Below are 59,775 nucleotides of genomic sequence, written 5' to 3'. Positions count from 1 at the left end.
AATGGAGCTGAGTAGGAGAGACAGAGATGAGGAGGAGATAGATGGATCTGAGGAGGAGAGAGACAGACATGAGGAGGAGAGAGATGGAGCTGAGGAAGAGAGACAGAGCTGAGGAGGAGACAGATCTGAGGAGGAGAGAGACGGAGCTGAGGAGGAAAGATGGAGATGAGGAGGAGATAGATGGATCTGAGGAGGAGAGACAGAGCTAAGGAGGAGAGAGATGGAGCTGAGAAGGAGAGACAGACATGAGGAAGAGAGACAGACAAGAGGAGGAGAGACAGAATTGAGGAGGAGAGAGACAGAGCTGAGGAGATAGATGGGGCTGAGTAGGAGAGACAGATCTGAGGAGGAGAGACGGAGCTGAGGAGGAGAGAGAGAGATGAGGAGGAGAGATGGAGGTGAGGAGGAGAGACAGAGATGAGGAGGAGAGACAGACATGAGGAGGAGAGACAGAGCTGAGGAAGAGAGACAGACATGAGGAGGAGAGATGGAGCGGAGTAGGAGAGACAGATCTGAGGAGGAGAGAGATGGATCTGAGGAGGAGAGACGGAGCTGAGGAGGATAGACAGAGAGACAGATCTGAGGAGGAGAGACAGAGATGAGGAGGAGAGACAGACATGAGGAGGAGAGACAGAGCTGAGGAGGAGAGACAGATCTGAGGAAGAGAGACAGACATGAGGAGGAGAGATGGATCTGAGGAGGAGAGAGACAGAGCTGAGGAGGACAGAGATGGAGCTGAGGAAGAGAGACGGAGCTGAGGAGGAGAGATGGAGATGAGAAGGAGAGACAGATCTGAGGAGGAGAGATGGAGATGAGAAGGAGAGACAGATCTGAGGAGGAAAGAGATGGAGCTGAGGAGGAGAGACAGATTGAGCTGAGGAGGAGAGATGGAGCTGAGTAGGAGAGAGAGATCTGAGCAGGAGAGACAGACAAGAGGAGGAGAGACAGAGCTGAGGAGGAGACAGATTGAGCTGAGGAGAGACAGACATGAGGAAGAGAGAGAGCTGAGGAGGAGAGAGATGGAGCTGAGGTGGAGAGACAGAGCTGAGGAGGACAGGGATGGAGCTGAGGAGGAGATACAGACATGAGGAGGAGAGAGATGGAGCTGAGGAGAAGAGACAGACATGAGGAGGAGAGACGGAGTTGAGGAGGAGAGACACCAGGGTCCCCTGCCCCCTTGATACAGGCCTGATGTTGAGAGCTTCCATGAATGGATTTTGCTGCTCCTGCAGGGAAAAATCCACCATATCCTCGTCTCTGGACCCTCTACTGGTTCAGGGGAGATGTTGAGTTCCAGGCCAACAGTAACAGGAGGAAGAGGTGGAGTTGGTGGAGAGTTGGCCAACAGATCATAAATGGCCGCTTCGAGACTGGACTCCATCTCCTCCACAGCACGGTCGACCTCTGCTCTGAAATCCATTTCAGGAGCAGAGACGATTGTCCTGCAGTTTGCTGTCCCTGATCAGTTCCAGCAGAAACTGTCTGGTTGTCTGGTTACTGGACTCCTGTCACACACACTGAGAGAAAGCTGCTTTTTAGACACTTGACACTTTCATGAGGAGTAACATCATATATTATAGAGTATTTTATACTCATTTAGTTCAAAACATTTCTGCAGCAGATATAATTACTTTGCAGATACGGATTTGATATGAATTTAGCGAATAAGCAACATATGAAGTTGTTAAATTTAGCTTGAAGTGGACCAGCTCCAACATTAAAACGCTGCTTATATGTTCATGCATCAATAGTAATACTGCAAAATTATAATTACGTCATAGTGTGAGTCTTTGAAAGGACTCAGTCTGCATGATGAGAACTTTTAACATGACTTTTACATTTCTATTTTTTAGCTCAGTAAGATTTGAAGGCAGCTGGAACATTTCCTTGTATAATGAAGTATTCTCACATTATGGTATTAGTGTTGTTTTTGGCGTCTTAGTCTAGTCTTTGTGTCAAGCTGTCATTTAGTCTTATTTTAGTCAGAATTTTCCGTGACTATTTTCGTCTAGTTTTAGTCGACGAAAACTGATGACATTTTAGTCTAGTTTTAGTCAATGGAAATTGTATTTTAGTCTCTTTTTAGTAATGCAATTCTATTTAACCCAGTCAATATAGTATCTAGTAGTATAGATGAAACCCAAATTTTCTTTGAGTCAAACCCATTTCACAATTCAAATAAGGTTGTCTTATTATTATATTATTGTTACCTTATAGACTCAAGAATACATCCATTCCAGACATGAAGACACTCTGATTTGAATTTACAACATATTTATTTTACCAACCAAAGCCGGCTGTCAGTTGTCTGTCGTTAACGTTAACCACCCGCAGCTGCATCTTTTTAAATAACGGCGCGAGTGGGAACTAATGCCGTGACGTCGCCTGCGACTGCGCAGTGCGACCTGATGCAGCCCCTGAAGTGGGACGCGGGAAACAGAAATACTGCAAAATAATAATAACAACGCGACTAAACGAGACGAAAGAACGCCAGAACATTTCGTCTCGTCTCGTTTTAGCCCACGAAAATGAAGAGACATTTTAGCAGAGTTTTTATTTTGTAAGCCACATTAAGTCTCGTTTTTATTCGTCAACGATATTGCATTATGTATTTCGTTATAGTTATCGTCACATGACCAGCATTTACGTTGCGTCTCATCTCGTTTTCGTCACGTAAAAGGTTCGTTGACGACGATATTTAGTCATAATTTTCGTTGACGAAAGCAACGATAGGTATTATAGTGATGTTTTTACAGTCAGTACAGTTTTGAGTCGCTGCTCCATTTTCTTTTATTCCACCTCATTTCAGAGGCATACATTTTCCTTTCTATACTACATTTATGTAACAGCTGTAGTTACAAGTTACTTGGCAGACTAAGATTTAACATGTAATGATTAATTTAATAAATATAAAGCATTGTTACAGATTTAACTGGATCTGTTCCTGCATGTGAAAGTATGACAGTTAGTTTGCTGTTGAAGTACTTACTGAAACGGTTTGATGCTCAAGGATCGCTTAGTTTGGTTCTCCGAACTTGTCTTGATCCAGTGATTGCCGTGCTATCGATGTGAAACTGTGAACTGCTCTGGTGAAATGAAGCGGCTCTATATATACTCTTGGTTAGAATGGATAATGATGTCATGTGTTCTGATTCTGATTCTGATTCTAAAGCACCAACTGACAGCCAGAGTTCATCTGTAAATATGGTGACCATTATCAATGTCTCCATGTCCTTCTCTCCCCAACGGAAAACTCTTGATTTCAGTCGATATACACTTTAAAAGTTGTCCACTCTGACCAGCAGGGGGAAATGTTCACACTAAACCTTAATTATATTCGACATGTCATACCTGAGCTGCCGCTCAATGTGCTGAACATAACATTTCATAAAAATAAAAATAAAAAAACAAGTTGTTTAAAACACTGCAACAGATTAACAAACAATTTCAAACGCAATAAAACAGAGCAGAAGATGAAACATTTCAGTGAGATTTAATGAGAAACTGACCACATCATTTAATTATGAGCCTCGAGCGCATGTTGAGATGTTCATTAACATCATTTTCAACAAGCTGCATTTATTTAGAAATGAAACATTTGTTTTTAGAACACATCTGTGGACACAAACATGTGTAACACCTGATGAATCCAACAATTTACATATAACAGCCATCAAACAGTTTAAAGATGAAGAAATCATTTTTACAAATAAATTGAGTCATATAAAATGCTGTATGAAGAAGCAGCTCCTCTGAATGGAGGCACAACACTTTTAGGCTATGAATCATGAGGTGTGCTACAAAGCAGAGCTTGTTTGCTTTGAAACACAAGAAACATGTCTAGAGAGACCCTCTGGTCACAGGTTGCAGAGTCAAGAGATCAAACTTTATTATGTTTAGAGTTGGTTTTTGCTAATTATCATTATGAGGAGTAGCACTGGAGGAAGTCACAATCTTTATTGAAACATCCCTGAAAAAACTAAAACATCATTCTGATTTAAAAGAAGAAATTCTTCATTAGTCACATTTTGACACACAATATGCGAAGTTAGGGGGGAAACTGCACACGCCATGCATACTGTATGTGAAATTAATTTAACCCATCCTTGGTCCGTCCTTCCTCCGCGGCGGACAGTGAAAAATAAAATAAATAATAAATACGACAGTGTAAAACGACTCCGCTGAAAGTAAAAGTATCATCAGCAAAATTAACTTGCAGAAACGAGAGTAAACTTCCTTGTTATGGAGAATGTCCCCTTTCGTACTGGGACATTATCGCTAAATTTACTATTATTGATGCTTTCATGTGTTGGCACCATTTCAGGAAAGAAGCTTTTAATGGAGGTAAAATGAAAGTACCTAAAGTTGTACTTTAATAAACTTGAGTAAATATGCTGAGTTTCCACCACTGGACTCAGGCAGGCAGAGACTTAGACTTAGACAGACTGTTTCTTTATTGATCCCAATATGGGAAATTATTCTGTTACAGTAGCAATTTAAACATAAAACACAAAAAATGTACAACAGTTGTTTAAAAATGTAACAAAATATATAAACAAGAATAACAGCAGTTTGTTAAAGATAGAACTAAGCATAACTAAATATATAGTTATATAATATGTATTGTAATGTATCATACATATTATGTAATATTATAATGATATAATAAAAATACAATATAACTCAGCATATAAACAAGCAGAAAGTGGTTCAAAATGAAAACACTGACTGGAACAAAAACTACGAAGTTGTAAACCAGCCTCATCGACATTAGTGTAAATGACATAAATGACACATACATTCATACAAATAAAAGCATTTATTAAATTCAGCATTTCTTAGTGCAGGTGCGCGTCTGTGCGCTGTGCCTGTAATTATATATATAAATGAACAAAAGTTGATTACACTGACACACATGGAAATGATGGAAATGAAGTTGTCTACGGCAGTTTTTGTCTGCAGTATTCTGGTGGACCTGTAAACACCCTCACTGATCCCTGAGTGACTGTATTGTCCTGTGACCATCAGCTTTCCAATCAGACTCCAGTGAAACTATTGAAATGTTTCCGCTCGTTTAGTTTCTGAGTGTAATATTCTTCTTGTAACTTCAAGACTTTTATCTGCATCTTTATCTTCTCTCTCTTCAGCTGATCAAGGTCCATTGTATCCAGATCACAGTTACTGGAGGGCCTGGAGGATGGAGCCTCCACCTTGTTGAAGATCTGAGTGATGAGTGAGCTTTGAGCTGTTTGAGGAACCCTGCAGAGAGAAAATCTCTTTACGGCCATGCACGCAAATGAAGCATCTTTGCTTATCCAAATAAATGTGACACCTTACTTTTTCTCTAGTTTCATCACTTGTAGTTGTGCTGCTTCATGGCCAGAGCTGGCAGGATCTGTGTTCTCATAATTACCTTCAACCAGCACAATCTTTGGTGTAGTGGGGGGGCCAACATCTGTACAGTCAGTACAACACATATTAAAATTTGGAAATGTACTGTTGGTCCTGAACAGACAAAACATGCCACTGTTTCTCTTATAGCTTCTGAAAACATACACATTGCCTCTATGCTGTCTTCCTCAGTACCACTCTGTATGGGAGCTGATGTAGCATCACTGGTGGTTCCAGATGCAAAAGGTTGACCACTGGCTTAAGGCCTTGACATGTCAAGATGTCTCTGTTTTTTAGGGCCCATCTCTCTTGTCTGTCTTTCTTTCTCCTTTTGTCCACAATGCCCTCTTTCTTCTATCTCCTTCCTGTCATCTTTGCAGAGGACAAAATGTCAAGATATTAAAAGAAATAGATCAAACTGAGCTTTCTGTTTAGCTTTCCTTCACCTTAAAATTGACTGAGTTACATTATGGATACAGCAAGTCCCCACAATGCGACTGTGTTACTGCTACTGACTGTTTTTGTTTGCCTGAAATAAATTATTCTTATAACATTTTAAATAAATTATCAAAGTCTGACTATATGATGTTTGTGTGGTGCTTCAACCGAACAATTATCATAATAACATTTACAAACCTCCTACTGGATGCTCCATGTCATCGGACTGACAATCATTCTTCGCCTGAAATTAGAGGAGATAACATGTTACTGTATGTCTCACAGATGTAGGATGCAAACAGTGCAGTATCACTTTTTATTTACCAACTTTAAAGCTTGAATCATTATGTAGAGGAATAAGGAACACCAGAAAAACTTAGCACAACAGTTACTGTATCTTGATATATAACTTTAAAGTGATACACACAGACACACAGACACAGACACACACACACACACACACACACATATATAGCTATATAGCTCGTACATGAATCCCCTTGCACTCTCTCTGTTCTTCGCTTGTGGGTCGTTGTGGTTTTTGGTATGTTTGTTGAATGTCAGCGTTGCATATTTCAAACCGTTTTCGTCCGATTTGATTATAAATGACGATGGTTTGAGCTGTCGATTTCCTTTGTTTCCTCTGCGCCCAAAGTGCAGCTGTATGTCAAACCATACTTTATTAACCAAGCCCACCGGATTCCCTGCTGAAAAAGTCAGAGAAACCATTAGGCACATTCTATTGGTTTCTAGTGGTTCCTGGTGGTTTTGTAATGGTGTCTAATGGTTTCTAATGGCTACTTATGTTTTCCTAATGGTTCAGTTTGTTTTTCTAATGGAATTCTATTATCCCCTAACACAAATCTACAGGACTTTAACTGGTCCCTTTAACTGGTTCCTACAGGAGTCTAATGGTTTTTACAGGAGTCTAATGGTCCCTACTGGAGTCTTAATGGTTCCTACAGGAGTCTAATGGTTCCTACAGAAGTCTTTGTGGTTCCTAGAGGTGTTTCTATACCAGTCTAATGGTCACTATGCAGTGGTCTAGTGGCCACTACAGGGTGTAGTGGTCTCTAATAAAATTACAGACAATAACTGTAAATTAACAACGTGCCTGTTATTTTAAGTATTTTGACAATAATAATAATACATTTATTTCTAATTTTTTTTTTTTACAAAAAAATACATACAATTTTATGTAAAATGACAGTAATTATCTGTAATTAAATATGTAGTTTGTTATATAACAGTTTATGTCCATACTAACATTCTAATGTTTTCCTCTGTAATTTTAAGGTAAATCTTACTATTTTTATATTTAGCCGTAATTTTACATTCAACCTGTAATTAAACATGTAGCTCGTTATATAAATGTCTAATCTATCTATCTGGGTTTGTGTGTGTGTGTGTGTGTGTGTGTGTGTGTGTGTGTGTGTGTGTGTGCGCGTGCGTGTGTGTGACAGAAAGAGAGGGAGAGAGAGAGAGAGAGAGATGCTTATGTAATTAAATGTATCAGTCTATAAATAAAACTAAAACATTCATTTATTTTCTTTATCATCTTTTCTTGATAAAGAAAAAGATACCACGTAACAATTACTATTGGCTGTCTCACCATGTTGCTTTGAACATGATTGGTTAATGTGGCTGTCATCAAAGAAACTGGCCAATGACTACCGTGTGCGCCTTCTTTTTGAAAGCACGTAGGTTTGAATGGTTCGGGCGCACAATCATCAGCGCTAGTCAGTTGGTTCACTAGTAAGGCTGTCACGACTATGTCGACTATCAAAATCGTCAACGACTAATTTAGTAGTCGAGGCGTCGTTTATTTTTTTTAAGCTTTGTTTTTCTCTCAAAACTGCCGCTGTACCCTCCGCTGCCTTGTCCGCCTGTCTGTCCTTGACGCAAATGCACAGTAATGGTAATCAGCGTCAGCCGTGATGTCACCGGAAGTTATGCCAGACCAGTATCATCTCTACCCGGGAACGGAGCACTAAAGTTTGGGAGCATTCACTAAAGAAAAGCATGTGCAATGCAAAATATGCAAGGCAGAACTTGCCTTCCATGGCAGTACGACAGCAATGCACGAGCATCTGAAAAGGAAGCACATTGTTGTGGCTGGTTCAACTTCTGACGACAAAGAGGGGCAGTTGTCTAGTTAAGCTAACTGGCTACGTAAACACTGAGCTACTTACTTATACTGATAGCTGTAAACGTTAACACTAACGAAGACGATTTCATTAGCCTTACCACACATATGTGTTTGCTGTAACGTTATAACTGTGATATCGTGTTTGAATAGGAAATGTGGTAACGCTAATGTTTTCTAACACTACCTTACAGTGCTAAGAAAAAAAAAAAAAACGTTCTTCTTCAATGGATGCATTTGTTTTGTTCCTTTTTCAGAGCTCATATGGTATTTTCTGCTGGCAACATGTAAAGACCATTTTAATGAATATAAAAAATAGATGCTATTGAATATTATTACATACAATATCTTTAACTAGTTGAGAATTTAGTAGAACAAAGAAATTTGTAAACATGACCTGTCCTGTCTCTGTCCTCTCTGTCTTTGCAAAACGGCATCTGCTGAGATCCAGAACTGCCTTGGGAGTTGCTGTAATGTATTGTGGGGTTGTTGGTTTCAGCAACTCCAGGTCAGGCCTTCATTCAACCTGCAGGTAGCACCCTTTTTTCTCTTCTCACTCACATCCAAACACATGTTGACACATGATATGATTCAGTTACTCAGTGGTGTGAAATATTTTCGGTTTGAGCTGAACTTTGGTGTGTGCAGGTTAGATGGCAGATAACATGTGATTGTGATTAAATATACAATTCTTAAAGTAAGTGCCTGTATTATACACAAATGAGGCTGCACAATATGCTGAAAAAATCATATTGCAGTTTTTTTTTTTGACGGATTGATTAGTGGGAATGATTATTTTTATATCATGATGATATGACATTTGTTGGCATCTGTACCTAACTGACATGTTTTCTAACATCTGGAGAACAAGATTTCTATTCCAGAGCATCTCTGCATCATTTTTGTCACACATTTGACTGTTATGTCATCAATCAAAAGCTTGCAGCTTCTGCAGTTTGAATACTGCACTTGGCTGTATTGCAACTTTGATAACATTTTTATCAACTGTGCACCTACCCCTAGTCGCCCAAATGCTGTGCATCAGTGTGTAAATGTGTGTGTGAATGATTAGGTCTCCCTGATGAGCTGGTTGGCACCCTGCATGGCAGCATGTTTGCACTTAATTACACAGAAATACAGTATGTGATATGGCTTGTGCTTGTCTTGGAGAGATGTTATAGAGGTAGAGGTGTTATTTGGCCTTTAACTCGTTATGTACGTGTTATGTATGTTTATTTCTGAATATGTTTTACATTCTCATTTCCAACACTGATAACTGCTAATGATGAGAAACTTGCTTGTGTTTTTTTAGATCAAGCATTTGAACAAGGTTTACAGGGGAGAACAGGCACCCAGCAGAGAGACAAGTCCTCCATTAGTAAGTATCAACTGCAGTATATAAGACAAGATATTAATCAGTTATTAGTATGATCAATATAATCCACTATCCCTTACATTGTGACTGAGATCTGTATGTGGAGACAAATCTGTAAAACTTTAGGTTCCAAAAAATTTACAACTCACACGAGCCTCTCAATTGGCTGTCTTTTCACACTTGACTTTTGCTACACTTCTGCCATGGTAGATCTGCAAATAAAATGCAAATTGAAATCCTACTAGGACTTTTCAGTGACCCTTACTGTGTCCTTTTTCCCTCCTGCACCCCCAGATGCACCAGCTGATTACTGGCAATTTGGAGGAGGATTCCTCTTTATCTGCTACGTTGCAATGTCACTTCTGGTACAGATTCATTGACCTTTTGTAGTATGTTTTGATTTTAATTAAATTTAAATTAAGACTGTAATGCTTGTCCACAAATATTATCAGAACTATGGTATACAGAGCCCCCAAGGGCAGCTCTTCACCTGGTTCAAAGGTGAAATCATGACCTAAAGTGATAGTACCGCTAACAGACAAGATAGACACATGGAGAAATACAATTTTTAGTTTTTAAGTTCTAGTTCCTTGAATAACTGGTTGATATTGTCAATTTACATTTGAATTCATCAAATAAAGGAGTTGTAGAATCAATAGTGGTGTACATTTTATTTGTAATTAAGTTTCCAACCCCACTTTAATTGAAACATTGAAAATATTTAGATGTATCTATTCTGTATTTCCTAAATATGTTTTCAGTTGAGGATTTTTCACAGTAACCTTTAACATGATATTTTTAGTCAGTACAGTAGTTAAAATATTAAATGTATTACATTAAAACTGTAATTCTACAAAAACTGAATCATTAAATATTGCAGCTTGTACTTCTGCAGGTTTTTAACTTTATTTTACATATTTAAACATTCAATCTAAACACAAAGACTGCAATTTACGGATGATTTTAATCTTTTTTTATGCAGTTTACAATCTTGAGCATGTGTTAACACACTTAATCAAAGGTGTTAGATTGTAATAATCTAGGAAAAATCTGTAGAATAATGGTATTTTTCTGCAGAACCTTTAATGAAAGTTTAATTTTATTTGAATCAGATATATTGTTATCAGTATTTTACTTTAATTTTAGGGTTTTTGTTTCGCAGCCGTAGCTACCAGTCATTTGACCGTTTTGGGTTTTTTTTACAGAATTTTTTCTTACAGTGTACACAATTACACATGTATAGACATGTCTCTGGGGCCCAGTATTAGGACTCTGCGATAATTTCTGTTGCAGCAGTAGGTCTCTAATTGTTTCTAAGTAGGTTTCTCAGTATGTTTTTCCAATAGTTTTAGATCCTAATGGAACCAGTAAAGCTACTGGTTCTAATGGTATTACATTCTAATGGGACCAGTAGGTTTCTAATGGTTTTACATCCTAATGGGACCATTAGGTTCCTAATGGTTTTACATCCTAATGGGACCATTAGGTCTCTAATGGTTTCTTCTAATGATTCCTAATGGGGTTCCAATTCCAATTAGACCATTAGAAACCTAATGGTTCCTAATGGTTTAATGTCCTAATGGTACCATTAGGTTCCTAATGGTTTTACATCCTAATGGGACCAGTAGGTCTCTAATGGTTTCTTCTAATGGTTCCTAATGGGGTTCCAATTCCAATTAGACCATTAGAAACCTAATGGTTCCTAATGGTTTTTTAATGGTATTCTACTGGATTTTTCAGCAGGGTTGTTTGGATTTAGGACTCGCTTTATGGCGTTGAAGTCAGCATCTGTAATTGATGTGTGATGGACTGTAGTATCAAGTCCTTTCTTCCTCAAAATTTTGACAACGCCGGTGAACACTTTATTAGACATAGTGAACTCTGTGTCTTTGAGGAAGTACCAGGAGAGGCGGAGTGAGGGGTCGTTGATGTGTCTGTTGAGTCCAGCGCGGAGACCGATGTAGCTGCTCAGTCCGTATAGTTCACCTTTACAGTTTCTGACTGTGCCGTAAAATTCTCTTAAAATGTCATTGAATTGTTGTTTAGACAGATATATAGATAAGATATATGTATTTAATAATAATACAGGACTACAGTCATGCTAGCATCTGTATTGTATTGGAACCTGTTTTTCTTTGGGCCTTCAGCAGTCTACTCAGGGGTCAGATTTGGGAATTTGTCAGTCCGCAGTGTCTTCATCTGATATTCTGTGATCTAATTCCAATAGTGCTAACCCAAAACAAGACATCTGAGGACGACATCTTAGACTCTGGGAAACACTGATGGACATTTTTCACTATTTTCTCACATTTTATAGACCAAACAACTAATCGATGAATCGAGAAAAATAATCGACAGATTCATCAACAATGAAAATTATCGTTATTTTCAGCCCTAGTTCAGGTAGTAACTGTTTTCCTCTCATGTATTTCTAGGCTGGGCTTCTAGTTTAACCAAATCTTTTATTTTTCCATCTTACCTCTGGAAGCCTTTTGATGACAACTTTTACTTCCCTCTGAAATACACTTCTCTCACATGTTGGACTGCGCAAATTTGCCTCCCATTCTGAAAGAAGATCCACAAAGACATGCTTACCAGCCTAACGTGCTAACATTAATTTCAATAATAGCATTTCTGCAGATGACGATCAGGAAACATTACCTTCAAAAACCCTGTTGTCATCAGCAACAGAAGGCATATTCTCATCTTCCATCTCTCCCTTTACTGGTTTATCTTCCTCTTCTTTACTCTGTTCAACTCCAGAGTTGACAACCTCTTGTCCATTTTCAGGCCCTACCGATTCTTCCTCTGGCTCCAGTCCCAGTTCTTCACTGCCTGGAAGCCAGTCTTCATCTGCAACATCATCTTCCCGGGTGTCTTCCGCAGATTGTATTTCTGACTCTTTGACAGGGACATAATAATATGTACACTTTATCGTTAATTGCTGGGGTAGGTCTAAGCATTGAACAAATATCAAATGAATAATTTTAACTTGGCATGCGCTCTGCTTGTTGTTTTATTTGTGGTTTAAGTTAAAGACAAACCTTCAGAGGAGCTCTCTGATGTGTGATTTGATGACTGGACTTTCTTTTGCTGGGAGAAGAAAGAAAAAACTCAAATTTGTTTTACAAAACCAGTATCACATTGAATTCTGACGTTCTGTCACCTTTGTGGTCTCTCTTCCTCTCCTTTTATATCCCTCGGTGGTTAATAAACCTTGCTGTGATGATAGCGAGAAGTTAGTTCAGCAGATTATTTAGTGTTTGTTCTGACTGTACTGAATAAAGAAACGTACACTCAAACCAAATCTTACCTCAAACCAAAACTGCAGAGGCTCATTTTCATAGAAAATACTTGTTTTCCATTTTTTAGAGGAGCCTTTTCCCCCAAATTCCTCAAAGGCAGAGGGAGCAAACCAGCGGTCCTTACACGTGATGCAATCCTGACCTAAACAGAGCATCACCATACAGCAACACAGATTAGAAACAAAAACGAAAAGGAATAAGGACATGTCTTCATCAAATTATGAATTAAACTGAACAAGCATTGGTTTCCTCTTACCCCTGCTCAGCTTCTCTACATCCAGGAAACCTATTTTGTTTCCACAGGTTACAATCAAGAGGTCTTTAGATTCTGCATATACTGACAAATCTGCCACAGAAGAGTTGCGAACACAGTTGACTTTCAGCATTCAAAGTGCTTTTTCATGTCATAGATTATCTGTGGGCAATTCAATACATCTTACAATACAGGTACTTTAAGTCAGGCCCCACTGTTTTCAAATTTTCATTGTAGAATATGTTGTTAAAAACACATAAACATATGACGGAAAAAAGATAAATGATGCTCAATATATCACATGACTCTAGAGACCCACTGTTTTCCTGTGTTCTCTGGTTGTAGGTGTTCTGGGTGGATGGGCCTGGCTGCTCATCGCCTTCCTCGTGATCTTCAAAATATCTAGGCATCTTTCTGTTCCTTGAGCTAAATCTCCTCTCACTGTCTTCTTCATCATCACACATGAATCTTACCCTTGTTCTCCTCCTCTCCATTCAGTCGTCCCTCTGAATGTCAACAAAAATACAGCTTTTAATCAGGCTGTTTCACCTGTGCACAGCCTACCTGTTAAAATGCTTTTCTACTGTGGCCAAGACAGCTGCAACTTAAGATAACAATTACACAAAACACAAGCAAAGAAAACTTCATCAATTTGACAACACGTACACAGCATTTAAAAAATGTTGTACTCTAAATACAGATTAAGTGGAACAACTGCCTTACAGAAGTGTCCAAGTCAAGAATGAGGAGGGAGGGAAACCAAGCCGAGCTCATCTTTAAAAGCTGCTTTAAACCTGTGTGTCTGAGCATAAAGCCACAGAATAACCCTTAAAGAGTTTAAGATGATGAGTAAATTATCCCAAATCAAATATCTGGCCAGTTTGAACAATGAATTCCTGCATTATATCTGGTGCTTCTGGCTGCTGCTGCTGCTGCTGCTGATTGCTTTCCAATTCACCGACTTACAGTAAACATACGAGAGCACAGGGCATTATCTGATCATGTCTGTTTGCTATGTCCATGTATAATTGACAAAATTACACAAAACCATCAAAACAACTTTGCATTCCTTCAACAATCACCAGAATAACCACCGATGAAATCACAAAGTCGTGTCTTACCTCTGCTTCGCTTCGACAGAGCAAATGAAACTGAAAGTGTGAGACGCAGACACTTCCGTAGAACTTGCTCTCACTGAGGTCTGGCTGACTTTGAACATGTTGTTCGTTAAAGCTATCACTTGAGGGCGCTGTAACATCAAATCACCCTCAGGAGGCGTTGTTGAAGAGGCAGACTACATTCACACTCAACCCACAGTCCTGACAGCGTGTAAGAGAGGTAAGCATAAGCATTTACAGTCACGACACTGCACATCACTGCACAATAATTGCTTTTTGGAGGACCCCAAGTTACCACTCCCACCTCCCATGCTCCCATCTACAGGATGAATCTTATAAAAATAAGATACTGAAAAACATACAGCCAAAGTGACCTAAGACCAAAAAGTGGAGTGTTCATGAAAGTCACCTGACCTGGCTGCAGTAGAGGATGCAGTTCAAAAAGGCCCTGAAACAAACAGAAGCTGAAGGTCGCTGTAGTAAAGCCTGAAGTCAGGGTTCCAGCTAACTGCTATTTAACCCCTACTCCATCTGTTGTGGATGTATTAACATGTCTAAGTAGCTTGGTGAAGAAACCATATAGCCTTTGTTTGAGAGATAGTCTTTTACTCTCATATTTGCTAGTTTAATATTTTCAGGATTTTTTTTTTTTTAATTCTGAACCCATCCACAGTGGGTTTAGTATCTAAGAGGAAACTGGACCAACACCTTTACCTGAAAGGACAGATTCACATTCTTTCAAGTCTAAATCAAAACAATACTCACATGGCTGTATGTGCATCGCTTGCTGTAATCGTTCTCCTGTCCATGCTGACCTGAGGAGGAACCTTTATGATGCCATTCTACTTACCTTGTGAGGCAGTTGGATTTACAAGATCGCACGAGATCATGATTGTGCAAGCAGGAATCAGCTTCAAATCATGCAGAAAGCACAGTCATAGAGCGTCACAGAGCTCAGGTGAAGCTAATATGAGGCTTTTGGAGGTTGGTGTTAACAAATCGATTTGGTGTCTTCCAAACTTTCTTTTTAGCGCAAAACATGGAGAACATGGTAACAAAGTCTCTAAAGCAATGACGGTTTGCCCCAAGGAAATAGTGAAATAATTTAAAAATCTTTTTATAATCGAGCAGTAAGGAGCTGTCAGAGGAATCATCATTCAACTATCACAACCCTCACAACCACTCAGGCAAAATCTGACTTGCTGAAGTTTCAAGGAGAATGTTTTTATTAGATGTTAGTGCTGCAAACTGTAATGCACTAAAATGAAAAGCATGTAACAAAAATGCCCCATTTCACTTAAGTCAAGGAGGTTAAACCCTTTTCAGGCTGGATCACTAAAGGAGGTTTAAGAGGTTTTCATGGACATGATTCCAGGATGGTGAAAAGCCTCCGCTTTCCAGCCTTTCACCCTCCATCACTTCCGATCAGCCAGTCTCTGCAGGAGGGCAATGACTGTGTCATGTTTGGAGGAGAGCAGCTCCAGGGCTGTGGCTATCCTGCCGAGGGACTCCGCCATCCGTACCTCCCTCCTCTCGCGCCTCTTCTCTCTGGCTTCCACTCGGCGGCGAGCCACACGATCCAGGTAGGCCTGCTCCTCTTGTCGCTTCAGAATCTCCTGGAACAAAGTGGTGCTGGTCTGCTCCTCGTTTCCTTTCTGGTTCTGTCCTTCTGCTCCTGATATGGTTGTTGCAGATAGCGAGGTGGAAAGAGAAGAAGTGAGAGAGGAGGTCGTGGGGGGGAAGGAGGAGACGCCCAGGAGATTCTGATTATTGCTAAGTGGTGCGTTGCTGAGGCGAAAGGGTATGACACCTGATGAGAGTGATGGAGCTTTACGACCGATGTAGTGTGATGTGTTGAGGTCTGTGCTACTACTTGAAGCAAGGGAAGGGGAAGTAGAAGCTGTCTCTGTAAAACAAGGTGAGGAGATAAAAGATGGAGATGGCACGACGGTGGCTGGATGAATACTGGTTGTAACAATGTCACTGTTGAGGACGATCAGGGGCTTGAGCTCTGCAGCGTTTGCTGGGCTAAAAGTCGCTGTAGTCATTGAGGTAATGGCAGCAGTGCTACGGATGTTCTGACTGCTGACGGCTCCTTGACCCGGCGATTCCACAACCCCTGGCGAACCAAAGTCCCCATGAGGGTGGATGATGGCGGGGGGCTGCGGAACCTGTGGTTTCGCAGCGATCTTTGCCAAAGGGCCGGGCAGCATAGAAACAGTGCTTCCAACTTTGTTTCTTTTGTTGTTGATGATCTGAGTGCCAACAGTGTCACACAGTGTGGCATCCATCAACTAGAGCGAGAAAGGACAGACACAAAGAGACGGAGAGAGGAAATAAACAACCCAAGTTATTAATGATTCCCAGACCAGGTGATCATCAGTTGATCTCAGATGAGTATTAAGAAAACAGTCATCCTTCTGCTGCGTACTTCTATTAACTGGCCAACATTTCTTTCCACTCCTTTGTTGACATTGCGGATATGTCCAAATATCTGTAGAACTGATAATAACACAAAAACAGTCATCTTTACGGATGAGTCCTCCTCCTGCATGCTCTACCCAGGTGCCACCCTTCACCTAAACCACACAGCATGTCCAGCAAGAGAGAACACGTCTGACATGAAACGAAAAGGCAAGACTGAACAATGTCTGCACCTGATTCTGTGGACACTGTTTGGGCTTCATGTGAGAAAACAGCTTTAGTGTCGCTGCTGAATATTTGGGGCAGTCAGGGTGATGCACCGATCCAGCCACCTGTTCTCATTTTAAATCTTAAATCTTTCTGTTCTCACACAGCACATAAGTAGTTAAAGATGTAGCATGCAACATGGAGAAATCCAAAGCCGACTGAGCCTCACATGTTTCTCGAGCTGTAATCGCAGTCTGTGTATATTCAGATGAATTCATTTATATTACAGTTTCACAAAGGAAAAGGAGGCCTGAAAGGCAAGCAGACACAAGCAGAAAGTAACAGTCTGCCAGAGGGAGGTTTATTCTGGCTAATTATAATTTTCCTTATAAAACAACATCTGCTCGCACAGCAGTCGCTTTGGGTAAACACGGTTAGGTGCTGGAGCTTTCTGGGTCAGAACGCAGACCTGATCCAGTTCCATTTCCTGAGCCAGTTTCACGTCCAAATTAGCTCTCAAATTATTTATAAACTATAGAAGTGTCTGATGTTTGTTTTGGGATATTCCCCCCCCCCCCGAGTGGAAATAGAGAGCAGAAAGGAAGCACTTCTTTTCCTACTGCTGGACTTACATCAAAGAACTCCCAGGACGTTTTCGCGTGTCCTGTCTCCCTGCTGCGGTCTTTAACCCTCTTGTACGTGACAATGAGGTTGTTCCACTTGCGACGGATCTTTTCGACAGGAAGCACATGGCCCTTGGAGGCCATCTCCTCCTGCACGCTCTGGAAGAGCTGTGAGCGTTCGCGAGTCTCATAAAGGCCCCAGCGGCGTCCGACGGCCTCGATCAGACACAAAACAGCTTTGGAGGAGAAATCGGAACCGGAGGGAAGGGTCTTCTCTGAAGAGGCTGGTGGCATCGCTGAGGCTGGGAGAAGACACATGGGACTTTGATTTTACAGTAAAATCAGAGGGGTTACGATTCCTCTGTAAATCATATTTGGAGCACCCCACAAAGCAACATATGACATTTGGCTGATCTAAAAATAGAGTCATAAGCTGGAAAACCTTGACATACAAGCCTTTGAGTGCTTGGGATCTAATTCATTTACATAAATGAAGCTCTCACTGACATAATTCTATTTGCATATATGGCAACAAGACTTAAGTCCACTGTGCATCTGTGCATGATGCATGGAATATGTGCTTTATTTCACTCTTATAATTGGAGTCATTGCAAGACCGAAGTTCGACCCCCTGACACTGACGCACTCACCTGGAGCTATCTTCAGGTAAGTTTTTCCATCCCCTGATGTGGTGAAGAAGCGTTCTGTACTCACCGGATCTGATGAGACCCATAAAAGACACATTTATGTCATCATGTTAGAGCAACAGATTATTACTGGGAATTCAAAAGCGTGAAACTTCTTCTGTCAATCAACTCTGCACTCACACAGCAGCACAGGAGTAGACGTCGTGGCTGCTTGCAGCTCTGTGTCAGCCAGCTCCTCTGCAGTCTGATCCACTCCTCCTCCTCCTCCTCTGCATGCGGTATCTCCGCAGGGCGCAGGCGACTCCTGACTGCCTAAAACCAGCGCAGATGTGTTCTCATCGACCGCTTCAGTCTTCACATGCATCGCTGCGACGTCGCCGCTGCTTCCTTGCAGATTTCCCTCCATGGCTGACACATAAACACACATAAGCCAAATGGAGGAGAGAGACAGAGGGGGAGCCTGTTTTGTCTGCGCAGGCGTTGAATTGGGAGAAAGTTTGGAGATCGCGGATCTCGATCTGTGATGCGGAGTTCAGGCTCGATATGCTGAAGGCATGACTCCCGCACGTCGGGTTAGTTATGAGCGTGATGGACAAACGCCATCCCCCTCTCTGTGTTTTTCACGAGGGGCAGAGAAATGGCTGCGCTGTCCACCTCAGCCGACGGATGCGCAGAGCGGCTGCGCAGCTCTCAGCTCAGATTTGCTGCTGGCAGCTGTGAGAGTGACGTCAGCCGACCGAGCACACTGCACATATGTTTACCGCACAGAGCACAAAATGAGATGATCATCAGGATTTAACTGTCATCATGCAACTACCCTCATCAAAGAGCATGATTTTTACATATTTGACACATTCACATAAATTCTTTGTCCTTCTCATTTACATCTGCAAAATAGATTTAACCCTCAAGGGGAAGGTTTATGAAAAAATAATCCGACGCTGTCATTAAAGATGTACACAATACTCATGTTTTATTTTTAAAAAAGACCTCCACAAACAACGGCTCAGAGAGAGCCAGACCGACAGAGAGAAAGTGCAGGAAATCACTCTTTAAATACTGGGTCGCGACATGGAAATAATGCTCGACATTTTGTGCGATGCAAACGCTTCAGACGACTACACTCTTTCACAATACATGCATTCAAGACAAAGCAATACAGACTCCCAGAAAGCCTCCGGATGCATGTGGTGGAACATCAGAAAAACATGGCAAGAAGAAAATGTTGGGAACGACATACTGGAAATAACTTTTTAGAAATTTTGAATATGAATACAAAATGTTTAAATGTGATTAAAAGGAGACTCCAAAAAGAACTCTGCTGATTTTTTCTCATTTTCATTACATCCTATGACTCCTATGTCAGACTCATGATGGGGAGTAAAAAAAAGCATTACCCGCAATGCAACTCTACCGCCAACGGTGCAGCCCTTTATTCAGGATTGTTCTGCTAATGTAACCTCGAGCCACCAGCCTCAAAAGTTCCCATATCTCCCTCTGCAGCCACAAAAGGCTTTACTTATTAGCATTAACCCCAAGACCTGTAAACAGACTTTGATGTATTATAAAATTGGTGAAGTTCCCCTTTAAGTGTTAAAAAAAACTCACTGAGTCTGTCCTCTATATGCTAACACTATATTAATTTGTTTAGTTAAACTGGATATTCAAGTAAACAGTAACAAAAAGTAAAACTGTTTCATCTGGGACGTTCTAGACACAGTGGATATGTCAGAAAAAAGGTTGAAATTCCCAACATTTACACATTCGTAACCTTTTCCTGATAGTTACCGAGTTCGCAAACAGAACGCTGGTTATTGGTCAACAGTCTATTCACAGATGTTGAACACGTTCTTAAATTCTCTGTCAAATATCTCCTTCAGTTTGTTGCCCGTGGTAAGGATTTCAGCATTCTCCTGCAAAAGAACATAACAGCCCCGTCACTTTCCCACAAATGAAGCTTGAGTTTTCATATTTAACTGTTGATGTAGACCTCTTAGTGCCACATGTGAATATGATGAAAACTCCTAAGTGTGCATGTCATCTAGAGGTTCTAATGACGTTTCTTACTCGGTTGTACGAGGCACAGTTGGTGAAAATGAGCTGGATGTCGGACACAAACTCTCCAACAGTCTGATAGAGCTGGTTCTGGAGTTTGTCAGCTACACTGCCCAGCCACATCGGACTCTGGATCACTGTGGAGTAGTCTTTCAACTGCTGGTGCAAAGCAGCAGTTGAGTGAATGAAATTTGAATGTTTTGTGTGCAGCCAGCTCATCACGTGCACTTTACTTGCATGGGATTAGCAAAGAAAAAGACTTACGTAGAGGTTTGGGTTTGTAGCAAATATTTGCTCCTTATCAGCACCCCACAGATACAGGAGGAGATACTGGCATCTCTGTTGATGTAAGAAAGGAGAGCATTAGCGTGGCAGGCATTAAGATGGAGAGACAGACGGAGAGTCACGCAGTGTGCTCACCAGCATGTCCTGTGATATCTGGGAGGACATGACTGCTTCCCTTTTCAGATCATCCCGGTAATAGCATCCTTGATTGCTTCCAAATACACAAAACGTACACATCCATGGTCTACTGTCCCTGTTCACACACACACACAGACACACAAACAAAATGCATAAGCATATATATATTGATATAGGGCTTAAACAGAAGAGACTTTAAGAAAGTTAATGGTTAGTAGCGTTTAGGAAGTCATTTCTGAACTTTAACATCTGCATTTTGAGAGCATTTTGTGAGGTTTTTTTTTTTTGGAAATACTATTTAAGAAATCAAAACAAATGCAATTATATTTGTTTAATCTCAGGTTTGCATGGTTTGTCATTCAATATGTTAGTAATGCGCACTATAACTAAATTCAACCTGCTATCTCGACTTTTAAGAGGACAAAACCCTAACTCTAACCCGGACGTGACCATGTGACTGACATCACATAAATGATCAACGCTCACCCTAAAATGCTGTCTTCCACATGAGGCAGGTGGCATGTCTGATGGAAGGAGCGAGGGCACTGATCACACTCCACCAAGTCATCGTTTTCATTTTTACAGATGAAACACTCATCGTCATTTCTCTGATTTTCCTGCCAAGACAGACATGTGAGCAACTCTCTTTACACGCAGTATGACCACACACTGGATCAGAGAGAAAAAAAATCTGTGATTATACAAAACATCAGTTCAGGCTTGTACTGAAGCTCACTGTGAGAGACACGGGTTTGGTATTATCGCTGTTCATGCACAGCAAAGATGAATGCACAATGAGGAAATGCTGCTGGTCTGAAACTGATCAACCTACCAGGTCTTTACTATCTGGTTTGCACAATTGGCAATTACACAGCAGGGAGTGGATCCTCAAGGTTTTTGCCTGAAATAGACAAATTAAGAACATTAAGTTAAAGTATGTAAACATTCTAAAATGTATTTAAGTATGAAAAGTTACACTAAAGTACTCTGTCAATGTTCCACTGTGACAGTACATGTTAAGTTTTTGGATTAATATTACGGCTTCATTAATGTGTATGCTTCATCTTACTGCTATGTATGTTTAAGATTGAGCTAATTCTGACTACTTTACAGAATGCAAATGCACCATATTCTGTCAGATATGATGTGTCTCTATGTATCTAAGTCAACTTTTCATAAGCTCAGAAAAACAGCCCTGTTTTCAGATCTGTGATAATGCATTAATGATACATGGTTTTCCCTGGACAGGGAGGGGATGAAAAATTGTAATCTGAAAAGTGACTGGTAACTAAAGCTGTCAGACAAATGTGGTGCAGTAAAAAGTACAACATTTCACCTCAATATATAGCAGAGTAGAAGTCTAAAGTTGCATAACATTCCCTACCTTGAATTTGTACTTAAGTTCAGTACTTGAAAAAATGTACTTAGTCACATTCCACCACTGCTGACCACACTGTCAGTTTGAGAGCTGACACACAAGTTCATGAAACTGCACTATCAAGAACATTTTTCTAAATCAGATGCTGGTATTTTTCCTGTCTGTTAATTAAATAACTGCTGTTTCACATTAAAAGTGTTCAGCTGGCGAAATGTGCAGAGGCTTTTATTGTGAAGAATCCACAGGAACTGCAATGTGTTTGTCACTGTGCAACTGTCACTTTCCGGATCATTTTTAATTCTGCAGCATATAGCAAAAAAGCATACAGCCACAGTGAGCTGTACAATGAGGAGTTGTACATATCCATCTACTCAGCAGGGTAACAAATCTGACAGTGCCCTGCTGCTCTGTGGACAACTCCTTGCATCATGCACATCCCAAAATCAGGTTGCAGGTGCTACCCTGCAGTTCTTAAGGATAATTATGTTCTCTCTCTCAGACTGCATCGCACAAACACTCAAAGATGCTCAGTTAAGAATTCAAGCTGCTATCAGTGGACTGTTACAACAACACAGAAGACCATTGTTACCTCTATTAGGACACTGAGCGGTTCCCCTTCCCACATGATGTTTTTCCTCCAGGAGGCATTTGTATGACACGACGCCTCCCTCATGAACTCCATTGGGGTCATCCAGCTTATCTCAGTACGAATGCTCTTCCCACGAGTCCCTGTTCACCGCAGTGACAGGTCGAACGTTAAACAGGATGTACAAATACACATGTTTAGCTTATGTGCTGTAGAATGATACCTGATGCAAAGCGTTTTTCATGTAAGGTTCCAGTTATGGCTCCACATGTGACTTTGAACACCTTCTTGCCACCGGCTCCTGCATGTTCCTGTTCCTCCATCTCTCCCTCCTCATCTGTAATGGACGCATGATGAGAGCATGGTTAACACAGCCATTGCTATGAGACTGGGATACAGGATACACATCTGAAGTAACATCGTTAGCATAAGTGTACTTCAACCCGGAATATCCCTTCACAGAAACCAGCACCTGTGACATCGGAGGAACTTTCTTCGCTGCTTGATGAAGCCCTGTCCAGGTCACACTCTTCATTTTCATCTTCATCGTCTTCTCCCTCAGGCACTAAACAACACAGGAGGAGGTGAGTAGCCATTTTGCCGTTCCTTGTGCATATCAATATCAATGTTCATTTGCCAAATACATGAATTTCAAACTTTTACATTTCATAGAAATGAAGACATCAAATTAGAGAGATAAACAGACAGAGCGAGCAGAGACAGCGCAATAAAACTAAAGAAAGTCCAAATGTCTTCTAGACCCTCAAGCAAGTCCAGCTGCCTGTTGTAAAGCACTTTGAAGTAGACAGATAGATCAATCGTGTGCTATGGCTGCCTGTTTGGCTCTAATGACAACATTAGGTTTAAATATTTTATGTGTGCTAACAGACGCTCTTGTCATCACTTGTGCGGGTGCAGTGCTGTCTCATCGGTAATCCAAAATATTAAATACTCTTCTAGTTTTGTGAAGTCAGTATTGTGCAACAAACCTGTGACTAAAACATTAGATGGGAATAGTGATTTCTTGGCCTAGCGGGAAGAAAAAGGAGGACATGGCTCAGATCAGAATCACTAAAAAAAAGATAAACAACAAAGTCACATTTTTATTTATTTCTGCATTTTCACCAGTTTTTTGGTCTTACCTTTTTACAGCCTCCTTTGTACCTCACTGATTTCAGGTGTCCTTCCTGCAGAGAAAATCAAACAATTTCCTCAATGAACTGTGCGTGAAGTGATCTGACGAAGCTCACCGACGTGGCCGGTGTTAAAGAGAAGCCAGCTGTGGCACACAGTCTCGTTATATGCATGTTCCACAATGAAAATCCCTTTTCAACAAACCTGTACAAGTTTTCCCAGGGGGGTGTCCATACATCGAATACTCAACTTCCAGTTCTTGAAGCTCCCCTTACCCGCAAACCTCTCAAATTCGGTGGGAGTAAACCACTGTTTGTCGACCAAAATGCACTTCTCACCTGAAACATTCAGAGGATTGGGAATGCTGAAATGTTCACCATAAAGAACACGGCATAAAATTTATAACTGCTGGTCGATACATGTCATTGTCAGAGGTTTTCATTTTTTTTCATATCTCAACAATACCATTCAATAAAAGCTCTCTTAAGATTGACTGGTTCAGTGTTATGTTTTCTTTATAGTTACTTTTCATAATCAGACCCTTCAGTCATTCAGTGTTTCTCACCTTTAGCCAGTCTGCCTCTGTTCAGTATTCCTGTCTGCTCTCCACAGGTCACAGGCAGCTGGCCCTTATAGATGGCCCACGTCCAAATGTCGCTCTTCTCTCCCTTCTTCAAGGGAGAATCTGGGGAAAAATACATTTTGACTTCTTGGTCCAAATGAGAAAACACTAGAAATATTATGGTGATATTTAGACTGAATAACAGGCTGAAGGGACCGCACTTTTCAACGGTGACTTACAGAAGCTTATTTTCTGAGACTTTTTCTTCTGACCTGGAGTCAGTGAAGACGATGGACGGGCCTGCCCCCCCTCCTCATCAGGCGTGTTCTTACTTGTCTTTTTTCTCTTCTTTTTCGCTGACTTCGCTTTCTTTTCTCCCTCCTCCTCCTCCTCCTCCTCCTCCTCCTCTTCCTCGTCCGAAGGCTCCATCCTTTTCCCTTCATCTGTCTTTTCCTTTTCCACCCTCTCAGGCAGTTGTATGTCAGAATGGTAAGAGCCTGTAATTGCATTCATGTCGGTGGATATAGTAAACATCAAATACAGCTGGATCAGTACAAAGAGGCCAATCTTGGGGTTTGTTTGTTTGCACTGGACTGAGACTTAATTGTGATTTAATGTTTACATTTTGTTCTCACTTGATGCAGCTGCGTTTTATTCTGGAATTTTAATCCCAGACCAATTTGTTGCTGCTTTTAAAAGGCTTGCATTTTACATAAATTTTAATAACAACTCTGGTACTGGAATCGGATCTGAGATGAAAAAAGTGGATCATATACAGAGAATATGTGAGAATCTGGGGGGAGTGTATATATGAACATGTTTCAGGGGAGCATGCACAAAAATCATTCATCACAAGCAAAGGGAACATAAACACAGCAAGGAGAATCACAATCAAACACCTTGAGGACCATAAACAAAGAATCTGACCGTCCATGAGTCTGTTGCGCAGCAGTCGCAGGGTGGGGCAATTGTTCAGGATGACCTCCTTGAAGACACACCTCCAGAAATCCTTGATGTGCTGTGATCGCTCTCGCTCCAGCCAGTCCAGAACGTCATAAAGAGCTTTCCTCTTGTTGTCTTTACTCTTCATTCGACTCATCTTCTGCACACACAAGGTATGGAGAAAATTAGACAATTGTCTTTGACCCAAAACTGCAATTAACTGTCATTGTTCAATAATGAAATAACGATGTTTTTAATACATCAGTGCATATTTCACTTCTCATTCCCATTTGATGTGATTAATGATTAATACTGTACAGTATGACTGTAGACTCTGGACTGTGGTTTTATGTCACATGTTACTATTCAGGGATTCAGACAAGCTATTGATAAAAATAATAAATAATAAAAATAAATAATATGGGCAAACTTGGCTCAGTGACAGATTCATAATATCTGTAAACTGATAGAATCATTTGATTGCACAGTCCTCGATAAAACATGTAATATGTAAGAGTGAACCAATATTTAGCATAGTAGTTGATAATCAATCTAGAGAAAATGCAAATATTAGGAAATAATTGATGATATTTTTAACTTCTTTTTTTCTGAATTATTACTTTGATATCCCACCTTGAAGTGGGGCCCTGAGCTAAAGGAGACTTTTAACATCTAAGTGCTTAATTGGTGCATTTTACTAAACAAATGTGTGTCCCATTGAGCGTTAATCTGTCCGTCATGCAGTTCCCGCTCAGGTCTGGCTTCTGTGCGGAGGTCTACGCGCGCCAGGCGCGCAGCGTTTCCGCTTCGCTGCCTCACCTTGTACTTGTCCTCTTGCATCAGGTTGTGGTCCCTGAGCTGGCTGATGAAGGTTTGCGGGTTCTCCATGCAGGACATTTCAGTTTTGTGACAGCGGAAAAACCGCAGCAGTTCCTCAGACCCCAGGAAATCCAGCGGGTCCATCACACCAGGCCCGAATGCTCTGAATCCTACTAGCTGTTACAGAATAACGACGACACCAAACCAAGCCTCCCTCCCTGCTTTGCCGTGCAGTGCCTGAAGCGCCCTGCTCGGTACTTCAGGATCTGGACACTGTGAAGCTGGAAATGAGCGCCAGGAAACTCAGAAATCACAACAAGAACCAGTTGCGGAGGATTCAATGACAGGCGCCAATCTATCCATGTCCGATCCACAATCTGGCCTCAATTGTTTTCTCAGGTCCGCCTTTTAGTGACGTTTGGAAAGTGAAAGTGAAAGTCAAGCGAAGTCTGTTGGCAGGTCGCAGTTCTGCTCAGCGGCAGCAGGGGTCGCCATCTCCCGCATTTAGCGGCTGAATCCTCTGCATCCTCACATTTAGCGTTTGATATTTGAGGTGTAATTGACCTGAAATGCTGAACCAATCCAATCTACAGAGGTGGAAAGTGAAAAAATACAGTCCTGTCTTCAAGTAGTATTTTGAGGTACTTTACTTACCGGTTCTTGGTTTATGGGAAACATTGGAAAACATTTAGATGTAAATCAATGTTTTGAAAATTGTAGGCAGATGTGCAAACTTGTCGACCTTTGCAACCTTTTCAGCAGATTTGACCTTAATGCCGCCATGACAGACTTTCATATACACACCATGAGACAAAATCATTTATGAGACAAATTATAATTTATTTTTTTCACCAGCCAGGATCAGAGGCTTCATGATAGCAGGTGTTCATGGTACTCACGCCCGTCCGTTATCCAGATGCAGCAGAAATGTCTCATTGCCAAATTTCTCAAACGTCTCATAGTGATGTCTGTCCATGTTGCCTTTGAATGAAAAGCAAGCGTCATGTTTATTATTATTATGTGAGAGATGTGTTTGTAGAAATGAACGTGAAGTTAGTAGTAGCATATACTGATGGAAATTTCATGATAACATCCTGAGTCCCTTAACATCTGAGATAATATAACATATAGACATAGAAGTCAGTGGCCTCCCACTCCCCATTACACAGCCTGTAAGCCCCCTGAGGTTGAGATTAAAATGCAGAGACTGACTCATGAGGAAGTCCAGTACAGCCATGTCTATGAGATCCACCAGTCTGGTGCCTTGGTTGTAAGGAGGCGTCTGTTTCACTGTGTCACAGTAGGCCGGGTCCTTCTCCCACCTGCAGCAGAAGAAAACCAATACTGACGGGCCAGAGATAACATTCATTCATAATAAATATTTTCATATGGAATAGGATGTTTTCTTTTTCTTTTCATTTTTTTTATTTGAGTTCGCCTGCCTGAAAATAAAACTGCAACATGAAAATATGGTTCTCTAACAGTCTGAAAATGCCTCATCGACAGTAAGACTAATAACAAGGTCTGTGGATGGGCATCAATTTGTGTTGGCCTCAAATTTAATATAATGTTGCAGTTCTTCATTCACACCACTGGAAGGCAGCAAAGATTCATGAGTCAACATAACACTCAACAGAAAACTCAACCAGCAACAAGGTAGAAACATTTCAAGGCCAACACTGTCAGTTCAAACTTCACACACAAAGTTCAAACAGAACATGTGAAACAGACAGTGGGGTTTCCATTGTTCTGCCCATCCCTATGTCTCTAAATGCAGGTTGGCTAAACAAATAATCACTGAAGGGCTGCTCTCTGTTCAAACTGTTCATTATTAAAGGTGGAATGAGTCATTCTGGAGAAAGATGGTTTATATTACCATCTCTCCTTCACAATGCCATCACATTAGCATATCAGATTTAGCATCCCTCTCACTTCCCCCTCTCCCCTCCACTTCCCCACGTCCTGTGCACAAGCATGAACGCCACCTGGTGCTGATTGGCTGGAGGAGTGTTGCATTGCTCGGTTCAAGCCAATTTATCTCGTTCCCCACTCACAACGCCTGGGTTGTGAGAAGATATTCAACAGTTTCTCCAGAATGACTCACCCCCCTTCACTATATATATTACCCACTGTGCGAGCTTGGTGCGGCTGTATGAACGTCTCCATGGTGACCTCCAGGACCTGCGGGGGGCGAGGCTGAGGTCAGGTAGCATGGCGGCCAGGGAAACCTCCAGTGCATGTGGCTGACCACACACTGGGTGCTCTGGTGAGCAGTAGTACTCACACTGGCCGTAGAAACACACATTGCCCACTAGAGGGAGTCAGAGATGACAGCTTCAGCTTAGCGGTCAGGCAGTTTGTGTGTGCTAACCGAAGTGCTGTTTGTACTTTTTAAATCTTGGTCCTGACAAATACCCCACCCATATTAAAATACAAAACTCTGATAACTGTGGTGCCGGCATGGACACATTTTATTATCCACACATACCAGATCGCGGATCTCGATCTGTGATGCGGAGTGCAGGCTCGGTATGCTGAAGGCCGACGGATGCGCAGAGCGGCTGCGCAGCTCTCAGCTCAGATTTGCTGCTGGCAGCTGTGAGAGTGATGTCAACCGATCGAGCACACTGCACATATGTTTACCGCACAGAGCACAAAATGAGATGATCATCAGGATTTAACTTTCATCATGTAGCTACCCTCTTTTTTACCGATTTTTACATATTTGACAAATTGACATTGCTTTTTTGTCGTTCTCATTTACATCTGCAAAATAGATTTAACCCTCAACGGGAAGGTTTATGAAAAAATAATCCGACGCTATCATTAAAGATGTACACAATACTCATGTTTTATTTTTAAAAAAGACCTCCACAAACAACGGCTCAGAGAGAGCCAGACAGACAGAGAGAAAGTGCAGGAAATCACTCTTTAAATACTGGGTCGCGACATGGAAATAATGCTCGACATTTTGTGCGATGCAAACGCTTCAGACGACTACACTCTTTCACAATACATGCATTCAAGACAAAGCAATACAGACTCCCAGAAAGCCTCCGGATGCATGTGGTGGAACATCAGAAAAACATGGCAAGAAGAAAATGTTGGGAACGACATACTGGAAATAACTTTTTAGAACTTTTGAATATGAATACAAAATGTTTAAATGTGATTAAAAGGAGACTCCAAAGAGAACTTTTTTCATTTTCATTACATCCTATGACTCCTATGTCAGACTCATGATGTGGAGTAAAAAAGCATTACCCGCAATGCAACTCTACCGCCAACAGTGCAGTCCTTTTTTCAGGATTGTTCTGCTCATGGAACCTCGAGCCTAGGGCTGGGCGATATGGCTGAAAACTCTATCACGATGTTTGTTTTATATCGGTCAATATCGATAATTATTGATACTTTTTATTACCTATTTAAAATAAGGACCAGGGGAAAAATACATTCAATTTAAACATTTTTACTTTAAATTTAACCTTCCTCTGATTATAATCCCCTCAGCTATCAAGGCAGAAAGGAAATGTCAACACAACCATGGAAAACACTCAAATAATAAATGTAAAAAAAAGTGTAAAAATGTAAACAGCGAGAAACCTGAGAACTTTTTTTCTACAGGTTTGGTGCAGAAAGTTCACAAGCTGATTCACCTTCTGCTGAATAAAATGTTTTCAAATGTGTGCAGTGGTTAGTAAACAGTAGCAGTAGCTGTAGCAGAAACTGAGGTAGACTTGACATCTGTAACATACAAACAAACATGATAGACAGCACAGTAACACTGACTGAACTATAAAACCAGCCTAGACATATGAACAACTTTAGTCACTCTTCTTACTCTAAACATACATGAACTATTCAATTATATTTTTATTGCAAGTGTGTTTAAAAAAAAAAAAAAGCACGTGTAAGAGATTTTTATAACCTGGCTTCTCCACAGTGCTCAGTGAAGCATGTCTTTAGCTATATGATATGCCGCTGCCTCCGTTACGTCTTCATGCCTTTTAGATGATTTGTCATCAGGCACTGAAGCAGAGTACTGTGGTTGCAGATGTTGTTGGACGTTGGCGAATACGGCTGCGCTCCAAAGAGTGAGCGCGGCTAAGGTGGTTAAACAAGTTTGTGGTATTACCGGTCTTGGTGGGAACGAAAGTCTTGCATAAGTTACAGACCACATTGGTCTGACTACGGTCCGACTTATAAAATACAAAAAACTGCCATACTGGCGAGCTGACTTTCCCTGTTTTATCGACAATTTCTTCGCTCACTGCAGTGCTCACTTTCTATTTCTCATCTCACTCCTCACAGAGCATCAAACACGAGACAACGAGATGGCGCAACCGAACTTGATACTGTTACATGATTGGCCTGTTAGCGTGTCACTCCCGCTGAGCAGCGATTATTCCCTACGTTGCTCGGTTACCTGAGAGCGAGTGCCTTTGTTCATGCAACCAACGTTGCTTCGCAACTTCAGGTTTCTTCCGAAGAAGAAAAAAAATTATCCAATGTTTTATCGAACGCATTTTTTATTGAGCTTGATTATGTGTCTACCGCAAGACATATCGCTATCGTTTATCGCCCAGCCCTACTCGAGCCACCAGCCTCAAAAGTTCCCATATCTCCCTCTGCAGCCACAAAAGGCTTTATTTATTAGCGTTTACCCCAGGACCTGATTTTGATGTATTACAAAATTGGTGAAGTTCCCCTTTAAGTGTTAAAAAAACTCACTGAGTCTGTCCTCTATATGCCAACACTATATTAATTTGTTTAGTTAAACTGGATATTCAAGTAAACAGTAACAAAAAGTAAAACTGTTTCATCTGGGACGTTCTAGACACAGTGGATATGTCAGAAAAAAGGTTGAAATTCCCAACATTTACACATTCGTAACCTTTTCCTGATAGTTACCGAGTTCGCAAACAGAACGCTGGTTATTGGTCAACAGTCTATTCACAGATGTTGAACACGTTCTTAAATTCTCTGTCAAATATCTCCTTCAGTTTGTTGCCCGTGGTAAGGATTTCAGCATTCTCCTGCAAAAGAACATAACAGCCCCGTCACTTTCCCACAAATGAAGCTTGAGTTTTCATATTTAACTGTTGATGTAGACCTCTTAGTGCCACATGTGAATATGATGAAAACTCCTAAGTGTGCATGTCATCTAGAGGTTCTAATGACGTTTCTTACTCGGTTGTACGAGGCACAGTTGGTGAAAATGAGCTGGATGTCGGACACAAACTCTCCAACAGTCTGATAGAGCTGGTTCTGGAGTTTGTCAGCTACACTGCCCAGCCACATCGGACTCTGGATCACTGTGGAGTAGTCTTTCAACTGCTGGTGCAAAGCAGCAGTTGAGTGAATGAAATTTGAATGTTTTGTGTGCAGCCAGCTCATCACGTGCACTTTACTTGCATGGGATTAGCAAAGAAAAAGACTTACGTAGAGGTTTGGGTTTGTAGCAAATATTTGCTCCTTATCAGCACCCCACAGATACAGGAGGAGATACTGGCATCTCTGTTGATGTAAGAAAGGAGAGCATTAGCGTGGCAGGCATTAAGATGGAGAGACAGACGGAGAGTCACGCAGTGTGCTCACCAGCATGTCCTGTGATATCTGGGAGGACATGACTGCTTCCCTTTTCAGATCATCCCGGTAATAGCATCCTTGATTGCTTCCAAATACACAAAACGTACACATCCATGGTCTACTGTCCCTGTTCACACACACACACAGACACACAAACAAAATGCATAAGCATATATATATTGATATAGGGCTTAAACAGAAGAGACTTTAAGAAAGTTAATGGTTAGTAGCGTTTAGGAAGTCATTTCTGAACTTTAACATCTGCATTTTGAGAGCATTTTGTGAGGTTTTTTTTTTTTGGAAATACTATTTAAGAAATCAAAACAAATGCAATTATATTTGTTTAATCTCAGGTTTGCATGGTTTGTCATTCAATATGTTAGTAATGCGCACTATAACTAAATTCAACCTGCTATCTCGACTTTTAAGAGGACAAAACCCTAACTCTAACCCGGACGTGACCATGTGACTGACATCACATAAATGATCAACGCTCACCCTAAAATGCTGTCTTCCACATGAGGCAGGTGGCATGTCTGATGGAAGGAGCGAGGGCACTGATCACACTCCACCAAGTCATCGTTTTCATTTTTACAGATGAAACACTCATCGTCATTTCTCTGATTTTCCTGCCAAGACAGACACGCGAGCAACTCTCTTTACACGCAGTATGACCACACACTGGATCAGAGAGAAAAAAATTCTGTGATTATACAAAACATCAGTTCAGGCTTGTACTGAAGCTCACTGTGAGAGACACGGGTTTGGTATTATCGCTGTTCATGCACAGCAAAGATGAATGCACAATGAGGAAATGCTGCTGGTCTGAAACTGATCAACTTACCAGGTCTTTACTATCTGGTTTGCACAATTGGCAATTACACAGCAGGGAGTGGATCCTCAAGGTTTTTGCCTGAAATAGACAAATTAAGAACATTAAGGTCAAAGTATGTAAACATTCTAAAATGTATTTAAGTATGAAAAGTTGCACTAAAGTACTCACTGGTCCCAGTCAATGTTCCACTGTGACAGTACATGTTAAGTTTTTGGATTAATATTACGGCTTCATTAATGTGTATGCTTCATTTTACTGCTATGTATGTTTAAGATTGAGCTAATTTTGACTACTTTACAGAATGCAAATGCACCATATTCTGTCAGATATGATGTGTCTCTATGTATCTAAGTCAACTTTTCATAAGCTCAGAAAAACAGCCCTGTTTTCAGATCTGTGATAATGCATTAATGATACATGGTTTTCCCTGGACAGGGAGGGGATGAAAAATTGTAATCTGAAAAGTGACTGGTAACTAAAGCTGTCAGACAAATGTGGTGCAGTAAAAAGTACAACATTTCACCTCAATATATAGCAGAGTAGAAGTCTAAAGTTGCATAACATTACCTACCTTGAATTTGTACTTAAGTTCAGTACTTGAAAAAATGTACTTAGTCACATTCCACCACTGCTGACCACACTGTCAGTTTGAGAGCTGACACACAAGTTCATGAAACTGCACTATCAAGAACATTTTTCTAAATCAGATGCTGGTATTTTTCCTGTCTGTTAATTAAATAACTGCTGTTTCACATTAAAAGTGTTCAGCTGGCGAAATGTGCAGAGGCTTTTATTGTGAAGAATCCACAGGAACTGCAATGTGTTTGTCACTGTGCAACTGTCACTTTCCGGATCATTTTTAATTCTGCAGCATATAGCAAGAAAGCATACAGCCACAGTGAGCTGTACAATGAGGAGTTGTACATATCCATCTACTCAGCAGGGTAACAAATCTGACAGTGCCCTGCTGCTCTGTGGACAACTCCTTGCATCATGCACATCCCAAAATCAGGTTGCAGGTGCTACCCTGCAGTTCTTAAGGATAATTATGTTCTCTCTCTCAGACTACATCGCACAAACACTCAAAGATGCTCAGTTAAGAATTCAAGCTGCTATCAGTGGACTGTTACAACAACACAGAAGACCATTGTTACCTCTATTAGGACACTGAGCGGTTCCCCTTCCCACATGATGTTTTTCCTCCAGGAGGCATTTGTATGACACGACGCCTCCCTCATGAACTCCATTGGGGTCGTCCAGCTTATCTCAGTACGAATGCTCTTCCCACGAGTCCCTGTTCACCGCAGTGACAGGTCGAACGTTAAACAGGATGTACAAATACACATGTTTAGCTTATGTGCTGTAGAATGATACCTGATGCAAAGCGTTTTTCATGTAAGGTTCCAGTTATGGCTCCACATGTGACTTTGAACACCTTCTTGCCACCGGCTCCTGCATGTTCCTGTTCCTCCATCTCTCCCTCCTCATCTGTAATGGACGCATGATGAGAGCATGGTTAACACAGCCATTGCTATGAGACTGGGATACAGGATACACATCTGAAGTAACATCGTTAGCATAAGTGTACTTCAACCCGGAATATCCCTTCACAGAAACCAGCACCTGTGACATCGGAGGAACTTTCTTCGCTGCTTGATGAAGCCCTGTCCAGGTCACACTCTTCATTTTCATCTTCATCGTCTTCTCCCTCAGGCACTAAACAACACAGGAGGAGGTGAGTAGCCATTTTGCCGTTCCTTGTGCATATCAATATCAATGTTCATTTGCCAAATACATGAATTTCAAACTTTTACATTTCATAGAAATGAAGACATCAAATTAGAGAGATAAACAGACAGAGCGAGCAGAGACAGCGCAATAAAACTAAAGAAAGTCCAAATGTCTTCTAGACCCTCAAGCAAGTCCAGCTGCCTGTTGTAAAGCACTTTGAAGTAGACAGATAGATCAATCGTGTGCTATGGCTGCCTGTTTGGCTCTAATGACAACATTAGGTTTAAATATTTTATGTGTGCTAACAGACGCTCTTGTCATCACTTGTGCGGGTGCAGTGCTGTCTCATCGGCAATCCAAAATATTAAATACTCTTCTAGTTTTGTGAAGTCAGTATTGTGCAACAAACCTGTGACTAAAACATTAGATGGGAATAGTGATTTCTTGGCCTAGCGGGAAGAAAAAGGAGGACATGGCTCAGATCAGAATCACTAAAAAAAAGATACACAACAAAGTCACATTTTTATTTATTTCTGCATTTTCACCAGTTTTTTGGTCTTACCTTTTTACAGCCTCCTTTGTACCTCACTGATTTCAGGTGTCCTTCCTGCAGAGAAAATCAAACAATTTCCTAAACGAACTGTGCGTGAAGTGATCTGACGAAGCTCACCGACGTGGCCGGTGTGAAAGAAAAGCCAGCTGTGGCACACAGTCTCGTTATATGCATGTTCCACAATGAAAATCCCTTTTCAACAAACCTGTACAAGTTTTCCCAGGGGGGTGTCCATACATCGAATACTCAACTTCCAGTTCTTGAAGCTCCCCTTACCCGCAAACCTCTCAAATTCGGTGGGAGTAAACCACTGTTTGTCGACCAAAATGCACTTCTCACCTGAAACATTCAGAGGATTGGGAATGCTGAAATGTTCACCATAAAGAACACGGCATAAAATTTATAACTGCTGGTCGATACATGTCATTGTCAGAGGTTTTCATTTTTTTTCATATCTCAACAATACCATTCAATAAAAGCTCTCTTAAGATTGACTGGTTCAGTGTTATGTTTTCTTTATAGTTACTTTTCATAATCAGACCCTTCAGTCATTCAGTGTTTCTCACCTTTAGCCAGTCTGCCTCTGTTCAGTATTCCTGTCTGCTCTCCACAGGTCACAGGCAGCTGGCCCTTATAGATGGCCCACGTCCAAATGTCGCTCTTCTCTCCCTTCTTCAAGGGAGAATCTGGGGAAAAATACATTTTGACTTCTTGGTCCAAATGAGAAAACACTAGAAATATTATGGTGATATTTAGACTGAATAACAGGCTGAAGGGACCGCACTTTTCAACGGTGACTTACAGAAGCTTATTTTCTGAGACTTTTTCTTCTGACCTGGAGTCAGTGAAGACGATGGACGGGCCTGCCCCCCCTCCTCATCAGGCGTGTTCTTACTTGTCTTTTTTCTCTTCTTTTTCGCTGACTTCGCTTTCTTTTCTCCCTCCTCCTCCTCCTCCTCCTCCTCCTCCTCTTCCTCGTCCGAAGGCTCCATCCTTTTCCCTTCATCTGTCTTTTCCTTTTCCATCCTCTCAGGCAGTTGTATGTCAGAATGGTAAGAGCCTGTAATTGCATTCATGTCGGTGGATATAGTAAACATCAAATACAGCTGGATCAGTACAAAGAGGCCAATCTTGGGGTTTGTTTGTTTGCACTGGACTGAGACTTAATTGTGATTCAATGTTTACATTTTGTTCTCACTTGATGCAGCTGCGTTTTATTCTGGAATTTTAATCCCAGACCAATTTGTTGCTGCTTTTAAAAGGCTTGCATTTTACATAAATTTTAATAACAACTCTGGTACTGGAATCGGATCTGAGATGAAAAAAGTGGATCATATACAGAGAATATGTGAGAATCTGGGGGGAGTGTATATATGAACATGTTTCAGGGGAGCATGCACAAAAATCATTCATCACAAGCAAAGGGAACATAAACACAGCAAGGAGAATCACAATCAAACACCTTGAGGACCATAAACAAAGAATCTGACCGTCCATGAGTCTGTTGCGCAGCAGTCGCAGGGTGGGGCAATTGTTCAGGATGACCTCCTTGAAGACACACCTCCAGAAATCCTTGATGTGCTGTGATCGCTCTCGCTCCAGCCAGTCCAGAACGTCATAAAGAGCTTTCCTCTTGTTGTCTTTACTCTTCATTCGACTCATCTTCTGCACACACAAGGTATGGAGAAAATTAGACAATTGTCTTTGACCCAAAACTGCAATTAACTGTCATTGTTCAATAATGAAATAACGATGTTTTTAATACATCAGTGCATATTTCACTTCTCATTCCCATTTGATGTGATTAATGATTAATACTGTACAGTATGACTGTAGACTCTGGACTGTGGTTTTATGTCACATGTTACTATTCAGGGATTCAGACAAGCTATTGATAAAAATAATAAATAATAAAAATAAATAATATGGGCAAACTTGGCTCAGTGACAGATTCATAATATCTGTAAACTGATAGAATCATTTGATTGCACAGTCCTCGATAAAACATGTAATATGTAAGAGTGAACCAATATTTAGCATAGTAGTTGATAATCAATCTAGAGAAAATGCAAATATTAGGAAATAATTGATGATATTTTTAACTTCTTTTTTTCTGAATTATTACTTTGATATCCCACCTTGAAGTGGGGCCCTGAGCTAAAGGAGACTTTTAACATCTAAGTGCTTAATTGGTGCATTTTACTAAACAAATGTGTGTCCCATTGAGCGTTAATCTGTCCGTCATGCAGTTCCCGCTCAGGTCTGGCTTCTGTGCGGAGGTCTACGCGCGCCAGGCGCGCAGCGTTTCCGCTTCGCTGCCTCACCTTGTACTTGTCCTCTTGCATCAGGTTGTGGTCCCTGAGCTGGCTGATGAAGGTTTGCGGGTTCTCCATGCAGGACATTTCAGTTTTGTGACAGTGGAAAAACCGCAGCAGTTCCTCTGACCCCAGGAAATCCAGCGGGTCCATCACACCAGGCCCGAATGCTGTGAATCCTACTAGCTGTTACAGAATAACGACGACACCAAACCAAGCCTCCCTCCCTGCTTTGCCGTGCAGTGCCTGAAGCGCCCTGCTCGGTACTTCAGGATCTGGACACTGTGAAGCTGGAAATGAGCGCCAGGAAACTCAGAAATCACAACAAGAACCAGTTGCGGAGGATTCAATGACAGGCGCCAATCTATCCATGTCCGATCCACAATCTGGCCTCAATTGTTTTCTCAGGTCCGCCTTTTAGTGACGTTTGGAAAGTGAAAGTGAAAGTCAAGCGAAGTCTGTTGGCAGGTCGCAGTTCTGCTCAGCGGCAGCAGGGGTCGCCATCTCCCGCATTTAGCGGCTGAATCCTCTGCATCCTCACATTTAGCGTTTGATATTTGAGGTGTAATTGACCTGAAATGCTGAACCAATCCAATCTACAGAGGTGGAAAGTGAAAAAATACAGTCCTGTCTTCAAGTAGTATTTTGAGGTACTTTACTTACCGGTTCTTGGTTTATGGGAAACATTGGAAAACATTTAGATGTAAATCAATGTTTTGAAAATTGTAGGCAGATGTGCAAACTTGTCGACCTTTGCAACCTTTTCAGCAGATTTGACCTTAATGCCGCCATGACAGACTTTCATATACACACCATGAGACAAAATCATTTATGAGACAAATTATAATTTATTTTTTTCACCAGCCAGGATCAGAGGCTTCATGATAGCAGGTGTTCATGGTACTCACGCCCGTCCGTTATCCAGATGCAGCAGAAATGTCTCATTGCCAAATTTCTCAAACGTCTCATAGTGATGTCTGTCCATGTTGCCTTTGAATGAAAAGCAAGCGTCATGTTTATTATTATTATGTGAGAGATGTGTTTGTAGAAATGAACGTGAAGTTAGTAGTAGCATATACTGATGGAAATTTCATGATAACATCCTGAGTCCCTTAACATCTGAGATAATATAACATATAGACATAGAAGTCAGTGGCCTCCCACTCCCCATTACACAGCCTGTAAGCCCCCTGAGGTTGAGATTAAAATGCAGAGACTGACTCATGAGGAAGTCCAGTACAGCCATGTCTATGAGATCCACCAGTCTGGTGCCTTGGTTGTAAGGAGGCGTCTGTTTCACTGTGTCACAGTAGGCCGGGTCCTTCTCCCACCTGCAGCAGAAGAAAACCAATACTGACGGGCCAGAGAGATAACATTCATTCATAATAAATATTTTCATATGGAATAGGATGTTTTCTTTTTCTTTTCATTTTTTTTATTTGAGTTCGCCTGCCTGAAAATAAAACTGCAACATGAAAATATGGTTCTCTAACAGTCTGAAAATGCCTCATCGACAGTAAGACTAATAACAAGGTCTGTGGATGGGCATCAATTTGTGTTGGCCTCAAATTTAATATAATGTTGCAGTTCTTCATTCACACCACTGGAAGGCAGCAAAGATTCATGAGTCAACATAACACTCAACAGAAAACTCAACCAGCAACAAGGTAGAAACATTTCAAGGCCAACACTGTCAGTTCAAACTTCACACACAAAGTTCAAACAGAACATGTGAAACAGACAGTGGGGTTTCCATTTTTCTGCCCATCCCTATGTCTCTAAATGCAGGTTGGCTAAACAAATAATCACTGAAGGGCTGCTCTCTGTTCAAACTGTTCATTATTAAAGGTGGAATGAGTCATTCTGGAGAAAGATGGTTTATATTACCATCTCTCCTTCACAATGCCATCACATTAGCATATCAGATTTAGCATCCCTCTCACTTCCCCCTCTCCCCTCCACTTCCCCACATCCTGTGCACAAGCATGAACGCCACCTGGTGCTGATTGGCTGGAGGAGTGTTGCATTGCTCGGTTCAAGCCAATTTATCTCGTTCCCCACTCACAACGCCTGGGTTGTGAGAAGATATTCAACAGTTTCTCCAGAATGACTCACCCCCCTTCACTATATATATTACCCACTGTGCGAGCTTGGTGCGGCTGTATGAACGTCTCCATGGTGACCTCCAGGACCTGCGGGGGGCGAGGCTGAGGTCAGGTAGCATGGCGGCCAGGGAAACCTCCAGTGCATGTGGCTGACCACACACTGGGTGCTCTGGTGAGCAGTAGTACTCACACTGGCCGTAGAAACACACATTGCCCACTAGAGGGAGTCAGAGATGACAGCTTCAGCTTAGCGGTCAGGCAGTTTGTGTGTGCTAACCGAAGTGCTGTTTGTACTTTTTAAATCTTGGTCCTGACAAATACCCCACCCATATTAAAATACAAAACTCTGATAACTGTGGTGCCGACATGGACACATTTTATTATCCACACATACCAGATCGCGGATCTCGATCTGTGATGCGGAGTGCAGGCTCGGTATGCTGAAGGCCGACGGATGCGCAGAGCGGCTGCGCAGCTCTCAGCTCAGATTTGCTGCTGGCAGCTGTGAGAGTGATGTCAACCGATCGAGCACACTGCACATATGTTTACCGCACAGAGCACAAAATGAGATGATCATCAGGATTTAACTTTCATCATGTAGCTACCCTCTTTTTTACCGATTTTTACATATTTGACAAATTGACATTGCTTTTTTGTCGTTCTCATTTACATCTGCAAAATAGATTTAACCCTCAACGGGAAGGTTTATGAAAAAATAATCCGACGCTATCATTAAAGATGTACACAATACTCATGTTTTATTTTTAAAAAAGACCTCCACAAACAACGGCTCAGAGAGAGCCAGACAGACAGAGAGAAAGTGCAGGAAATCACTCTTTAAATACTGGGTCGCGACATGGAAATAATGCTTGACATTTTGTGCGATGCAAACACTTCAGACGACTACACTCTTTCACAATACATGCATTCAAGACAAAGCAATACAGACTCCCAGAAAGCCTCCGGATGCATGTGGTGGAACATCAGAAAAACATGGCAAGAAGAAAATGTTGGGAACGACATACTGGAAATAACTTTTTAGAACTTTTGAATATGAATACAAAATGTTTAAATGTGATTAAAAGGAGACTCCAAAGAGAACTTTTTTCATTTTCATTACATCCTATGACTCCTATGTCAGACTCATGATGTGGAGTAAAAAAGCATTACCCGCAATGCAACTCTACCGCCAACAGTGCAGTCCTTTTTTCAGGATTGTTCTGCTCATGGAACCTCGAGCCTAGGGCTGGGCGATATGGCTGAAAACTCTATCACGATGTTTGTTTTATATCGGTCAATATCGATAATTATTGATACTTTTTATTACCTATTTAAAATAAGGACCAGGGGAAAAATACATTCAATTTCAACATTTTTACTTTAAATTTAACCTTCCTCTGATTATAATCCCCTCAGCTATCAAGGCAGAAAGGAAATGTCAACACAACCATGGAAAACACTCAAATAATAAATGTAAAAAAAAGTGTAAAAATGTAAACAGCGAGAAACCTGAGAACTTTTTTTCTACAGGTTTGGTGCAGAAAGTTCACAAGCTGATTCACCTTCTGCTGAATAAAATGTTTTCAAATGTGTGCAGTGGTTAGTAAACAGTAGCAGTAGCTGTAGCAGAAACTGAGGTAGACTTGACATCTGTAACATACAAACAAACAAACATGATAGACAGTAGAGTAACACTGACTGAACTATAAAACCAGCCTAGACATATGAACAACTTTAGTCACTCTTCTTACTCTAAACATACATGAACTATTCAATTATATTTTTATTGCAAGTGTGTTTAAAAAAAAAAAAAAAGCACGTGTAAGAGATGTTTATAACCTGGCTTCTCCACAGTGCTCAGTGAAGCATGTCTTTAGCTATATGATATGCCGCTGCCTCCGTTACGTCTTCATGCCTTTTAGATGATTTGTCATCAGGCACTGAAGCAGAGTACTGTGGTTGCAGATGTTGTTGGACGTTGGCGAATACGGCTGCGCTCCAAAGAGTGAGCGCGGCTAAGGTGGTTAAACAAGTTTGTGGTATTACTGGTCTTGGTGGGAACGAAAGTCTTGCATAAGTTACAGACCACATTGGTCTGACTACGGTCCGACTTATAAAATACAAAAAACTGCCATACTGGCGAGCTGACTTTCCCTGTTTTATCGACAATTTCTTCGCTCACTGCAGTGCTCACTTTCTATTTCTCATCTCACTCCTCACAGAGCATCAAACACGAGACAACGAGATGGCGCAACCGAACTTGATACTGTTACATGATTGGCCTGTTAGCGTGTCACTCCCGCTGAGCAGCGATTATTCCCTACGTTGCTCGGTTACCTGAGAGCGAGTGCCTTTGTTCATGCAACCAACGTTGCTTCGCAACTTCAGGTTTCTTCCGAAGAAGAAAAAAAATTATCCAATGTTTTATCGAACGCATTTTTTATTGAGCTTGATTATGTGTCTACCGCAAGACATATCGCTATCGTTTATCGCCCAGCCCTACTCGAGCCACCAGCCTCAAAAGTTCCCATATCTCCCTCTGCAGCCACAAAAGGCTTTATTTATTAGCGTTTACCCCAGGACCTGATTTTGATGTATTACAAAATTGGTGAAGTTCCCCTTTAAGTGTTAAAAAAACTCACTGAGTCTGTCCTCTATATGCCAACACTATATTAATTTGTTTAGTTAAACTGGATATTCAAGTAAACAGTAACAAAAAGTAAAACTGTTTCATCTGGGACGTTCTAGACACAGTGGATATGTCAGAAAAAAGGTTGAAATTCCCAACATTTACACATTCGTAACCTTTTCCCGATAGTTACCGGGTTCGCAAACAGAACGCTGGTTATTGGTCAACAGTGTATTCACAGATGTTGAACACGTTCTTAAATTCTCTGTCAAATATCTCCTTCAGTTTGTTGCCCATGGTAAGGATTTCAGCATTCTCCTGCAAAAGAACATAACAGCCCCGTCACTTTCCCACAAATGAAGCTTGAGTTTTCATATTTAACTGTTGATGTAGACCTCTTAGTGCCACATGTGAATATGATGAAAACTCCTAAGTGTGCATGTCATCTAGAGGTTCTAATGACGTTTCTTACTCGGTTGTACGAGGCACAGTTGGTGAAAATGAGCTGGATGTCGGACACAAACTCTCCAACAGTCTCATAGAGCTGGTTCTGGAGTTTGTCAGCTACACTGCCCAGCCACATCGGACTCTGGATCACTGTGGAGTAGTCTTTCAACTGCTGGTGCAAAGCAGCAGTTGAGTGAATGAAATTTGAATGTTTTGTGTGCAGCCAGCTCATCACGTGCACTTTACTTGCATGGGATTAGCAAAGAAAAAGACTTACGTAGAGGTTTGGGTTTGTAGCAAATATTTGCTCCTTATCAGCACCCCACAGATACAGGAGGAGATACTGGCATCTCTGTTGATGTAAGAAAGGAGAGCATTAGCGTGGCAGGCATTAAGATGGAGAGACAGACGGAGAGTCACGCAGTGTGCTCACCAGCATGTCCTGTGATATCTGGGAGGACATGACTGCTTCCCTTTTCAGATCATCCTGGTAATAGCATCCTTGATTGCTTCCAAATACACAAAACGTACACATCCATGGTCTACTGTCCCTGTTCACACACACACACAGACACACAAACAAAATGCATAAGCATATTGATATTGATATAGGACTTAAACAGAAGAGACTTTAAGAAAGTTACGACATCTGAATTTTGTAAGTTTTTTTAATTTTCGGAAAAATTATTGAAGAAAACAAATGCAATTATTTTTGTTCAGTCTCAGGTTTGCATGGTTTGTCTTTCAATATGTTAATAATGCACACTTGTATAAGTAAATTCAACCTGTGCTTGCTGTGCAACTCTCTTTACACGCAGTATGACCACACACTGGATCAGAGAGAAAAAAATTCTGTGATTATACGAAACATCAGTTCAGGCTTGTACTGAAGCTCACTGTGAAATGCTGTTGGTCTGAAACTGATCAACCTACCAGGTCTTTACTATCTGGTTTGCACAGTGGGCAATCACACAGCAAGGAGTCCATCCTCAAGGCTTTTGCCTGAAATAGACAAATTAAGAACATCTAGGTCAAAGAATGTAAACATTCTAAAATGTATTCAAGTATGAAAAGTTGCACTAAAGTACTCATTGGTCCCTGTCAATGTTCCACTGTGACAGTACATGTTAAGTTTTTGGATTAATATTACGGCTTCATTAATGTGTATGCTTCATTTTACTGCTACATATTGCACTATTACAGCCTCTAACTTTTATATAAATATATTTATATTATATATTTATTATATAAAACTATATTATATAAAACTTTTTGCTGCTACTTCTTACTTTTACACTGTGAACTCCTATTCTCTATTGTTATTTTTAGTATCAGTAAATGTCTTCATCTACTGTGCACTTTTTCTTGTATTGTTTACTGTAGTGTTAGGATATGTCTGTCTTTATTCATTGTGCCTGTGCACTTTACAGTTTACTTTAGTGTCAGAAATGTCTTGTCTTGTCTCACCGTGCGATAGTGGGAAACACAATTTCGATTCCTTTGTATGTCTTGTACACGTGAAGAATTGGCAATAAAGCTGACTTTGACTTCGATATATGTTTAAGATTGAGCTAATTTTGACTACTTTACAGAATGCAATGCATCACATTCTGTCAGATATGATGTATCTCTATGTATCTCTGAAAAGTCAACTTTTGATGAGCTCAGAAAAAACATTGGCAACAACATTTCACCTCAATATATAGCAGAGAAGAAGTCTAAAGTTGCTTAACACATTATTTTTCCTGTTTGTAAATTAAATAACTTCAGTTGTGTTTCTGTTTAACCTGTTCTGTCAACCACTTCAGGAAGTCCAAGTTAAAGTCATCCTAAAGTAAGTTAAGTAAGTTAAGTTACTGCTAATGCAAACTGTACATTTCCTACTGCTGTTTTTTCAAATTGAAAGTGTTCATATGGCTGTATGCTTTTGTTCATATAGAACAAAAGCATCTAGCCACAGTGAGCTGTACAATGAAGAGTTTTAGGCAGCAGGCTGCACACATACATCTACTCAGCAAGGTAACAAATTTGATTGTGCCCTGCTGCTCTGTGGACCATGCACATCCCAAAATCAGGTTGCAGGTGCAATTGTTATTGAGATTTCTTTATTAAAACAGCTTGAGTTTGATTGGCTGCACTGTGAACACATACACCGACTGCTGTTGCTGCTCGGTGAATGTATGCTGTAGTATTAACCTGCAGTTACCACAGGCAGTAACTGTGTCGCCGACTCAACCAGGACTGAAATCTTAAGGATTATTATGTTCTCTCTCTCAGACTACATCGCACAAACACTCAAAGATGCTCAGTTAAGAATTCAAGCTGCTATCAGTGGACTGTTACAACAACACAGAAGACCATTGTTACCTCTATTAGGACACTGAGCGGTTCCCCTTCCCACATGATGTTTTTCCTCCAGGAGGCATTTGTATGACACGACGCCTCCCTCATGAACTCCACTGGGGTCATCCAGCTTATCTCAGTACGAATGCTCTTCCCACGAGTCCCTGTTCACCGCAGTGACAGGTCGAACGTTAAACAGGATGTACAAATACACATGTTTAGCTTATGTGCTGTAGAATGATACCTGATGAAAAGCGTTTTTCATGTAAGGTTCCAGTTATGGCTCCACATGTGACTTTGAACACCTTCTTGCCACCGGCTCCTGCATGTTCCTGTTCCTCCATCTCTCCCTCCTCATCTGTAATGGACGCATGATGAGAGCATGGTTAACACAGCCATTGCTATGAGACTGGGATACAGGATACACATCTGAAGTAACATCGTTAGCATAAGTGTGCTTCAACCCGGAATATCCCTTCATAGAAACCAGCACCAAAAACAACACAGGAGGAGGTGAGTAGCCATTTTGCCATTCCTTGTGCATATCAATATCAATGTTCTTTTGCCAAAAATATGAATTTCAAACTCTTAAATTTCATTGAAATGAAGACATTAAATTAGATTAGAGAAACAGAGCGAGCAGAGACAGCACAATAAAACTAAAGGAAGTCCAAATGTATTCTGGACCCTCAAGCAAGTCCAGCTGCCTGTTGTAAAGCACTTTGAAGTAGACAGATAGATCAATCGTGTGCTATGGCTGCCTGTTTGGCTCTAATGACAACATTAGGTTTAAATATTTTATGTGTGCTAACAGACGCTCTTGTCATCACTTGTGCGGGTGCAGTGCTGTCTCATCGGTAATCCAAAATATTAAATACTCTTCTAGTTTTGTGAAGTCAGTATTGTGCAACAAACCTGTGACTAAAACATTAGATGGGAATAGTGATTTCTTGGCCTAGCGGGAAGAAAAAGGAGGACATGGCTCAGATCAGAATCACTAAAAAAAAGATAAACAACAAAGTCACATTTTTATTTATTTCTGCATTTTCACCAGTTTTTTGGTCTTACCTTTTTATAGCCTCCTTTGTACCTCACTGATTTCAGGTGTCCTTCCTGCAGAGAAAATCAAACAATTTCCTCAATGAACTGTGCGTGAAGTGATCTGACGAAGCTCACCGACGTGGCCGGTGTTAAAGAGAAGCCAGCTGTGGCACACAGTCTCGTTATATGCATGTTCCACAATGAAAATCCCTTTTCAACAAACCTGTACAAGTTTTCCCAGGGGGGTGTCCATACATCGAATACTCAACTTCCAGTTCTTGAAGCTCCTCTTACCCGCAAACCTCTCAAATTCGGTGGGAGTAAACCACTGTTTGTTGGCAAAAACACACTTCTCACCTGAAATATTCAGAGGATTGGGAATGCTGAAATGTTCACCATAAAGGACACGGCTGACATTTATGATTTGGCACATTGTGAATAACTGTCGGTCGATACACGTCGCTGTTAGAGGTTTCATTTTGAATGCTTTTATCTCAACAATTCTATTCAATAAAAGCTGATTTATGATTGACTGGTTCAGTGTTTCGTTTTCCTTTATAGATCTTTATCTTCCTGACTACCAGGAAAAAAAAATATTGTCCAATCACATTTTTTTTAATTCCCCAATCTTTGTAAGTTAATAAGAATACTAAAAACTAGTGCTGTCAATCGATTAAAATATTTAATCGCGATTAATCGCGTGAATGTCATAACTCGTGATTAATCGCAAATTAATCGCACATTTTTATCTATTCTAAATGTCCCATTAATTATCATTTTAATACTCTTATCAACACGGAAAAGTGGATAGGCTTGCTTTGTGCAAATGTTTTTTATTGAAAACAATGTGTAGTGTTGTATTTCACACTAATATTCTCATTTTGAGCAGTCATTCTCTTTTGAATGAATCAAATCTCACACAATTTAACACTGTCAATAAACTGATGACAAAAAAATAAATACTTGGTTACAAAAAAGCCCCTTCAACAACCCTTTCTAAGAGATCAAAACAGAGTGATACAAGGTAAAGTTACAAAGTGCACATCATTGTAAACTAGGATTCAGCCTATAGTGCAGTTAAACCACGGCTTAAACTTTCCTTTCTTAAGTTTCCTCTGAACATACAAGCAGTCAGACTATGATGCTCTTCTATTTATTCACCAGAGGCTTATCAACGCAGCCTCTTATTGCTCTCCAGAAAGAATGAACATTACTTGGCTATGGCTGCAGTAAGCTTGTTTTTAGTTGCGGTATCCATATGCCTCTGTCCAAACTTTGGTCTTGTCAGTCGACCCATCTGGCAACTTTTTGAAACGAAACTTTCTATCTTGCTCTCATCCATTTCGGCATTTCGCGCTATACTTTCACAGCTAGCAAGCAGGCAAGACCAAAACATTGTATATTATTTATTGAAAGGTCTTGTAATCTTTGGAATTTAAAAAAAGTTTAAAAAAAGTAAAAAAAAAAAAAAAAAAAAAAAGCTTGCTCCTTTGCCAAAAAAAAAAAAAAAAAAAAAAAAAAGACCAAAACATGCGTGGGGCGTGCCCATTGTTTTGTTTCCGGATCCTGTAGTTTTTGTAACGTTACTAGCAGTGGCCACAGCTTATTAAAAAAACTACAAGTTCACAAAGAACGTTAATCGTGCGATAAAAAAAATGACGCCATTAAAACTGATTTGCGTCAACTAAAAAACTTTTTTTTTTTTTTTAAGGACACTTTTAATACTATGCTAAAATACAGTTAAAATAATTCAGACAGTGTTTTAATGTGTTGTTAAGAGCCTCATCTAAAATATGCAGACAATATTTCAAGCCAAAATTTGCCCCCCATAAAATGTGCTTGCACTGATGGATGCCATTTTCCTTAATGAGAAAGAGAAAGGTACCAAAGCCCACCCCTTCACATTTGGTATCATTGAAAAGCCCTAAATGTTCTCTGCAGATAGCAAAAAGGAGTTAATTCAGTAGTATGCAGTGGGTGGGAGATATTCAGGTTTACAAATGTCCTCCACAGACAACAAATTTGAACTACTGGTAGTCAGGAGGTTAAAGTTACTTTTCATAATCAGACCCTTCAGTCATTCAGTGTTTCTCACCTTTAGCCAGTCTGCCTCTGTTCAGTGTCCCTTTCTGCTTTCCACAGGTCACAGGCAGCTGGCCCTTATAGATGCCCCACGTCCAAATGTCGCTCTTCTCTCCCTTCTTCAAGGGAGAATCTGGGAAAAAATACATTTTGACTTCTTGGTCCAAATGAGAAAACACTAGAAATATTATGGTGATATTTAGACTGAATAACAGGCTGAAGGGACCGCACTTTTCAACGGTGACTTACAGAAGCTTATTTTCTGAGACTTTTTCTTCTGACCTGGAGTCAGTGAAGTCGATGGACGGGCCTGCCCCCCCTCCTCATCAGGCGTGTTCTTACTTGTCTTTTTTCTCTTCTTTTTCGCTGACTTCACCTTCTTTTCTCCCTCCTCCTCCTCTTCCCCGTCCGAAGGCTCCATCCTTTTCCCTTCATCTGTCTTTTCCTTTTCCACCCTCTCAGGCAGTTGTATGTCAGAATTGTAAGAGCCTGTAATTGCATTCATGTCGGTGGATATAGTAAACATCAAATACAGCTGGATCAGTACAAAGAGGCCAATCTTGGGGTTTGTTTGTTTGCACTAGCCTGAGACTTTATTGTGATTTAATGTTTACATTTTGTTCTCACTTGATGCAGCTGTGTTTTATTCTGGAATTTTAATCCCAGACCAATTTGTTGCTGCTTTTAAAAGGTTTGCATTTGAATTGTAACTGAGAAATTTGTTGCTGGTGCACGATTATTGATTATTTTAACAATTAATAACAACTCTGGTACTGGAATCGGATCTGAGACGAAAAAAGTGGATCATATACAGAGAATATGTGAGAATCTGGGGGGAGTGTATATATGAACATGTTTCAGGGGAGCATGCACAAAAATCATTCATCACAAGCAAAGGGAACATAAACACAGCAAGGAGAATCACAATCAAACACCTTAAACAAAGAATCTGACCGTCCATGAGTCTGTTGCGCAGCAGTCGCAGGGTGGGGTAATTGTTCAGGATGACCTCCTTGAAGACACACCTCCAGAAATCCTTGATGTGCTGTGATCGCTCTCGCTCCAGCCAGTCCAGAACGTCATAAAGAGCTTTCCTCTTGTTGTCTTTACTCTTCATTCGACTCATCTTCTGCACACACAAGGTATGGAGAAAATTAGACAATTGTCTTTGACCCAAAACTGCAATTAACTGTCATTGTTCAATAATGAAATAACGATGTTTTTAATACATCAGTGCATATTTCACTTCTCATTCCCATTTGATGTGATTAATGATTAATACTGTACAGTACGACTGTAGACTCTGGACTGTGGTTTTATGTCACATGTTACTATTCAGGGATTCAGACAAGCTATTGATAAAAATAATAAATAATAAAAATAAATAATACGGGCAAACTTGGCTCAGTGACAGATTCATAATATCTGTAAACTGATAGAATCATTTGATTGCACAGTCCCCGATAAAACATGTAATATGTAAGAGTGAACCAATATTTAGCATAGTAGTTGATAATCAATCTAGAGAAAATGCAAATATTAGGAAATAATTGATGATATTTTTAACTTCTTTTTTTTCTGAATTATTACTTTGATATCCCACCTTGAAGTGGGGCCCTGAACTAAAGGAGACTTTTAACATCTAAGTGCTTAATTGGTGCATTTTACTAAACAAATGTGTGTCCCATCGAGCGTTAATCTGTCCGTCATGCAGTTCCCGCTCAGGTCTGGCTTCTGTGCGGAGGTCTACGCGCGCCAGGCGCGCAGCGTTTCCGCTTCGCTGCCTCACCTTGTACTTGTCCTCTTGCATCAGGTTGTGGTCCCTGAGCTGGCTGATGAAGGTTTGCGGGTTCTCCATGCAGGACATTTCAGTTTTGTGACAGTGGAAAAACCGCAGCAGTTCCTCTGACCCCAGGAAATCCAGCGGGTCCATCACACCAGGCCCGAATGCTCTGAATCCTACTAGCTGTTACAGAATAACGACGACACCAAACCAAGCCTCCCTCCCTGTTTTGCCGTGCAGTGCCTGAAGCGCCCTGCTCGGCACTTCAGGATCTGGACACTGTGAAGCTGGAAATGAGCGCCAGGAAGCTCAGAAATCACAACAAGAACCAGTTGCGTAGGATTCAATGACAGGCGCCAATCTATCCATGTCCGATCCACAATCTGGCCTCAATTGTTTTCTCATGTCCGCCTTTTAGTGACGTTTGGAAAGTGAAAGTCAAGCGAAGTCTGTAGGCAGGTCGCAGTTCTGCTCAGTGGCAGCAGGGGTCGCCATCTCCCGCATTTAGTGGCTGAATCCTCTGCATCCTCACATTTAGTGTTTGATATTTGAGGTGTAATTGACCTGAAATGCTGAACCAATCCAATCTACAGAGGTGGAAAGTGAAAAAATACAGTCCTGTATTCAAGTAGTATTCTGAGGTACTTTACTTACCGGTTCTTGGTTTATGGGAAACATTGGAAAACATTTAGATGTAAATCAATGTTTTGAAAATTGTAGGTAGATGTGAAAACTTGTCGACCTTTGCAACATTTTCAGCAGATTTGACCTTAATGCCGCCATGACAGACTTTCATATACGGAGTGTGACAAAAACATTTCAACACAGATATATGAGACAAATATACAATTTATTTTTTTCCCCAGCCAGGATCAGAGGCATCATGATACCCTTCCAAGTCGTCATAAATGACATCTTTGTGGTGACGCTGACAGGTCTGCACCACCTGCAGGATGGTTGCAAGGCGTCGGTTCAAAGCAGAGAGGTGTGGTCCAGAGAGGAGGGGGGCCACACCTGCCAGAGGATCCTGGCCCAGCGACTCCTGCATGACATCACTCAGATGGAAGCCAGGGAGGGACAAGAGCTGCAAGCGGAGGAGGGTGGACCGACGGATCCTGCATATGTTGGGTGGAAAACAAGATCAAAAGAGATATTAACACTGGTTTCTTTATCCTCTCTGGGCCATATGCAAAGCACAACACAAATTAAAGTTTTCTGTACTGCACCTTGGATTCACTCTTGACTGGGACTAATGTCTTATAATTTATTTCACCCACCCATCACATTTAAATGTGCGCTTCACCCACACATTATTTTCTTTTACCTGCAACACTGTTGCAATGGAGCCAGAATAGATGGCTCATCCCGAGAGTGACGCCCAAACCTGGAAAACAGACAGTCACAAGAAAGTGCCATAGATGAAATGTTACTGCAATGACTTGAGCTCAGATGAATCAGCAGGTGTTCATGGTACTCACGCCCGTCCGTTATCCAGATGCAGCAGAAATGTCTCATTGCCAAATTTCTCAAACGTCTCATAGTGATGTCTGTCCATGTTGCCTTTGAATGAAAAGCAAGCGTCATGTTTATTATTATTATGTGAGAGATGTGTTTGTAGAAATGAACGTGAAGTTAGTAGTAGCATATACTGATGGAAATTTCATGATAACATCCTGAGTCCCTTAACATCTGAGATAATATAACATATAGACATAGAGGTCAGTGGCCTCCCGCTCCCCATTACACAGCCTGTAAGCCCCCTGAGGTTGAGATTAAAATGCAGAGACTGACTCATGAGGAAGTCCAGTACAGCCATGTCTATGAGATCCACCAGTCTGGTGCCTTGGTTGTAAGGAGGCGTCTGTTTCACTGTGTCACAGTAGGCTGGGTCCTTCTCCCACCTGCAGCAGAAGAAAACCAATACTGATGGGCCAGAGAGATAACATTCATTCATAATAAATATTTTCATATGGAATAGGATGTTTTCTTTTTCTTTTCATTTTTTTTTTATTTGAGTTCGCCTGCCTGAAAATAAAACTGCAACATGAAAATATGGTTCTCTAACAGTCTGAAAATGCCTCATCGACAGTAAGACTAATAACAAGGTCTGTGGATGGGCATCAATTTGTGTTGGCCTCAAATTTAATATAATGTTGCAGTTCTTCATTCACACCACTGGAAGGCAGCAAAGACTCATGAGTCAACATAACACTCAACAGAAAACTCAACCAGCAACAAGGTAGAAACATTTCAAGGCCAACACTGTCAGTTCAAACTTCACACACAAAGTTCAAACAAAACATATGAAACAGACAGTGGGGTTTCCATTGTTCTGCCCATCCCTATGTCTCTAAATGCAGGTTGGCTAAACAAATAATCACTGAAGGGCTGCTCTCTGTTCAAACTGTTCATTATTAAAGGTGGAATGAGTCATTCTGGAGAAAGATGGTTTATATTACCATCTCTCCTTCACAATGCCATCACATTAGCATATCAGATTTAGCATCCCTCTCACTGCCCCCTCTCCCCTCCACTTCCCCACGTCCTGTGCACAAGCATGAACGCCACCTGGTGCTGATTGGCTGGAGGAGTGTTGCATTGCTCGGTTCAAGCCAATTTATCTCGTTTCCCACTCACAACACCTGGGTTGTGAGAAGATATTCAACAGTTTCTCCAGAATGACTCACCCCCCTTCACTATATATATTACCCACTGTGCGAGCTTGGTGCGGCTGTATGAACGTCTCCATGGTGACCTCCAGGACCTGCGGGGGGCGAGGCTGAGGTCAGGTAGCATGGCGGCCAGGGAAACCTCCAGTGCATGTGGCTGACCACACACTGGGTGCTCTGGTGAGCAGTAGTACTCACACTGGCCGTAGAAACACACATTGCCCACTAGAGGGAGACAGAGATGACAGCTTCAGCTTAGCGGTCAGGCATTTTTTGTGTGCTAACCAAAGTGCTGTTTGTTTTGTACTTTTCAAATCTTGGTCCTAACAAATACCCCCCATATTAAAATACAAAACTCTGATAACGGTGGTGCAGGCATGGATACATACTATTATCCACACATACCAGGGGAGGTGAAGAAGGTCCTGGACAGCCTGTGGTCAGTGGTGATCTCTCTGATCTCTGTGGTGATGTTGATGAGTCGACCCACTACTGGAGGGATCCTGTTGAAGCCCAGCAATCTGAGACAGCAGAGACAGAGAGGGAGTAGACACGAACATGAACAAAAGAACTAGGGTGACGACAGACAGATTCAGCAAGAATAGAGGACACTAGTGCTCTAACATTCATTTCAAATGACACTTTACTTCTATCCCTATGATACAAGCTGTACAGTGGCTTCATGAATGAATAATGCCAGTGTTGGACCGGACACCTGCTGACTGCTGACACAGTGTGACGGACTCTGTACCTGTCAAGGTGAAAGGCAGCGATCTCTGCATTGTGTCTTTCAAAGTCAGAGAAGTAGAAGAGGTTTAGATCCGTCTCCGCGTCTCTGGATTGTCTGGAAACACACACATAGGCAGGGATGGATGAAGCTCTACTCTGACTGACAGAATGCCTCAATGCCTTAACACCATGCCGGAGGACTACAGTTGGAAACTAGCCTTTGGCTAACACTGGCACATTTACAGTAATGTATGATGATGTGCGCTGTCCTCTTTAAATAAACTTTAAAAATGGTCTCCAACACAAACGCTGTCGTCAGTCGGTCGTTTATATGTTTCCAATTACAGTGCTGTCTTACTTCATGGGTTTCAGCAGAGCTTGTCCGTAGTTTGGGAAGGACATGAGCAGTTTGAGCTGGGTGCCTCCTGTCTTCTGAACTGGAAAATATGCATAAAGTGATTACGTAGTGTTCCTTGATAGTGCAAATAGATGGGGCTGATCATTACTCAGTGATGATAAGTCATCACAAGAAAAAGGAAAAAAGGTGTGATGGTTACATGAGGAGTATTGCACAGGGTGCAAGTTCAATACTGTGTAGCACTCCTGTTTCTCCACATGGTGGCCTATTACGTACAGTAGTTTCAACCATCAGCCTCACTGGACCCTCCATTTGGCATATTATCACAATGCGATATATCACAGAGTCATCATCATCATCATCAGAGCCTTTCATTCAAAAAGCACAAGCCCCCTTTCCCACACTTGAAACAACTGGGCAGTGTGACGGAGTTAAACCAAAGTGTGTGTGTGTGTCCTCAAGTCAACAAGTTCAACATTGAGGTCCCAGACATTCAGAAGAAGAGACTGCTCTGGCTGACACATGGCATGCTTGTAGGAGGAAGTCCAGTAAATAATTCAATAGACATACAGAAATCAAGAGATAGAAATAAAATCCTCTCTTATTTATTCCTAGCACCTGTTTATCCGTTTGATTAAAGCAAAATGAATCTGAATTCAAATGTTTAAAGACATTTTCAATGTGGTGAGGGCTAAACGTGAGAGCAAAAAAGATGACAGAGCCAGAAAAAAAAATCAGCCTGTAGCTGAGATTAGTGCTTAATCTGCAGCGTATAACACAAATCTCAATGCATTATTCATCCTGCAGCGTGCTGAAGACAGGGACAGGGAGTCTGAGACGAGCAAACACCAAATGGGAATGTGTTGGTGAAGTTGTGCGCCTGTGTGCATTGACATGTGTGTGCATCCGGTATGTCTGTGTGGTGCTCATGCACTCAGGTCACTGTGTTCAGTGTGTGCGTGTGTAAGTGGGTGTTGAGATAATGTAAGTTTGTGGGAGGATTCCATTTCTCACCCGACAACAAAAGATCATGCGAGCTGCAGATTTAAGGCGTTGGATTGTCAGGTTTTTTTTGTTTTCTGAAACATCAGCTGCTTTTGTCTTAACCTCTCCGCATTTGCATTTTGTTTGTATTTTCTGTGTGGGCACACAAGTTGTGTCAAAATCAGGGTTTAGTCAAACAAACTGCAACACTGCAATCCACAACACCAACAGCACAAACTCCAGCCTCATGAAGTCAGTGAATCATCACACATCACACTCAACAAAAATGCAACCACAAGCTTTATAAAAGGAGTTTTTACTGACAATTTTGGCAATGACGTGTATGAGTGTTCATGTTATTGTGTCCGCCATGCATTAAGTCTGATAAAAATTGCACGCATACAGTGAATTTATGGCCTGTAGCACATGCCTCCTCTTTTCTTCTTCTCCACACTCACACTGACTAAAAGGATTTGTGGGTCATCATCAAACAGTGGGCTCAATCCTCCTGGGCTTATTAGTCTTTTATTCTGTGTAAGTGTGCTTTGTGATTCCAATGTGTGTGAGTTCAGTGTGAGCTATGTGTACCTAAGGATCTATCGTCCTGTGAATAACTGTGAATGTGTGTATGTGTTTCTAAAAATGCAATCTTCACTGTTCCAAATATGAACTTTGGCACAGTTCACTGTATTCACTGTGCGAAAACTTCAGCGCTGCCTCTGGCTCTCTCACAGCCTAGCTGATATGTATAAAGAGACTGGAGTTAAAATTGAAAGCAGCATGGTTGTGGCATTGTAATTGTGTCAAGTGGCATCTAAGGGATGGAGCTTAAATGAAACTCTAGCACTGCTGGGACAATTCAGTCAGTTTCTCTTTTTAATTTGGGTGTATTGAGCAATGAGGTGAAATACTCTATTCTATCTGTGGGCGGCCTTGAACCCATCGAGGCGGCATGAAGTGTAGAACTATGACAAACATGGCTATAGAAAATAAAGAAAAAAACACGAGTTAATATTAATTAAAGTCTAGTAAACTAGACTCCACTTGGAACACACTTCCTGGTAACTGGCTCCTCGGGCTGCAGATCCAGATCTTTATACCTTAATGACTAAATTGCTTTGACATGAGTCAGTTGAGCAGGTTTTGGCAGAACACAGGTACTATTTAAAGAATCATGCCTGCAGTATGTTTTCTAAATATTTTACACAAGTGTGCCAGTGAGAAGCAATGTTGTCTGGCCAACACTTCAGGATGTATTTTTGGGAACAGAAAGATTAAAGGGAGAATAATTAAATCACTGGTAATCCTTCATCTTCCTCACTGTGCATCCTCCTCTAACGTCTCTCGTTTGTCTCTGGCAGCTTTCCCTGCATGGCCCTCTCCCTTCTCCATCCTGTCCTCTCACCTGTCAGCCCTGCCCCCCTCATTTGCTCACCAGCACCGAGGATATGCTGCGTTGCCAGATAGTGAGTCAGCTGGGCCAGGTTGGGATCCTTCCTGTTGTACAGCTCCCAGCGAGAGATGCCCAGGTGGAACCGTAGCCAGGGAGGGTGGGTCTCCACGTCGCTGGTCCAGTTGACTTTGTCATAGCCATCCTCCTCCTGACTGGCGCTCTGCCTTCAGTAGAGGAAGTGGAGGTGATAAATAGGCAGAACTGGCCAATGAAACATCAGAGAGTTTGATTCAGGTTGGCACTGAGATATAAAACAAGCTGTAGGGGGGAAATGTGTGATGAAGCATATGCAAAGTGCCATATGAAGCAACACTTTAGCAACTAAAGCAACATATTACATTACATTAATTTTGCAAGGTATTAGGAGTTAAAAGGCTGAGAGATATTTTTCTGTTGGGCAACAGTCACATATCGTTCCATAGAGTCCATTCTGAAAGAGTCTACATGCTTGATGCTCTCTAAGGTTATATTTAAACACATAGATGCCAAAGTGGTAGACCTACACTGGAGAGCCGTGCTAATAGCAAGGCTAGCAAGAGGCTTACGATGTCATTTATAAAGCAAACCGGAACCTTTATTGTTTGTATTTTACACACTGATTGATCTATTTTCTCCATCTGTTTCTCTTACCACTGACTGTCACTATTGGTGGCATCTTCCTGCACCTCTTCCTCACTTCCTGTATCCCTTGTGTGTTCATTAGTCTTCACCCTCAGCAGCCAATCATCTTCTACCAGCTCCGGGCGTGGCAGGTTGTACAGCGGGTGCTTGAACAGCGCCTCCAGCTTAGAATGACTCTTGACCTTTTGAGTCACTTTCCCAGCTCCAATCAGTTTCTTTTCCTTCTCAGTGGCATCACTGAAAGAGTCCTTCTCATTAGGGTGGAAGGTTTTGGCATTCAGGTTGTGATGCTCTTCATCTTGGGAGATTGTTAGCACTTTATGTGAGGAAGAGGCAGCTGAAGAAGAGGAGGAGAGGGAGATAGACTCATGGTGCTGAGTATGCACTCTTGGACTGGAGGAAGAGGAGGAGGTGGGAAGGACACAGGCAGTCTGGAGGACAGAGAGACAAAAAAATGCCAGAAGGAGGTGGAGAGCGAGGGACAGACATGCCAGAGTCAGATAGATGGAGCGAGAGGAGCGACGCAGGTTCTGTTTTATCATGCTGGAGGAGAGAGAGAGGCAACAACAGAGAGAGACATTTAAAATTCAAACAGACCGTGAAGCTCTGCCAACCCTTCAAACCTGATCATGATGAAACACTTTCTGATCATTGCGCTCCACTTAGACACACATAGAGAAGTGGACAAAATAAGAAAAGCGCCAGATGAATAGGAACTTTTTATTTCTCACAGAGGCTGCTGTATTAAGGTAAATGCCAATTAGTGATATGCCACCATTAAAAGAAATTTTAAAACTGCATGATAGAGTGTAGCGGTGACATTAAATACAACCTAATCTAATGCGGCGAAAGAAATCTGTGTTGAATGTAGAAATTACATGTTGAATATAGATAAAAGTGGTTGGAATGAAGCTGACTGACATACAGATCATAGCTGGTGACACAGTCATTGGTAAGGGCTGAGAGTCATGCTAGCATCTCTGTGGGACTGAACTTAAGCACAGCAGTGCTATGAGCTAAATGCTAAAAGATCAAATGAAATCAAATGTTAATGTCAGCATGCCAGTAATGAGAATACCAACATATTTAGCAGATGTAATGTTAATCATATTAAACAGCTTATCCAGTAGCTGTCAGGACATTTCACTCAGAATCACAAATGTGAACACTTCATCAGTCAGTAAGATTCATCATCTGGGAATCATGAATGTCTCTGGCAAACCGCATGCATGCAGTAGAATATTTCCCAGGATAGGTTGAGATTTTGACTTGCTCGTGGTGCTATAAGACAGTCAGGGCACCGTCCTCTGGGTGCCATGAAAATCAAATATAGCAAATGTCACAGCAGTACTTCTAATTGCTGTTGAGACATTTAATTCAAAACCACCACTGCAAATGTCATGTTGGCGGTAGATGAAATTTGGAGGATCACCAAAGTCGTGAGATTCAACATCTGGGCACCATGAATGACTCTAAAACGTGTCATGTCAATCCATCCAGTAGTTGGGATATTTCATAGAGCTATGCTACAAACAATTCACATTCACACACAGGGACACAATCTTCACAATGGAAAGTGGACAAAATGCGCTAATATGGGCCGTAGCATTACCAATTGCTTATGGAATGATAAAAACTGATACTTGCATCTTTGACCCATTTGGAGACAGACAAATGGTGCGTCCAGCCATCACCAGCTGTTGTCAGTGCTAAACATTTTTAGTATGGGAGCCACGTTAGCAGGGTGATTTCACTAAATGTCTGCGTGGTTGTATAACATGCGCGAGCACCTGTCACAAAATCCAGTGGAGCGAATACTGTGGTACAAATGCAGCTCGCCCCACTTCTAAAGAAGCCCAGTAGCAGTTTCATGATCATCAGGATGCAGTTAAACACCTGCTTCAGCCTCCTCAGTTTAAACAGAACTGAGATTTTATGGGAAGATTAGGAACTCAAGTGTGAAGCACACGTCTGCATCCTTTGCTCCGCAGTAAACTGGAGGCTCCTCAAAGTCCCATTAAAACACATGGAAGAATGAACAGTCTACTGATTAATTAATATTATCAGACAGACAGGTGAGATGAGCAGAGAGACAGGCACTCAGACTTCCACTCACAGCGCATAGTGAAGCAGAAAACTGTCAGATAATCATTTACATCAAATCCTCAAAGAAAGAAAAGCTCACTAAGAAAATCAATACATTATTGAACAACTTGCTGCTCCCAAATTCCCTGTGTGGACCAGCAGGCTGGAGGAATTACTCACATCTCTTTCCCTCCAAGACCCTTTTTTCTTCTCCCTCTCTCTGTTCTGCTCCTCTTCCTCTGTTAATGAGGTAGATACTCAGAGCTTGGTGGCATTGCAACAGTTTTTTCCCCTGTTCTTTCCCAGGGAGATTGTGTGTTTGTTTGCTATCTCACAGTCACTGCAATCCAAACAGAAACAAGGCGACTGGCATGTTGCGGTGACCTGTGTCTGCGTGACCCATAGCTGAGAGGAAGAGAATTATAACACGGTGCCAAATGATCTTTTAGTCTGCCTGGATCAATGCATGGTGGGTGATGATAGCACTGCTGTACAGCAGTCCTGCCCAGAGGGCTGATTCATTGATTCAGAATAATCATCTGCACACAGGTGTGGTAAGTCAGTGGAGTGGCTCTCAAAAATAAAGGCTAACAACAAGCGTCACCTTTACCTCTTTTATCTCTAAAGCAATCCAACATTTTTTTTCCCCATATTTTGGGTGAATTTGGCAAGACACTCGCGTCTTCTGTTACAAATGGTTTGATAATGGCAGCGCTTTAAGGTGCACGCACACGCGCACACGAAGAAACATGCAGAGTAATCAATTCATATTCTGAAGAAGGCCAGATTAAATCAAATATTCATGCCTTTAACACAGTGTGTTTTTTTGTCTTTCTTTGAGCTTGTCCCCTCTTCTGTTCCTCCTCCCTCCTTTTATCATAAACATCTCCTGCTATGACTTTAAACCCTTCTCTCTGACTTTCAGTGTTTTCTGTCCTCTGAGGGTTGAAAAATCGTTCTCTCGCATAATGCTAATTAGCCAGCTATATGTCTCTGTTAATTAGCCAACTTTGCTCTGGGAGAGAATGTATTATGTATGTTGCAGCAGGTCCCATTAGAATAGGCTCATGTTTTCCAAACCTGTGGCATTATGCTGTGGCTGTAGCTGGACCTATGGTTTACAGGTGTTCATTGGTAGCTATATTAGCCTGCAGGTGCTGTGAAGGAATCTAAATCACCTTTTTTGTTTTGCCTGCCAAGCCTACCAAGGAAACAGCATAATGATTATTGGTCGGTGAGAAAGGCTCCTGCTGAAATCTTTTAATTCTTCTAATTCTCACCAGAAATAACAACACAGCACGTGGAAAAAGCAAACAGAACAGGCTACAAAACCTGGCAACCGGGCACTGCCATCACACGGAGAAGAACAATCTATTATGAAGAAACTTTTCTTCCTAACTCTGCGAGCACACATTACAGCAAGCACAATGTTCTTCTGTTCCACCTCATCATGTTAATTCAATATTGAGAGTAATGTAGCTTAAACTATGACGTTGTGATCCTTTGGTACATTACATTAGCCAATAGAACAGCCAGTGTAGGCTTAAGTCAGACGTGGCGGCTGCTCAGTGTTCTTAAGGAAGAAATCACACAGAGA

General features: G+C 41.3%; 5 protein-coding genes and 1 long non-coding RNA gene across 6 annotated transcripts; all 6 read right to left on the bottom strand.

The window, feature by feature from the left end:
* Positions 1-12,095: 12,095 nt before the first annotated feature.
* LOC139344022 (uncharacterized) lies at positions 12,096-12,759 on the bottom strand. The gene is made up of 3 exons (XR_011603128.1): positions 12,664-12,759; positions 12,395-12,570; positions 12,096-12,251 (listed from the first exon to the last, which is right to left on the bottom strand). It is a non-coding gene; the product is annotated as an uncharacterized lncRNA (long non-coding RNA).
* Positions 12,760-14,679: 1,920 nt separating this feature from the next.
* LOC139343805 (uncharacterized) lies at positions 14,680-18,645 on the bottom strand. Its single transcript, XM_070981615.1, has 4 exons — positions 18,108-18,645; positions 17,931-17,999; positions 17,290-17,582; positions 14,680-16,320 (listed from the first exon to the last, which is right to left on the bottom strand). The coding sequence occupies exons 1-4, from the start codon at positions 18,352-18,354 to the stop codon at positions 15,442-15,444; spliced, it is 1,488 nt and encodes a 495-aa protein (XP_070837716.1). The 5' UTR covers positions 18,355-18,645; the 3' UTR covers positions 14,680-15,441.
* Positions 18,646-18,876: 231 nt separating this feature from the next.
* Positions 18,877-26,239, bottom strand: LOC139343444 (autoimmune regulator-like). The gene is made up of 16 exons (XM_070981106.1): positions 25,827-26,239; positions 24,993-25,167; positions 24,305-24,562; positions 24,069-24,188; positions 23,708-23,841; positions 23,512-23,556; positions 23,359-23,398; positions 22,842-22,934; positions 22,593-22,706; positions 22,373-22,512; positions 21,238-21,306; positions 20,892-21,022; positions 20,403-20,520; positions 20,247-20,321; positions 19,995-20,138; positions 18,877-19,840 (listed from the first exon to the last, which is right to left on the bottom strand). The coding sequence occupies exons 1-16, from the start codon at positions 25,968-25,970 to the stop codon at positions 19,754-19,756; spliced, it is 1,887 nt and encodes a 628-aa protein (XP_070837207.1). The 5' UTR covers positions 25,971-26,239; the 3' UTR covers positions 18,877-19,753.
* Positions 26,240-28,895: 2,656 nt separating this feature from the next.
* LOC139344161 (autoimmune regulator-like) lies at positions 28,896-37,271 on the bottom strand. Its single transcript, XM_070982121.1, has 17 exons — positions 36,859-37,271; positions 36,025-36,199; positions 35,370-35,594; positions 35,101-35,220; positions 34,740-34,873; positions 34,544-34,588; positions 34,391-34,430; positions 33,874-33,966; positions 33,625-33,738; positions 33,405-33,544; positions 32,260-32,328; positions 31,914-32,044; positions 31,425-31,542; positions 31,269-31,343; positions 31,017-31,160; positions 30,419-30,862; positions 28,896-29,101 (listed from the first exon to the last, which is right to left on the bottom strand). Exons 1-16 carry the CDS (start codon positions 37,000-37,002, stop codon positions 30,776-30,778), a joined length of 1,854 nt encoding a protein of 617 aa, XP_070838222.1. The 5' UTR covers positions 37,003-37,271; the 3' UTR covers positions 28,896-29,101; positions 30,419-30,775.
* A 4,528-nt stretch (positions 37,272-41,799) lies between these two features.
* On the bottom strand, positions 41,800-49,730 carry LOC139343185 (nuclear body protein SP140-like protein). The gene is made up of 15 exons (XM_070980671.1): positions 49,286-49,730; positions 48,451-48,625; positions 47,746-47,985; positions 47,510-47,629; positions 45,638-45,771; positions 45,442-45,486; positions 45,289-45,328; positions 44,618-44,731; positions 44,398-44,537; positions 42,964-43,032; positions 42,826-42,860; positions 42,464-42,581; positions 42,308-42,382; positions 42,056-42,199; positions 41,800-41,901 (listed from the first exon to the last, which is right to left on the bottom strand). Exons 1-15 carry the CDS (start codon positions 49,427-49,429, stop codon positions 41,800-41,802), a joined length of 1,695 nt encoding a protein of 564 aa, XP_070836772.1. The 5' UTR covers positions 49,430-49,730.
* Positions 49,731-50,111: 381 nt separating this feature from the next.
* LOC139343637 (extracellular serine/threonine protein kinase FAM20C-like) lies at positions 50,112-56,635 on the bottom strand. Its single transcript, XM_070981385.1, has 10 exons — positions 56,103-56,635; positions 55,455-55,636; positions 53,036-53,114; positions 52,700-52,792; positions 52,354-52,469; positions 51,993-52,173; positions 51,071-51,180; positions 50,758-50,839; positions 50,604-50,663; positions 50,112-50,394 (listed from the first exon to the last, which is right to left on the bottom strand). Exons 1-10 carry the CDS (start codon positions 56,633-56,635, stop codon positions 50,130-50,132), a joined length of 1,701 nt encoding a protein of 566 aa, XP_070837486.1. The 3' UTR covers positions 50,112-50,129.
* Positions 56,636-59,775: the final 3,140 nt, after the last annotated feature.

Source organism: Chaetodon trifascialis, chromosome 15 (assembly GCF_039877785.1).
Source record: "Chaetodon trifascialis isolate fChaTrf1 chromosome 15, fChaTrf1.hap1, whole genome shotgun sequence".
Taxonomy (NCBI): Eukaryota; Metazoa; Chordata; class Actinopteri; order Chaetodontiformes; family Chaetodontidae; genus Chaetodon; species Chaetodon trifascialis.
This window is presented reverse-complemented; position numbering and strand designations above follow the sequence as displayed.

Coding starts and splice junctions, on each gene's coding strand:
- LOC139343805 (XM_070981615.1), bottom strand. CDS start 18,354: ATGTGTGTTTATGTGTCAGCCATGGAGGGAAATCTGCAAGGAAGCAGC. Junction 18,000..18,107: donor GTCTACTCCTGTGCTGCTGT/GTGAGTGCAGAG, acceptor GGGTCTCATCAG/ATCCGGTGAGTACAGAACGC. Junction 17,583..17,930: donor TTACCTGAAGATAGCTCCAG/GTGAGTGCGTCA, acceptor GTCTTCTCCCAG/CCTCAGCGATGCCACCAGCC.
- LOC139343444 (XM_070981106.1), bottom strand. CDS start 25,970: ATGGACCCGCTGGATTTCCTGGGGTCTGAGGAACTGCTGCGGTTTTTC. Junction 23,557..23,707: donor CCCTGGGAAAACTTGTACAG/GTTTGTTGAAAA, acceptor TTTTCTCTGCAG/GAAGGACACCTGAAATCAGT. Junction 22,513..22,592: donor TGAAAAACGCTTTGCATCAG/GTATCATTCTAC, acceptor TGCGGTGAACAG/GGACTCGTGGGAAGAGCATT.
- LOC139344161 (XM_070982121.1), bottom strand. CDS start 37,002: ATGGACCCGCTGGATTTCCTGGGGTCAGAGGAACTGCTGCGGTTTTTC. Junction 34,589..34,739: donor CCCTGGGAAAACTTGTACAG/GTTTGTTGAAAA, acceptor TTTTCTCTGCAG/GAAGGACACCTGAAATCAGT. Junction 30,863..31,016: donor ACTGTGCCTCGTACAACCGA/GTAAGAAACGTC, acceptor GTTCTTTTGCAG/GAGAATGCTGAAATCCTTAC.
- LOC139343185 (XM_070980671.1), bottom strand. CDS start 49,429: ATGGACCCGCTGGATTTCCTGGGGTCAGAGGAACTGCTGCGGTTTTTC. Junction 47,986..48,450: donor GCGCAACAGACTCATGGACG/GTCAGATTCTTT, acceptor ATGCAATTACAG/GCTCTTACAATTCTGACATA. Junction 45,329..45,441: donor ACAAAGGAGGCTATAAAAAG/GTAAGACCAAAA, acceptor TCTTCCCGCTAG/GCCAAGAAATCACTATTCCC.
- LOC139343637 (XM_070981385.1), bottom strand. CDS start 56,635: ATGATAAAACAGAACCTGCGTCGCTCCTCTCGCTCCATCTATCTGACT. Junction 52,174..52,353: donor GACCTTCTTCACCTCCCCTG/GTATGTGTGGAT, acceptor GTCTCCCTCTAG/TGGGCAATGTGTGTTTCTAC. Junction 50,395..50,603: donor CCATTGCAACAGTGTTGCAG/GTAAAAGAAAAT, acceptor CAACATATGCAG/GATCCGTCGGTCCACCCTCC.